Source organism: Pseudopodoces humilis, chromosome 2 (assembly GCF_049639895.1).
Source record: "Pseudopodoces humilis isolate 2021_Gansu_Grassland_sample_001 chromosome 2, ASM4963989v1, whole genome shotgun sequence".
Classification (NCBI taxonomy): Eukaryota; Metazoa; Chordata; class Aves; order Passeriformes; family Paridae; genus Pseudopodoces; species Pseudopodoces humilis.
The window spans coordinates 74,968,415-75,039,621 of record NC_142201.1 but is presented as its reverse complement, the minus strand read 5'-3'; the positions used below and the strand labels follow the sequence as shown (position 1 = coordinate 75,039,621).

General features: G+C 41.1%; 3 protein-coding genes across 3 annotated transcripts; 1 reads left to right on the top strand and 2 right to left on the bottom strand.

Annotated features, from left to right (window-relative positions):
- The first annotated feature begins 21,436 nt into the window (after positions 1-21,436).
- On the top strand, positions 21,437-31,532 carry BIRC2 (baculoviral IAP repeat containing 2). The gene is made up of 10 exons (XM_005516211.3): positions 21,437-21,594; positions 22,918-23,928; positions 24,033-24,990; positions 25,103-25,202; positions 26,416-26,494; positions 27,077-27,125; positions 28,061-28,303; positions 29,367-29,621; positions 29,774-29,815; positions 30,630-31,532. Exons 3-10 carry the CDS (start codon positions 24,117-24,119, stop codon positions 30,821-30,823), a joined length of 1,836 nt encoding a protein of 611 aa, XP_005516268.1. The 5' UTR covers positions 21,437-21,594; positions 22,918-23,928; positions 24,033-24,116; the 3' UTR covers positions 30,824-31,532.
- A 4,191-nt stretch (positions 31,533-35,723) lies between these two features.
- On the bottom strand, positions 35,724-52,022 carry TMEM123 (transmembrane protein 123). The gene is made up of 6 exons (XM_005516212.3): positions 51,857-52,022; positions 47,041-47,091; positions 44,972-45,034; positions 40,122-40,316; positions 38,568-38,721; positions 35,724-37,527 (listed from the first exon to the last, which is right to left on the bottom strand). Exons 1-6 carry the CDS (start codon positions 51,927-51,929, stop codon positions 37,503-37,505), a joined length of 561 nt encoding a protein of 186 aa, XP_005516269.3. The 5' UTR covers positions 51,930-52,022; the 3' UTR covers positions 35,724-37,502.
- Positions 52,023-65,930: 13,908 nt separating this feature from the next.
- Positions 65,931-70,398, bottom strand: MMP7 (matrix metallopeptidase 7). The gene is made up of 6 exons (XM_014263687.2): positions 70,155-70,398; positions 69,399-69,622; positions 69,144-69,292; positions 67,391-67,516; positions 66,701-66,862; positions 65,931-66,163 (listed from the first exon to the last, which is right to left on the bottom strand). Exons 1-6 carry the CDS (start codon positions 70,257-70,259, stop codon positions 66,141-66,143), a joined length of 789 nt encoding a protein of 262 aa, XP_014119162.1. The 5' UTR covers positions 70,260-70,398; the 3' UTR covers positions 65,931-66,140.
- Positions 70,399-71,207: the final 809 nt, after the last annotated feature.

Sequence of the window (71,207 nt, the reverse complement as noted above, 5' to 3'; positions counted from 1 at the left end):
GCTTAACTTCTGAAATGGTTTTGTCTTAAACTGAAGAATTTCCTTTGTCCTCAATCCTTTGCCTCCTGAAAAATGCTCTAGACATAATAGTCAAATGGGAATGTCCATTTCTAAATGCTAAATTGCTTCTTGAATGCCCAATACTAAACATTTGTAAAGGCCAGAATCTCAAACAGAAGAAAATATATAGATGAAACCTCAAAAAAACCCTAGCTCGGTATAAATATAAATAGTGTTTATGATCCTGAAATAACTTTTCAGAGTTAGAGCAAAGTGGGGTTATTTTAGCTTAACATTTCCTGGATCTTAAATATATTTTATTTCTGTTAAATTTAACATCTTTATTTTTAGGTTGTGTTTGGTTTGGAACGATTCTAGCATCCTAAGCTATTTTTATGTTGTTCACAGTGCATACTTACAAATTTAATGTGGTTACTTTAGCTTTTTTTTGCTAATTGTTAAAACTTTCATGCCACCAATGTTGAAACAGCAAAAGGATGTGTCATTTAGTGATACAAAGAAAAGCATCAGCCTTCTAGGTCGATTGATTTTATTATGATAGATTAACTAAATTCTTGGCAACTGTATTCTGCTTTGCAGTAGCAAATAAAGAATTCAACAGAATGACTAGGTTGGAAGAGACCTCCAAGATCATTGAGTCCAACCCATGCCTAATTCCAAGAACTTGACATGGCAGCAAGTGCCACATCCAGTCTTTTTTTAAACATATCCAGGCATGGTCACTCCACCACCTCCCCAGGCAGACAGTTCCAATACTTTATCACCTTTTCTGTAAAAAATTTTTCCTAATATCCAACCTATATTTCCATTGGCGCAGCTTGAGACTGTGTCCTCTTGTTCTGTCAGTGGCTGCCTGGAGAAAGAGACCAACCCCCACCTGACTACAACCACCAGAGAGAAGAAATCTCTCTGGCAGCTTTAAGTGCATCTTCAGCTGCTTCATCCCCAGAAGCAGACTCAGTTTCCTCCTTCATTCCCTCTTTCACTTGTATGGAGAGAATTAACTGGAGAGCATTAGGAGATTTGCTTCTCTGCCAACTGAGGCAATCCACTGCCTGCCCCTTTATAAAGGGAAAGAAGCCTTTGCAAGTCCCTTGGAAAGCGGGTAATGTGCATTAAGGATACTTATACTGATATTCCTTCATGACAGTGGGTTCTGCTGAGATGCCATGAAGAGTTTCCCTACTCAGTGTTGCTGCAGAGGCACTTTGAGGGGAACCTGCAGAGCCTTTAGTTTCTGGTGATGCTTTTGCACAGGGACCTCATGACAGGACAAGAGGAAACTGGGGAGGTTTAGACTGGGAATTAGATAAAAATATTTATTTTTTAAAAAATGCCTGACCACACCAAAAGGGTGGTCAGGCATTGGAACAGGCTGCCCCAGGGAAGTGGTAGGATCGCAATCACTGGAAGTGTTCGGAAGGAGCATGCAGGTCTCACTGGGCACCATGTCACCTACTAAACCACTAAAAAAGAAAAAAGAGAGGAAAAACCTCAGGAGATTATAAGGTTTTCTGTCAGCCTCCAGAGAAGCTATGACTGGATGTGGCTCAGTGCATCTCAACAACCTTATCTTGTGCAGAAACTTTCAGGAGACCTTGAAAAGTTTCAATCATTTTTGATATCTTTGTAAAATAACATTGCCCCATCACAGGAGATTTGACAGCTCCATTTTAAACTGAACAAAGAAGATTTTGCAGTACGAAAAATCATATTGACTGAAACTCTGGCATTCTGACAGCACTTGGGACCTGAATGGAATTAAAAAGTAAATACATTCAACACTGTGTAGGCATTGAAAGCCTTACCTCAGGATTATTTGGTTTATAACTTGTCCCACACAAATTGCCAAGTTAGCAGTCAAAGGAAGAACAGATTGAAGGCTGCCAGGCAATTCTATCTTGTCTTCTCACATACATTATTTATGCTTATTCATTGTAATATAGTCTTCAAGTAAATATGGCTACAAATTAATTTCTCTACAGAAGTGCATAATGAAAATATTCAGTGAATGAGCAACCAGCCTATGCTATGCAAAAGAAGTGTGGAGCTGAGACTAATTTTTGAAAGAAAATGTTACTTCAGATTTTCTTGTTCCGATACACACACACAATCAAAACCCTCCAGTTTTTCTATTGTAAAACTTTGAAAACAACAGTTTAAGATCAGCTGCAAAAGATCTCTACATATTTGTGCATTGTTTTTATTTCTGAATTTTCTTGTTTAAATTCTATTTTTTTTCTCCTAGAAAACACCTAGGGCAAAGCTCTGCAAAGGCAGGCACTCCCTTGCCAGCTGTGGCCAAGAGCAGAGGCTGGAAGCTCTGGGAGGCATGCATGCACACATATCTGTTTGAAGGCCAGAGTACAGCAGCACTGTCACCCACTGCACACTGAGTGGGTGTAGGAGCCCCGAATGCTCTCCTGATGGACAGTGAGCATTTCAGTACTTACTACATCATGTGACAAGGAGTCACACACCTCTTTGCCTGATTAACTCTTGTGAAAATAGACATTGCATCTTACTTGTCTTGAACTTGTTCTCTACAAATTTCATTTGATGTTGTCTGATTATTTTTTTTTTTGTAGCACAAGAAAGGGTGAGGAGTAATTTCCTGTTCACTTTATTCCTATTTATATTTCATCTTTTTCTCCTTAGTTCTCCTTATTCTTGAGCAGAAAAACTGTAGCTCATTCAAGTACTCTTTGTGTGAAATTGTTCCCAAACAATTGCATCCCTTCTTGGAGCCTTTCCATTCCAACACTATCATTTTCAACAGGGAAAACTGCCCAGAGAATTACAGACATGAGCCCAGCCCGGAGTTCTCTAGTGCATAGTGTTCTTGTCTTCTCCAGTCTCCAGTCTCTTTAACTTTCAACTGACTTTTCTGGTCAAGCTGATCAAACTGGAACATACTGACCTTATCAAAAGGTAACACTTAAATGTGTTCTAAAAAACACCCCACTGAGAATTCCACCCTGTGTTCTAGGAACAAGGGTGGAATTGGTAGGGAAATAATTCCTGGAACTTTCCCTTATTTCTGCTTTCCAATAACTCTTACCACCCTGGCATTTCTGTGCTCAACTGTGTTGTGAGCAAAGGACACCTAAACTGAGATAATTCTTCTCTCTACTTAGAAAGATTAGAGAGATAATGATGCTTTGGGGCAGTCCAAGTAAATATCTAAAGTGAGGTACCTTAAAAGTACCCAGTGATCTCCATTCATCACTGTGAAGGAAACAGATGCCCACCGGATTGAATCCAGGTGTCCAAGGTCAGCTGGCAGGACCCCCAACCCTGGGAACAGTGGGCTGTATCTAGGAAAGTCAGACAAGTGTTGTGCTGCTTTCCTGGTGAAGTCTCTGTGTCCTCCTCCCCCTGCATGAAGAGGAGGAGGCGGCTGGAGAACATGTTCAGGATGGCACTGGGAGCTAAACCTCAGAGCCTTGGGCAGCACCAGGGATGAGGGGGTTGTCGGGGAAGGGTCAATGGTGATGTGGGGATCACTGGAGTGTGAGTGGGTGGAGGCTACAGAGTAACAGGATTTAATGCAAGAGCCAGAATGGCTCCAAAGGGCTATCACTGGATTTGAATTATCAGGAGGATGCTGGGATATTCAGATGTTACTGGAGCTGAGGCCTGAGAGATAATGGTCACAGGTGGCAGTGGTATTGGGAAGATGCTGAGGTTCAGAACAAAGACATACTGGTGTGATGTGAGCAGAGTTTTACCTTTATCTTGATTGAAAATATTGGTGTGGGGAGCTTGTGGGCTTGTGAGAGAACAGTGACTGTTAACTTGGCTGAGGAAGAAAGAGATCATTAAGACTCAGGAGTAAGGAAATGGTTAATGGCCATTGCTTCTGGCCTTTCTTCAGTTCTTCTTCCAGAGCTGCTCTGTGCTGTGCTTCAGGGCTGGAAGCAACATCTGGCCTGGCATTAGGGCCTTTTGTCACCTCTGTGGAGCCCAGCCTAGGACAGCTGCTCTTCTTTCCTCACCAAGCAGCAAGGAAGGGAGCACAAACAGCTAGTCTGGCTCTGCACCACCTCTCACTCCTCTTCCCCCTGCAGCACTAGGGGAGTGCTGTGTGACAGATGGCAGAGATTTGTCAGCTTGGCCTGATCCCAAGCTGAGGTGCTCCAGTGAGAAGTGCTAATCCATCTCTCTGCTGGAGAATTGAAGCTTTAGACCTAATCAAGGCAGAGTAGTTGCAGGTTTTCAGCCAGTGCAGAAGACCCTGCAAGCAGGAAACATCACACATGCCAGCTGACTTCCAGGTTTCTGTTGGAGGTGACCTCAGATCTGCTCTGGGCCCTGGAAAGGACAAGGTAGCTATCACCAAGATGTCTTTCCTTTCTTCCTCATCCTCCTGACCACCCTGCACCTCTTGTCCCACCAGTCATCCTGCTTCAGATCCTGGGCTCTTTGCTAGGCTGGGTCATTAGTAGCTATCTTTCCAGTTCCTTGTGTCATCACAGTTTGATTCTCCGTGGTTTGTTATCCAAGTGCCTTTTTACCTTGGTACCTCTGCCCCACCTCCCTGCTCACACCTGCAGCCTTGAGCCCCCCACGGCAGCGGCAGCTGGGGCACCCAGAGACATCGCCTGCCCTCCTCAGGGGCTGTGGCAGCACTGGAGGCAGGCATCATCCAGCTCTGCTCAGGACAGTCCTGTGAGGGCCTGGAAACTGGCAGGGGATACACTGTGCCCTGTGCTGACAAAACCCTCTGAAAATCCATCTGCCAAGCTGACAAGTCTCTGCTAAACTACATGAGCTGAGAATTTTTAAAACACATTTATAACTTGGCTATGTCTTCTGGCATCGGGGTGACCTACCCCCCTGTTTTGCCAAATTTCAAGTTCTTGGTCAAATAAACAGTTGCCTAATCTTGCCCTGGAAACCGTAGAATAATTTTTACTGAAACTGCTTTCCCCTTTCCTCCTCCCAAAAGAAAATGGAAGGGGAAAGAATCAGCCTGAGGCCATCTTGGCAAAAAACGTTTCAGCCTGGATGAGTAACATCTAACAAACTTAGCAGCAATTGAAAGCAGGAGCTTGTAACAAGAACTGTCAGGTGGGGTTAATTTCAAGCACTGCTACCAACTCTATCTGCAATATACATCACCCAGAAAAGGAGGGAAGTGCATAAATGGTAAAAATCATTTTATGTAACCTGAAGAGTTGGATGCGTGCCTTGAAGTGCCTGTTTCTCATCCTCCTTCATCTATCGTTAGCTTCCCTTCATTGCTTCTCACAGCCCTGCTCTTCCTCCTTTGCAGCTCCTGCCATCTGGAGCAGTGCTCCTGTATTCTCCTACCAGCTCTCTAACGTCAGCTTTGGGTGACATTTGTGTCTGAGATCTCTTATCTTTTGCTCTTTTCTCACCATTCTGCCAATATTCATCTCTGAAAAGATGAGAAGGTTTGCTTAACTCAGCTGAGAACATTTGGGGTTCATTTTTAAAAAGAGTTATGAAAAAGAGGCAAATACACAAATCTGTGTAACATTTATGATACTGTACTTCATTTGGCAATTTATGTAAAGCTACTTTCAGATCATGAACCATTATTTAAGGGAAGAAAGCAAAAAATCAGTGAGGAAGACATGGATGTCTTAGATTAGAGTAGCTCCGTTTTAAAGAGGCACTTTTAGTAAAATCTAGTTTCTTCCCAAAACCAGAAATATTAATAGATGCTTCATTTCCCTCCCTGCCTATTTTGTAATGTTTTTTTTAAACTCCTGATGCTGAGAAAAATCTGCATGTGAGAAGCAAGGAAGAAATATTGACTTAAAATTTTGCACATGAATGAGCTTCAGCTAAAGGCAATTAAAAAACTTGATTGTTTATAACACCCATCTACCAACACTGTTTGAATCTTCTTTATATCAGCTTCAGATATAAGCTTAAAAATAAGATACGAGTGGCATATTTAGGAGATTTGTTGCTCACCAATGACACGGGATAAACTACCTACAGGACAACTTGGTTAGCCAGCTCCGCTTTGGATTCACAGAGGGTTAAAAGTCTGCCCAGTCAGTTTAGAAAGGATTCAGCCATTTCACAGCTACAAATCCAGGAGACAAGTTTGTTGTTATCTAATCTGATATCTAGCATAACACAGGCTGTGGGGCTTCCCTGGACTGATGTTTACTCAATTAGACCATAATCTTCATGAAAAAGCAATACCCAGGCACTATTTTATGGTAGCTCTTGGTACTTCTCACACTGAGCCCCCAGATATGAGCCCCTAGTTTTTGCACCTATAGTGCTCTCAGGTTTAACTGTGGGTGTAATTTGAGTTACCCAAATCTTGGCACCTGCTTAATGGTGATGAATCCCTGTGATGTGGAGTTACCCAGCTGCTGAGTAACACCAGTAGTTTAATCGTGGTCATTGCAGTGGACATCTCTGTTGGGCTGAGAACTGTTCCACCAGCTGCAACCAGCCTATTACATTTCAACAGCACGCTCCTTTACATTATTTGCTGTTAACCTAGTCTACAGTCTACACTAATCAAGTACCTGGGTTTTCTGTGAGTGCAAACCTCTTTTCCCACTCACTTAGAGCAAAGGGAGCACACTGCATTGAGGAGGCGATTGCCTTTGCACAGCTGCTGAATCCTGCTGTGAATGTGTTTGCAGACATTGTCAGAAAGGAGACCAAGACAGAAAATCAGAACTGTAGGGAATCCAGTTTTCTTTATTTATGGGTTCTATGACTTCAACCTCTATTTACATGCTCTACCCTTCTGCTTTCTTCCTTTGCTGTCTTCTGGAAAAGGTGCATGGTAGGTGGCACCATGGATTAGAGGGATGTGTCAGGGTGTGGCATGGCGTGGTGTGATGCATGTGGGGTGTGGGGACCTGCTGGCTGAGTCTTGTCCTGTTTCCTTTCCATGTTTGTTTTCTGTTACCCAATTATGGGATGGTGTTTGTGAGAAACAAGCTCAGAATGAGAACATTAATTGCTTATTGGTGCCTCCAGGGGAGGATCAGAGGGTTGGGGTGGGGGACAGGGTGAGAAGATGGTTGGTCACAAGGCAGGGAAGAGGCAGGAAAATGGTGAGTGCTGGTAAGTCAGACAGGTTCAGGTCTCTAGGCTGCACTTCCATGGAAGTTCAGTTGGGAAATAAAATACATTGCTACAGCTCAGAACAGAACTGCAGTAGGTGAGAGAGCCTGAGTGTTTGAGACAGCCACACGGCAAGAGAGGTAAGAGAGACCTGACTCATATACTCTAAGGTCTTTTTAAAGCCTTTGTACTCCTAGTATGAAAATCAAGGTACAAACACTTTGCTTTCCCTAAGTCCTTGTCACAGCTGGGTGAGCTGGAATAATAATTTCATTGTATTCAAATGCATCTGTGCTCCATTCCTATCTTTTCCTATTTCTGTGAGGTACCAGGACAGCTGTGAGACAGCACAATCTCTCCTTTAATCAGCCTTGCTCCAAGGGAGGCCTGGGAACTGCAAGGTCACAGATGCTGGCCTGTGAAACTGCTGAATGAACCTGGCAGCAGCAGCAGCTCTGTTTACACAGAAAGCTGGTACACAAACAGCTGGGCAGTGCACAGGGAGGGGAGAAAAATGCAGGCCCTCTGCTCCAGCCAGAACCAAGATCAAGTGTGCTTTCTAAACAAGCTCCATAATAGATCTCCCAGATGTTGAGAAACAGATGTTTAAGGATCTTTCTATTCCAAATGGGGGTTGGACCCTGTGTTAGGCACCCACCTTCCCCGTGGAACATTTAGGAGGACTCAAATGATCCAAATGATCCAAAATGCCAACAGGTAAAGCTAGCATTGGGAAGCTTCTTGGAATGAACCAGCAAGAAGTTCTAGGGACACACATTTGTTAAAATACTGCCTTTCTGGGATTTCATTGCCTTGCTTTACTGAAGTCCATAGCTTAGAGGCTTCCCTTCAGCCCAGGTGTCTTTGCAACTTATTATTTGTTTTAGAAGAGAGAAGGTGGTTGAGGTTGTTGTGAAAGGGAATATTGCGCAGGATTTAACACACTGATTGCCCATCCCTGCTGATTTAGAGTAATTTCAGTGTCCCACTGTGTTCAGGTCTCCAGCCCCGTGAGTTGTACAGTGCCCAGGAGCAAGGGAGGAGTGGTGCTCTTGTGGCTGCACTTGTGCACCATCAGCTGAGAGAGTGAGCCAGCCCTGGCTCCTGAGCCATCGTGCTGAGCCCCCCTGGCCTGGTAGCCTGCTGCAGAGCTCAGGTACCCAGAGGGCCTGTTGTGAATTCCCTCCTTACTCTGAAGCGTTGAGTACAACCAACATGTCTGGGTTGTAGACAACTTGCAATAATGCCACGATTTTCCAATCTTTCTATAGATGGTTCGACTATCAAGCAGCCAAGGATTATAGAGTGCTGAGGCTGAAGACCTCATGCCATGTCTGGTGTGGTACACTGGCAGATAGGAAGGAGATGGATTTTCTTCCACCAAACTACTTAACATGCAAAATACTAGTCAGAGTCCTCCTCACTTTCTTTAGGCACATGACTAGTTGTCTTTGGCTGCATTATTTTGGATTCAAGTATTTTGATGTCATATAAAGAAAGAGCTGAGAAATCTACAGCCAGACCTGACTGAGCAGTTCACTTGACCCTCAGAGCTGTGTCAGCGGGACAAAGGAGAAGTACCTGACACAGATCGGCAAGAACTACAACTTGTACACTTGTGCAATCTCTGAAGGGGATTTTTTTTCCTCCTTCATTCAAAGCTGAGAGGACCTGAGGCGTCAGCTCAAATGCTTCTATTTTAAGCAGGCTGTGTGTGATAAGCAAGCAGCAAATGTGCTGTTAAATGTGGAATTTGCAGAAAGGGTGTGTGTAGTATGCCCTGGAGCTGCTGCCAGGAGAGATCTCTTGGCTACAGCAGTGCGGTTAGGTACCCCAAAGGATCCTCACCAGTCACCCAAGTGATACTCTTTCTTGGAAGCTTTGCCACTCCTTGTCTCCCACATCAACTTGAAGATCCTCTCTTGGAAAGGAGCCATCTCTGCTTTCCACCAGCTTGCTGTGGGGGGACACAGGCCAGCGTAGGGGTCCTGCTGCCAGAGTGCCCTGTGCTTTCACTTTCTTCCTGGCTAATGTCAGCCAAAGGCAAGTGCCCCAAAAACAGACAGCATGTGCATTTGTGGAGTAGCACAAAGGGCTCTCTGGGCTGTAATGTAATCCAAAGAACAGATCCATAACAGATAAGTCACAGGGCACAGAGCTGGCAAAGCTTCAGGCAGAATTGTGCCAGTAAAGCACATAGAATATAGGTGGGAGGGTGAGAACAGTTTTACTTAATTCAACAAACTATCTTATCTGGTGCCAGGGGAAAGCAGGTCTTACGTAGCTACAGCTGCTACATGTCTCCATATGTCTTCATATATCTTCTGTGAACAGCATTAAAAGCTATGCAAGGTCAGCCACCCACAACAATTACTGTCCAAATGCCCAAAGAACAGTCAAGATGTAAGAAACACACTGAAACACTACATTAAGCAGTGTTTTTTTCCTGTGATTTAAAGAACCCACTCATTTACCTGCCAGGGCACTTATTTCAAGGGAGAAACAAAATTGGCAGAAAACACTGAGAAGTGTCTGAGCAATATCTGAGCTGTTTCTGAGGCAACTGAAATTCTGAATTAAAAGTTATAGATTATAGTGTTTGCTTTCTATTGTGGTCATATTTATTACAGATATTATGTTTGTATTTGCAAATCTAAGGTTTTCTGGGAAGACTTTCCAGATTCTGGGATCACATGCAGTGTAACAGAAATGCCTGATTTGGTGAAGAGATGTGTGAGAACTTCCTGAGATATTTGTCAATAAGAACAGTACGGGTGAGGTTGCTAAGGGCTCCTGCTCCGAGGTGGGACTATTGCCTGCGAGGACACTCATGCATACATGAAATGAATATTTTTCCCTTATTTGTCCACCCGGTGGTGCTAAAACACCACCAGCCCCATTTTAGCATTTCCTCACTGGCGTGTCAGGGAGAAGTTCTGTGCTCTGTGCAATGTTCAAGTCACCCCTTTAAAAAAACTACCTCTGCAAATCTGAGGGTCAAGAAACCAAATTAGCTCCCTGGGGCTCTGCTTTGTACCCTGCTGCTACATTTCCAATGGAATAGAGATAAGACTTGTCATCCTTAATTACATAGGATGAGATTAGCAAATCCATGATCTTTTTCTCTAATGTTGATCATAATTTAATTAATTTGGGATTCTGTGTTAATTTAGAGAAAATGTGAATGAAGCGTGGTCACTACTTTTGTTTTCAAAAAGAGTTGACTGAAAAGAATTGACTCTGTTAGGCAAAATTAGGGGGGGACTGTCACAGTAAAATATTTTCTTTTTCTGTTAACCAACTAATTAAAAAAAAAAAAAGAAGTGAAAACTCCCAAAGTTTAGTCTGTGATACCCGGTTCTCTTCAGGTTCAATTTCTTTTAAACCAACATGTAGTTGAGCTGAATCTCAGCATTCAGAAGAGAGCTCACTGTGTAGAGTGGCATACTATGAAAAGGATTGGCTTTTGAACTGCCAGGAATGTTTTCTAGCCATGATTTTCAAAGTCAACACTCAAAAAATGGCAAGTGGCTGAGTATGACTGAAGTGGAGGATTTTCTGAAGTTACAGTCATTGAGGGAAAACCTTTATTGCATGTGATGTGACTACAGAAGGTGGGCTTAGATTGGATATTAGGAAGAAATTCTTTCCTGTGAGTGTGGTGAGACACTGTATCAGATTGCCCAGAAAAGATGTGGATGATCCATCTCTGGAAGCGTTCAAAGCTGGGTTAGTGGTTGTTTGAGCAATCTGGTCTAGTGGAAGGTGTCCCTCCCCATGGCAGTGGGGCTGAAACTATGTGATCTTTAAGATCCCATCCAGCCTAAGCCTTCCTATAATTCTACAAATTCTTGTGACAGATCTCTGTTTTGAAAAGTGCAAGAGTACCTCTAAACTCTGGTATGGTGAAAAAATTTCAGGTGTCCTCAGCACTTGGCACAAGTGCTGAGTTAAATGGTAGTTAAATTCTTGCAGATAATGCTGTACTTTGTTCTTCCTCTTTATATAAATTTTTACCTCATTAACATCCTGTGACCAGAAGCAGCCTTGGAGGTTCATTGCCTAAGTGACCTGCTGATTTGCACAGACCTCTTAATCAAATTCTGTGTGAAGAGCCCAAGAACCATCTCCTGCTCCAGGAATGTGGCCACATGGCAGGGACATGACCTGCCCTGGTTGTCCTTTGAACTGGATACCACACTGATGCATGTGGGTGACACTGAGTCACACAGTGTCTGTACTCTGCCCAGGCTGGATCTCTTCCAGTTCACGGGCTCCCCAGGAAACAGAGATTTACCTGAATCCTGGGTTCTCCTGTGATGCAAGTCACCAAGGTCCCGTAAGTTCTCTTTCAGGGACACAGATGGCTGTTTGCAGCTGCCTTTGGGGCACAGATGGGGGAAGCACGGCCCTGTGGGCTCTGCAATGGCTGGGTGCATGGTGGGGAATGTCAAGAGGGAGGTGAGACAGTCTGCCTGTGTGGCTTCCCTCTCTTATCAACAGCCTTCCATTGAGGTGTGTGGTCTGCAGCACTTAGGATGACTGTAGCTACCCCAAGGAACCTTGGGAATGGACTTTGCCTGCTGAATACACTTCTGTGGGAATAGCAGATGTTCACCATAGAAACGCTCCAGCTCTGCAGCAGTGATGTGCATCGCTCCTCTGAGTCCTTGGCTCCAGGAACTGGAGAGATCCATATTCAATCCATGAACTCTCACATCCTTTCAGACTCAAAGACAATTCCCACAACTTTTGAGGGTGATGCTATCAAATATCCTGCCCTCTGGAAAGTTCATTTCCCAGAAACCAAGCTGAAATCTCGCTGAGTATTCCACTGAAGCCTCTTTGGCAATAAAATACCACTCTTACACTGCATGATAGATCATACTCTGGAAAACATAGCCCTTGGTAGGAGCAGCCAGATAATTTTGATTATCTTGACTACTTGTTTGTGAAATCTGGCCCCGTGCCATACTTTGTATGTCAAAAGTTTCTATGAGCCTGAAACCGCCCGTGGACTGCTCAGCTTTCCAAAATTCTGATGTGTGAAATGCACTCCTGCACTCTTCTGCAGGACCACCCTCCCAGTGAGCTGTTCATCCCTATGCCCTCTCCTCCCTCTGGCTGCCCCAGCTGCAGTCACCTCCTGCATTTTATTTTACCTGCTGAACATACAGAATGAGGATGAGATGGCACAACTGCTGGTAATGTGAAATGCAGCTGCCATGGCTGCATACCTGGATTTTCATGTTCAGACACGGCAGTGGGAGCAGTGGGAACAGTGCCCTTACTGGGCAGGGACAATTAGTCCAATCCAAGAGAAGGTACTTGCTGCTCAGAAAAGGCTTTTTGGGACCAGTGCATGTGGCTATCCAGCCTAGGCCTCCTGGGCTGGTGTTTTATGAGCTGAGGCCCGCCAAAGGACACCTACAGATAGTGTCCTCCTAGGAATACGCTATTACCATAGCTCATTAAATGTAATTGCACCAGTAAAACAACGACCCTTTCCTGATTAGCTTCTAAAAAACCACAATCTAAAACAGAGCTTTAAAAAAGAAACCAAAAAAAACTAACTCTTACTCTGGGCAGGGCAGGATTCTGATGTCCTGCCCCAAAAAGCAAGAGTTTTAGTTTTGTTTTTCTGCAGTTTTTAATCAAATTCTCTCCCTGATGGAACCAAAGTGAAAAATGGACAGAAACAAAAATAAAAAAGTATCTGAAGAGCTGCTGTGTTTACTCATAATTTCCTGCTATAGAGTTTCTTGTATTTTCTGTGGTTCCTAGAAATGGCAGCAGACTACAGGTCTGGTTCAACCAGAACAACTGTTGGGTTCCTGCCTTTGCTACATAAACCGTGCACTAAAAAACATCTATATCTGGAACAACCATTGACTCGTTTATAATTTTCCCTTGTTCTCTGATTTTAGCTATGTTCACTTCCTAACGATGATACAAAAATGCAAGACCTTGGAACAACCTCCCTAGTGCATTACCATTCTCATCTCCTTAGCAATCACCAGAAAGAAAAACACACTTTGGGTGATGCATGTAATCCATTTTAAATGTCTGTTTTAGGATTTAATACAAAAACACATCCTAAAGGCATGTCCTTCTTTCATTCGACTGTAAAGACTGACCAGCTCAGATATAAATATCTATTCTATAGCCCTTACACATTCTACTAAATGATTCTCTCTTGGCAATTGCATCATTGTAACCTTTGTCCCTCTCTTTCCTGACATTCAGATTCTGCACCCTTTTTTGGTGTTTCCCAAGAGTTTTGTTGGTCAGCAGCTCTTTTTGTTTTTGGAGCTGCTGTGGCATGCCTGTCTTCTCTAGCTCACTGCAGTGCCTGCCACAGCGTTATGTTACAGAAGACAAACACACATCGCTTTGCAATGACTTGTCTTTTGTTCAACTATTTATTGAACAGAAAAAATTGGTTTACAATGAATTTTTTTTTTGCTTATTTTGGTCTATGAAAAAGCCATAGTCTTTCTCTCTGAGGCTGGGCAAGTACACTGTAGTGTGGGAGGCCTGACAACCTACGAACAATGCAGCTGACAACTTGTCAGCTGAAGAGTACTTGTGTACAATAACTAAAGGGACAAAACAACGTTTGACAAACAGGATATTGTATAAATGCACTCATTTTCTGTGTGCAGGAGATTAGCACTGGGTAGGGAGGAGTTGACTGGAGGGCAAAAGAAATTTGAAAGGACAAAAACAAAAGAATAGCGCTCACAATCACAAAGTACATGTATTCCAGTCTACTAAGTCTTGGCCCACAGGTCTACATGTCTGGATGCAGGATTGAGTAGCTTCGTATGTACAAGCAATGTTTCACTTTAAAACACATACATTTTTTAATTACTCCACAGGAGCCAGCAGAAGGGAAATCACTGTGGTAACACTGAAGTATGCTGCATCTTTTATTGTGATTGCTGCATATTGAGAAACGCAGCCTCAGAAGCTGTAACCTCATGAACTGCCTAGGCATGAATACCACTATTGTTTGCAAGTAAGAAAAACAGAATCACAAAAAACAGAAACTCCTACAGTCCTGGGCCAATGCCAAACTGTTGTATATACTTTCAAAGGAAGATAACCTGCTTCATTTTGGGAATGTTCGCACAGTAGCTTATTTTGTGCTTGTAACTGTGCGGCCAAGTGAAAGAGACAGTGTTCCGGACACCTACAGAATGTGTTTGACAAAGTTCAGACACAAACCATATTTTTAGTTAGATATATATTCAAAACTGTATTAGGAAGAGCTTTGAGACAGGATAAAAGCTAGTTTTCTTTAAAATCAAACTAAGGAAGTCACAAGGAAGTGGCAAGAGGCCAGTATCAAGCCTCAAGACACTGGTACTTTATTCAGACCCTTGCATTTGTACTTCTCAGTGTGCAGGTGGTGCTAGAAATAATGTTGTGTGCCTAAAGCTTCAACAAATTTGATATTGAGACTTCTTGTATGTCGGCCCTTAGACGGTAATTTAATCCCCACTGTTCCAGGGCCCAAAGGGAGCACAGCACCTTGTGCCTCAGAACTGTTGGTCTAGTCTGTTTTAAATAAGTACTTTATTCTCAGGGCAGGATAAAATCTATCTCACGTCAACTTACTATATTAATGTTTCTTAAAGTAGAGATTTAAAGCCTCAGAGGCTGGGGCTTGATTTTCCAGATGCTGCACAAGAACATTTTATCAGGTTTTTCTTTCTGTTCAAAATGTGTTCTTATTGTCTTGTGTGTTAGGAATGAGGTGCTTTGTTTCTTGAGTCTTCCATAATGGAAGGATGGGAGAATCTTACCTCTGCCCTTTTCACATTCTTTGATCTCAGTGATCTTTAGGACAGTGCTTTTTCAGCAGGAAAAGGTCTTCCTCTGCTGAAGTAATTCAGCAGAGAAACAAAGGAACCTTTGCTTCTCCAAGGCTACTGTACCCTCTGTCTCAGCAGCACTGTAGGGTAATGAACACAGCATCTAACTCTTGTTTCCCAGGCCAGCTGTGCTCACTGCCACTCTGAATTCCTGACCCAAGAATGTTTCAATTTGCATGCAGACTTCTTTTTCCCCCAAAAATCTTTGTTCATACAGACTGGAGTGACCTTTTGGATTATCACAATTAGTAATATTGGACTTCAGATAATAGGCCCAGATTATTGTACTAGAGGCTGAGATGGTTTTCATTACATAAAGAGATTAGCTGATACCAGGGATGTCTGGTACTGGCTGGTACTGGGATAGATGGATTTGAGGTCTGTGAAGCCACTGGTTGATCTAAATTAAGCCCTTTCAGTATATTCTTTGTTTTCTGACTCTAAGGTGGTCCCTCTGACTAAGTACCCTGGGAACAGAGAAATTTTTCTATCTAGTCCTCTAAAAAAATCCAAGTGAGTACTCAGTATGACGTCTCGTGTCATTTTAGCCTGATTTTGGTATCTCATTTATGCAATCCTTTTTTTTTTTTTTTTTTTTTTTTATAATAATGTATCTGTCTGTCCACTCCACCCCAGTAACTTTTCAATTCTTTGAACAATTTAACATCAAATCTGTCAAAATTTGACAGCACATCCTAGCTTCTAGAAACCCAGTCTTCTAACCTTGTCATAAATAGCCACTTATATTCACTCAAATTGGCACTTGTTCCTCATCTGAATCCCCTCCCTGTTACGTGTATCTAGTGGGTACTGGTATGTAAATTAATAACCATTTGTAGCTACTAGCCAAAAAATTTCTAGCTTAACCCCTTATCAAAGATGCATCACTCTTTTTCTGTTTTCACTATGTTTTTTCTCTAATATGTTCTCATGAAAATATTACAATTTAATGTCTAAAAGAAACTATTTTTTCAGTCATGCATGCTACATTACTTTTAATTTATTTATTCCTGTAAGTCCTAAGAAATGAAAGTGAAAGTATTTTCAGTACAACTATGATTCCTCTAATTTCTCTTATGTTCTTAAGAAAAACAGTATATTTATATTCTGTGCAGCAGAATATAAAAATGGAAAGCTGCAATTTTAGTACCAGGATTAACCCAAGCAGCCCCCACTCCAGGATTAACCCAAGCAGCCCCCACTCCTGTCATTTAACCCTGTGTCAGCTACAACTGCTTGTGCCATCGTTGTCCACAGAGAGCTGATTTATGGCTTGTTCAGTTTGCATACAGGGGCTTGGGGTTTTTTGGTTTTACTGTAAATCACAAATCAGTTCCCCATGAGCTGCACTGGGAACTCAGGCAGGCACAGAGATCAGATTTCTAATTTTGCTTACAGAATTGGGGGCTTATTTTGCATGTTGCAACAGAAGGCTTATCTCCTCTTTGTATGTGGGTCTGTGGGACTTAGTGTGCTCCCATGTGCTTTTGTGCCATTTGAAACGGTGATGTAAATACTTTGGGAAACTTCATCTTGTATTTGTAGCCTCTGAATGGATGCTTTAATTTCTGAGGTATTTGGCCTTTTAATCAGAACTCTTTGTCAAGGCAATCACTCATTTTCTAGGTAAAGTGTGATGGAATCTCATTTAGCATGATTTACAAATCACTTGTATCTTCCTGAACACAGCAGCAGTTGCAGTAGAAAACCTTCAGTATAACCCTCAGGAAATTAAACAGTGCCATATTTGATTCTCTTTCAGTTGAAGGAGTGTTGACATAAAAAAATTCCCCAAGAACATGAGTAGCAACAGCTGGTTCAACTAAAATGAAAATGAAACACCTTTGGGAAAGTTTTAAGATCTGCAGAGAGATAATGGGGAATAAATGAGGGAAATCAGATCTAGAGATATTTTCTTACTCTGACAGCAGGAAGTAACTTGGAGTCAAAGCAGACAACCTGCTGTTTAGAAAGAAAACTCCTTTGGAAAAAACCAGGAATGTGGGGCTCTGAATTGACACAATTTGAAGCAGTTGAATAGAAGCCTTTTTATTTCCCTGATATATAAGTGGTCCTCTTTCCACCTGATTGTGATTTATTTTAGTCAAGTCATCTCTGCTTTGGCATTCTTCACGTTCCTATCTCCTGCTGAATGCATATTTGTTATACCACCAGTAGAACAAAATGGTCTTCCTAGAAGCAAACAATAAAACTTAGAAAAGCAAGCAGATTCTCCAATCTGAAAAGAGAATTGAACTCAACATCTACCAAGATCTTCTTGCAACTCATTCCAATTATTTTTATCTTCCAAGTAAATATTAATGAAAGTTTCTGACTGATTTAAAAGCCTCAGCTTATTCAGTGTGGCTTTGATATGTTCTTGAGACTACCTATGGCTTATGGGAGAATTTATCTGAGCACTAAATGTGAGAAAGCCCACAACTGATTTAGGTAAACCTAAACTTTGGTACTCGTGATCCTTAACGTAGGAGGATGTGAAAAAGAAAACTCTTGTCTGTATGCAAAGAGAATGGAAACTTTGCAGACTGTGAATGTACTGACCTTCAGAAAGGGAGCAGCAAGATTTTTTTTCCCTTGAACATTTAGAGTTATCACAATGAGTCATGAATGCCCTTAATATCTAGATATTATATTTGTCCCTTGTATCATTTGTATTTTTTTTTTCCTTTATGCTGAAATGCAATTGAAAAAGTTTCATAGAAATAAAGTAATCATTATTGCTGGTGTAGATGTAAGTGCCTTTGTCACCGAAACTGTGAGAAAACCAGAAACTCGACAACAATATCTTTTCAGTATTAGAGAATCAAGGCATTACTTTATTCTGGCCAGGATGTGCAACAGAAATTATTTCATCTGACACATGCCCAGGTTGGGAAAATAATTCACATGGTTCTTTACCACACTTTTCACATATTTATATATAAAAACCCCAAAGAAATTCCTGTTCATTGGTCTTAAATTGCACAACTCTTAGTATTCAATCTCCTATTGGTTATTGATCCCTTTGCCTTTGATGCTAATCTGTTCCTCATTCTTTGGTTCTCTTATTGATCTGTTCCCAGACCAGGTATCCCTGGCTACACCAATGGGTAATGTTCCTTAATGTTCTGTTATCTCCTGTGCATCTTCTGGCTACTCCAAATCTGTGGATGTTAAGATCATCAGGCATCTTCCGGTGAAGAGAGGTTTTGAAGAGAAATTTCAATTCCTCTACCCCTGGGCAAAGGTAAACAAACCTGTGACTAAATTAAAAAAATAAAAATAAAAAAAATGATTAAAAGTTGCTGTTTTCAGTCAAAACGAAGTGAGCAGTTGCACCGACAGAGATTGTCATAACATAGTTTATCTGATCTCATGTTTACAGGATGTCAGAACTATTCTGCTCTTGGGACTTGGCTTCATTTGTAAATTGAATAGATAATGCTACTTTATCTACAGCTGGTATTTTTTGCCTCAAGTTTGCTTTTCCAAAGTTTTCCTTAATATTTTATTTTTCTTATTTCTCTCATCATTATCTTCCCCTTATGTCCTGAAGGAGCTGATGAATTATTTCTAAAGGTTTTTGTGGAACCCTAATCACCATGTTAGGTCAGTTTATATGATGAAGCCTACTCCTTACTGCTGGAATGGGGGTTGACGCTTGCAGTGAAGCCAACACTACCGAGCTCAGAATAAGCAGGTCATGTTCCATGGAGGCATTTGATACCTTTGGAAAGCTGAAAAATGTGGGCGGCACTACCCAGTGGTAACAGGTTTTATTTTTTAATACAGGCTTTACAGGGGGGTTTAGATTTGTGGGAGAGTGGATACAGGAGTCAGCAGCAATGGAAAGGCAAAAAACAATGTGTGTTTTCTCCGTCTCTCCTCTTCATAGATGCTTAGAGGTGTTTTACAGAGGCACCATTAAAGATTCTTTAATATTGTGGAAGATGGCAAACTGGAGAATGCATTGGATTCAATGCACTGGATTGGAAGGATGACAGCATGGGGAGACTGACATCAAGCAGGGCTTTCAGAGAAGGCTTCTGGACTCGCAGTAGCATCAGGTAGTTCAAGGGCTGGCTGTGCTACTTGGTGTGATAATGCACTCATGCTGCCAGGTCACTGCCTTCCACCTCCAGAAATTTGCTCTCTCACATTTGCTATTTCAGTCAATACTACCATGAGGTTTATTTTCATAAACCCTGGTAAGATGGCAGCAGCACTTTGACCTCTGTGGTTTCCTTTGGTTGAGGACAGCTTCATCTGAATGCTGTCCTCTTCCCCCCTCTGCAGAGTCTGCAAAGCAGAGGGCCTTGTTTCACCCACCCACTCACTGGATTTTAGGTCAAGACTGATCTTGGAAGATGGCTGTAGTTGATGAAAGGACTGGAATAAGGAATAGTCCTAGTGATATGCCACAGCCTGAGAACCAAAGCCAAAGCATGCATTTAGCTTGGGTAGGGCTTAAGGCCCACTGCTGCCCTCTTACTCTGCCTCTGGAGAGTTACCCTAGCCCCAGGCTGAAGCCAGACATAGAACGCTAATGATAATGCACTGTTCCTCAGGAATTTCAGCCCTGAGAATAATAACACTTTTGTTACATTCTTACTTAATATCCTTTGGGTAAAGGACAATCCATCATTGCAGCTAAGTGGAGAAAGTTCCCTCTTACCTCTTTCTCTGAAAAGTGAAGAAATTACTGGGAATGGGGGGCTGCTACTATACTGAATGAGGCCAAGCAAGCAGAAAGTGCCTGACAGCTACACCTTTTTCTCCTATCACAATCATTTTAGCCTGCATTTTATTTTCTCCCCCTCCCTTCCTCCATTGCGACATGAGGCCGCCAAGCACAAAGGGAGAACCTGAAACTGCTTGCTTTGAGGCCTGGGAGGGGAGGAAATAGCAATTTATATAGCCAGATTAGCAGGAGGCCAAGGGTACAGAGGGCAAGTGCAGATAGTAGCTGGGTGTGGAGTAGCACAAGGGAGGAAGGGAGGGAGAGAGGGAGGGAGGAGAGTTAAGGAGGAGCACTGGGTTAACTAGTTTTGGGAGAATGTACAGTAAAACGTCAAGAACCTGTTATAATAGATATATTAACTTCATATATATAACTTCAGATCTATAACTTCATCTGGGGAGTCCTGCTTGAAGTCTCGAAACTGGAGATAACTAGTCAAGGTAAATCTTTAAGCACTTGCAATTAAAGCCACACATAAATACAGAGCTCAGTTCCTTGCGTGACACTGAACAGTTCCCTATGTCAAACAAAACCAGGGCACTCAGCACTGTTCACAATAAGGTATTTGGAGAGCTGGATCCATTTTTTAACCTTCTCTCCCCCGTGTCAGCAGCTTCCTTAAAATAATGTATTTTATACATCTGACATCCATTTTAAACTTTATGGCATCTGACAACCATTTTAAACTTTAAAAGGAAGTTTTTAACTTTCTTTTCTGCAACTGCTGCAATGCAAATGTTTCTCTATCATATGATGTTAAGTAATGTTACAGTAGAAGCTGTGCTGTACTAGATGCTGCTGCAGCAGTGCAAATTTAATAGCATTGTTATATATAACAAATGTCATCACATATGGCAGGAAATTTTAAAGTTTTAGAAAAGATATGAATGAGTCTCTTGCAAGAAACTCATCTTACTGGAACTCTGACACAGAAAATTACCCACTAGTGTCATAATGCTGTTACACTTCCTTATTTTTACTCTTCAGTTCTCAGTTATGTAAACACCCTTCTACCAATTTGTCATCACAAAACGGGGCTTTTTAAAATCTCTTATCTGCTATTTGTTCATAGGAAATGCCAGACCGTGACTCTGCTGGGACATTTTGAGCTTTTGGCCAGCATTCTGGTAGGTGCTGTGGAAGATTTTCAGATTTCGACACGCAGAGATACCGTCTTAAACCCTTCCAGTGGAAATTCATGGTCTTATTTTTTCTTCCTCTTGGTCTTCCCCAGTGCTTTCGAGCGACCCAAGTCCTTCACCGGTCATGTTGTCCCCCCTCCTGCAGGGAGCAGAGCCGCCTAAATTAGGAAATGCGGGCGAGCAACTGTGTTTTACGCTGTGTCAGGGAGCAAGGGTGACACGGCGGGGTTTGCGGCGAGCGCGGCGCCGGCACCGACGGGTCCGTCTGCCCAGCGCGGGATCCACGGGCCGGGGCCGCCCCTCCGGCCGCTCCCCTTCCCGGCTGCTCAGCAGCCCCGAGCCCGCGGGCTGGAAATCCCCGCCCGGGAGGCACCCTCGGGTTTCCCCCACCCGAGGAAGAGGACAGAGGAAAGTACCCAATGTCCCGCTGACGGCAGGGCCGCCCTCCCCCGCAGGGCAGCGCTCGGAGAGGCGGAGCGCCCGCCGGGCGGAGCCGAGGCCCGGCCCGCGGAGCCCCTCAGGCCGCGCCCGGGCGCTCGCGGGCCCGGAACAGGGCGGCGCTGGGCCCGGCCCGTCAGGGGGCGCCTGCGCCTGGCCCGGCCCGGGAGCAACCGGGCGAGCCGGGCCGGAGTTTCCGCGGCGGGGCGGTGCCGGTGGGGTTTTCTTCCCCCGCACCCTGCCAGGCGCCGCATATAGGCTGGGCCTTGCTGGGGGCCGCTGGGGGGCCCCCTCGGAGGCGGTGAGTAGGGAGGGTGCTGCGGCTAGAAGCGGCTGGGAGGGGGCGGGGGGCGCCTGTGCTCTGGCCCGGCCTGGCGGCGGGGGCTGACGAAGCTTTGCGGCCCCGGCTGTGGCCCCCGGCGCTGGAGGAGAGCGCGGCTGCCCCGCTGGAGCCCGCTCGGGAGCGGGGCTGGGGCCCGGGCCCGCGGGAGGAGAGGGAGCGGAGAGCGAGGCCCGCGGGGGGACCGGAACGTGGGGCTGGGGCTGCCGGGGCTGGGGCCCCGCTCAGGCCCGTGCGGGGTCTGGTGCTCAGGATCTGGGGCCTCAGCTCAGGGGGATGTTTCTGCAGTGCTGTGTCACTATGACTGAGTTGTTCCTGGAAAAAACTTTCTGCAAAACGATTTTCCAGACCAGACAACTAAATATATAATTTTATATTTATTCATAGCTACATATATAAAAACCCTTTGAACTTTGTGTTTGTCATTACCTGAATTTTTGGGGAAGTTCAGTTTTGCCGATGTCCTTGCTTCAAATACAAGCGATCTCTTATTCCTGAACAAGAAAATACTGTACTCAATAAGTCAGTGTTATAAAACTGTCTCCATTGTCTGGGAATCTGCAAACTTGAACCAATTTAAATGGATGCAGCTTCTTTAGTACAGAATCATACCTTCTGTTATACAGCTTGTGATTAAATAATCCATCTGCCAGAAAATTCTGCTTGTGGGTTAAACAGTTTTGCATATGCGTCAATAACAGGGAAATGAAATGTGTGAAATCCACTCCGTATCACAGTGTGTGTGAAGTTGACTCCCTGAAACTTTCTAGCTGACATTAGACAGGCAGAGGAACAGACATTAGACTTGGGGCTGTGCAGCCTGGAGAAGAGAAGGTTGCATGGAGACCTCATAGCAACCTGCCACTATCTGAAGGGGGTCTGCCGGGGAGCTAGAGAGGAACTTTGTCAGGAACTGTAGTGACAGGACAAGCAATAATGGGTACAAACTGAAAGAGAGGAAATTGCTGTTAGACATTAGGAAGGAATTCTTTACGGTGAGGGTAGTGAGACACTACAACAGCTTGCCCAGAGAGGTTGTGGGCACCCCAATTCTGGCAATGTTCATGGCCAGGTTGGATGTGGTTCTGAGCAGCCTGGTTTACTGGAAGGTGTCCTTACCCTTGGCAAGGGGGGTGGGACTAGATGATTTAATTCTCTTCCAACCCTTAACATTCTATTAATGCAAAAAGCTTATGCTGTTTCAGTTTATGTAATTGCTGTTTGCATAGACATTTCATGCACCTCATCTTGTGTATTTTAAAACACTCTTTTTCTTCCTTATAGGTTTTGTTCTGCCACAAAAAATTGAATGATTGAAACTACAAATACTTAAAATTTCTTCTTGAGGACAGTCAGTACCAATATGGAGGCGTAGACACCTTACAAGGGACTTCAGTCTTACCTCTGGGAGGTAGTTCTGTGCAGAAATAAAGAAACTAAGACATCAAATACTTTTTTTTTTAAATCTGAGAGTTCTGTTTGATTCTGTATGCCATAAACATGGCATACAGAAAAAACTTTATTCAACAGCATAAAGCATCAGAATGTCTCAACACAAGGCGATTAATTTATGTTAAATTTGATAGCTCTGTACTTGTAACTAAGGCACCAGGTTAAAACTGAAGTGCTCTGTTAGTTTGGTGCTAACTTGTAGACAAGCCTGGGGCTATCCCAGGTTTCTTAATAAAGAGAGTTCATCCTTGTCTGAGACAGTGTATAGGATTTGTTTCTCTAATAGCTGAATATTCTATACATGTGAAGTTGAATATAAACAAACTTATTCAGTCCTAGCAACTTGATACAACAATATGCAGAACTTGAGAGGTTTTTTTTTGGAGTCCAGTGGCAGCAAGTATACAAGATAAGTTCAGTAACGTCAGTTCAGGGTCTCTATTTTTTGTGTGCCCTTTGAACTTGATAAACCCTTCTTTTCAGCCTCCTAGTGAGTTTTACAAACTAAAATCTTTGTGTATAAGCTACATATTTATCAGCTGTCTAGGGTGTAATCGTGGCTTAAATCGCTTAACATATGTTCTGCATAAGAGCAGTGTTTTAGTTGCTGCCCAGTTTAGTTTCTTTATTGACAAAGGATTTTGATAAACCCATTTGAGGTTTTTCCTCTTTTGGTCCCACCTCCCTGAGCCTGACAAATTGGTACTGCTCTCCCCGATATACAGAACAAGTAAAGCATGTGATGCTTATATGAATTGATGGAAACTGCTTTTCAACATGCTTTCTTCAATTGTTAAAATGGGATGGAGAAGCTTTTGTGGTGAAAGCAGTTGCTAAACCAAGGTACGAGAACTTCCCAAATTTTAAAGGCTGTTAAATCATGAGGTCAGTTCTATTTGTATGCACATTTGAAGTTACACTTTAAAGTATTTATTGCTTTTGTACAGGCGCGGGTTGTTCCAAATTGCCTTTAATGCACACAACTACCTCCCCGAGGAAGACTTGTCCCATTTTTCCCAAAACTGTTCATTATGAACATAGTGGAAGATAGTCCTTTCTTGGCCAGCATCATGAGGCAGAGTGCTCTGTGTGATGAACTGAAGTATGACCTGTCCTGTGAACTCTACAGAATGTCAACGTTCTCTACTTTCCCCATGAACACGCCGGTGTCAGAGCGGAGCCTTGCCCGGGCTGGGTTTTATTACACGGGTGTGCAAGATAAAGTTAAATGCTTCAGTTGTGGCTTAACGTTGGATAACTGGCAGCCAGGGGATAATGCTATGGAAAAACATAAGCAGATGTATCCTAGCTGCAGTTTTGTTCAAAGAATGCTTTCAGTTAGTAACCTTGGATTGTTGTCTCGTTCTGCCTTTTCACCCTCACTTGCAAGCAGTCTCTCACCATCTCTACCTTCCGTAGCACTTTCTCCAACTTCAGAACAGGTTGGATATTTCAGTGGCTCGTTTTCGAGTTTTCCTCAAGACCCAGTAACTACCAGGGCAGTTGAAGACCTTCCATTCTTGAGCCCCAAGCTTCACAATCCTTCTATGAGGACAGAAGATGCTAGGCTACGCACCTTTCACTCATGGCCACTGACGTTTCTCTCACCCACTGATCTGGCAAAGGCTGGACTTTATTATTTGGGGACAGCAGACAAAGTTGCTTGTTTTACCTGTGGTGGTCAGCTGTGTAATTGGGAACCAAAAGATAATGCTATGTCAGAGCATCGGAGACACTACCCCAACTGCCCTTTTGTGGAAAACCTTATCCGAGACCAGCAGAGTTTCAATGTTTCAAATGTGACCATGCAAACCCATGAAGCCCGTGTTAAAACATTCGTAAACTGGCCAACCAGAATTCCTGTTCAGCCTGAACAGCTTGCAGATGCTGGCTTTTACTATGTAGGTAAGAAACCCAGACTTCTCCAGTGTTATTCATATTGCTATGTCAACATTTACTTCAAGTAAGTTGTGTCAATGTTTGCTAGATAATTTGCCTTTTTTTTTTTTTTTTTAAGGTCGCAATGATGATGTGAAGTGTTTTTGCTGTGATGGTGGGTTAAGGTGCTGGGAGTCTGGAGATGATCCATGGATTGAGCATGCAAAGTGGTTTCCAAGGTAACTTGCAAAATCTTTATCATAATTTGTTCATATTCCTAAATGTTCTAATTTTAGCAGATAATGTACTGCACTTAATAGTTTTGTTCAACTTTATTTGATGTAATTCGCTCTTTCATTTGGATGTAGTGCACGTATGTCTAAAAGCTCTCAAGCGTGTAGGTAGGTGTAATTAAAACATTTCTTCATTAATCATGGCATATAATGCTTTCCCCCTCATTAAAAGCTGTGTGCATCCCCGGATCACTAACAGCAAATGAGACTGCATTGTTAATGAGCATACTTTTCTCTGTAAGAGAAGCAGTCAGTAAACTTATTGTGGGGAGAAAAGGCTGCTGAGAAATGAAGTAGAAGGAATATTTAACTCATTGGTTCTGGTTTTGTGCCCATGCTGAATGCTCTTGAACTAGTTATTGTGCTTGTGAGGTTTAGTTTCCTATATGTGGAAGGGCTTGTGAAGAAGGTTTCAGTGGCTCTTTAGTACATCTCTACTGGTAAAAGGACAGAAATAATTTTTTAATGTCACCTATAATTAAATGGCAATTTCATACCTAATTGCTATCCATGCCCTTGGAAATCACCACCTCTATTATAGAAATAGCTGCACTTAATTTCAGGAAAGATAATAATAGTTCTTCTCATTGTAGATCTCCAGCTAGGCTTTCATGGACAATTTATCAGCTACTGCTGGACTGTATGATGTATGTAGGGTTAAATGTCACTGTTGTTTCTTACTCTGTTAAGCCTGTCAGTAAATGTACATAAGAGATAAACCTGTGTTAGTGAAGCAGATCTGGCTTTGATAATGGTGTTATATTTTGTTAAATTCTTTTGAGTAGGAGATTAGAATGGGGAGAGGCAAGATAGAAACAGTTTATCATTGCACCTTGTAGTGATTCTGACACAGTATTGTTTCTCATGACATGCCATTTTGATTACAACTGGTAGCACAATGTGAAGCTGCTAATGTAACGTAATGTAAATACATTTATATACATAAGCCTCCTGACAGCTGGATGTCATGGAAAAACTTCATCTAAGTGTCACTGGACACTAGGCTGCACCAAAGCTTCCAATTTAGAGTATTCTTTCTCTTCTGAAGGAGGAGAAATGTATTTAACTTACACTGGATGTAAACCTGTTCATTCTTTTACTTTTTTTTTCCTTTGGCAAGTAGAAAGTGTGATTTAATACACTTTTGTCCATGTTTCAGGTGTGAATATCTGCTTCGTGTAAAAGGAAGAGAGTTTGTAAGTCAAATTCAGGCCAGATTCCCCCATCTCCTTGAACAGGTAAACTTTTACTGTCCTGTAACTTTGTTTTTCCCCTGTTGAACAGTGCTGAGCTCTTTTTTTGAGTTCTGTCCATTCTTCTGCCTCATTTCTATGTATGTTTCTCCTGGGTTTCTAGTATTATAAATGCTTTTCATGAGCAAATAAAGAAACTAGTGCTGAACCATGGCTAGTCTTGGACTAGTGGAGTTTAACCTCTACAGATTACTTATTGAGAGTCCCTATGAGGCAGTGAGCTTCTTTATGTTAGCAGAGGGAAATTCTGATTATATACTGAATAGTGCAGATCAGTAATTATTATTTCAGAAATCAGTCATGGACAATGTGATGTATTTCTATTTGTAATTCTTACGGCAAGAGTAACCAGACTCCTCTTCACTAAAGTGGTCAGCACCAGCTTTGTGTTGATAATACAGTTGTACACATTTGCAGACTTATGTAACTGCAGTATTTATTTAATTTTTTTTGAAATATTTAATGGGTAGAAAGCTTAGCAGGATTGGTGATGAACAGTATGTTAGAAAGATACATAGAGGGAAGAGCATTACTTCAATACTAACATAGTTTTCTTGTATTCTACAGCTCTTGTCAACCTCTGATCCACCTGTAGATGAAAACCTTGATCCTCCAAGTATGTATATTAAAGCATGTTTTTAAACTTCCTCAGCATTTTGAAGTTACTGCAAACTTTATGATTGCTCAGCAAGTTAGCTTTGAATAGCCAATTCTTACATTTGTTTCCTAAAAGTTTAATCATTCTGATGTTGTGTTGACAAACTCCAAGGAAACACCTCTAAGAGATCTTGTTTTTCATTTTCCTTATTTTCATGCTAGCACCTCATACTGAAATTTTTGGGTTTGCGCACTTGGTTGCTGTGTTTTTTTCATTTCAGTGTTGGGCTTGGTGGAACAGTTGCTAGAGGGTGTCATGACTATGCAGTTACGCAGTTCCATCTCTAGGCACATAACTAGGTAAATGCTCTGAGCTGAGCAGCAGTAGTTAAGGAAGAAGGTAGGACAAGCTGAAGTATCACTATTTCTAGACTGGACTCTAGTTATAGTGGAAAAACCCACTCACCCTCTGGGAGTTAATGCTGTCTTAGTCCCTGCTGGCTGAGGACAATGAGTCAGAATCCCATGTGTCTAGTGTTTACTAAATTAAATGCAAATTACTGATCAAAAGCTGGAATAGAGCAATTGTTTGTGCTATAAACTCTGACTTCCCTCCTCCACCCCTGGCATACCCCCAGGCCATTTTTCAAGGCTGAAATTAGAAATAACTAAGTATAAAAAAAGCTGCTACGCACAATAGAATTCCCTGTGGTTTCTCTGGATTAACCTAGGTTTTAACAAAGGCCTGACATGGATTGATGTTTATCTTGGATTCAATCCATGACTGACTGGCTTCCATTTTTAAAGCTACTTAAACAAAATTCTCCTTAAACAATTGAAACTTTTTACTGCTCAGTGTTCGTGTGTGTAGGTAATGTTGATGTGCCTAACTTCTGGGGTTGTATGGGTATCTTGTTCTTTATATTATAAATGAGGATTTCCCTTTTTGATTAGTTATTCGTTTTGAACCTGGAGAGAGCCATTCAGAAGATGCAATCATGATGAATACGCCTGTGGTTAAAGCTGCCTTGGAGATGGGATTCAGTAGAAGGCTAATAAAGCAAACAGTGCAAAGTAAAATCTTGGCCAGTGGAGAAAACTACAAGACTGTTAATGATCTTGTGTCTGATCTGCTCATGGCTGAAGATGAGAAGATTGAGGAAGAGAAAGAAAAGCAGTTGGAAGAAGTGGCATCAGGTAGGCATCAGGCATAAATAAAAGCAGTTAGTAATATGTATAGTTTTTATATTTGTTTTTATGCATTAAGTGATTTAGTTTAATTGCTTTTAGGATCAGCTTCTCTTAAAGCATTGTCAGAATATCTGTATGGAACTAGCAGTCTGAGAATTGTTTCATTCCCTTTTGGGAGAATGGTTCAGAGAATAGCAGAGGCCAAGGGTTCAGAATCACCTCATCCATCCAAAGCCCTTTTTTTTTTTCATTTGTGTACCTTGATATTGCTGTTAATGAAACACTTGGTACACTCTACTAATTTTTATCCAAATTTGCCTACTCTTTAAGCTGCTTAAATCAGTAAGCCACCATATCTACCTCTTTGAGGGGGCCATAAACTACAAATTCAGATTCTGTAAGATGGCCAAAGATTGCTTTTCTGTCTGGCTTAGCCCATGTATGTCAGCAATTTGTTATTTGATGTGTCTTTAAAATTTCTTGTTTCTTCAATGCCATGTAAGTTTTGAAGCCTGAAGAAGTCTTTCTGATTTTGAGTCTATGAATCATAATGAAACTTCTCAATTATAAATGTAATTAAGGCTGCTTCTTTCCTAGTTGCATTTCTGTCAAAAAACCATAGATGGATTCAGCATTTAATCCTACTGGAAATTTTTTTGTTCTTGTTTGTGGTAGAGTATTAAAATAGTCTCCGGCGTCTGGTTGTGCTGTACTTCTTGTTATCTTGTACATAATTTTGTTAGACACTTCTTAGAAGAGCTTTCATTTATCTGCAGCCTAGCACTGACAGAAGTTAACCTCTGGCATCTTGATGAGTTAGCACTGGTGTTAGTTTTTTCTTTGCAGGAAGTTTCCTTTGTGAGCAGGCTTTGGCTCAGAAGCTGCTTGTATGTGGTTTCCTTAAGTCTGTTCATTACGTGAATACCACTAAAACTTGCTGAGGGATTTATTAATGATGTGTAATAAGCAAACATTGCAAGTGAAGAATGTATTAATTATTGTTAAACAGAAGTGTAACTTAGAGTATTGTATTCCTAATTCTCTTACCTAATTCCTCCCTACGTTGCAGATGATTTGTACTTGATCCAGAAGAATCGAATGGCTTTATTCCAACGTTTAACATGTGTACTCCCAATCCTTGGGAGTTTACTATCAGCTAAAGTGATAACAGAACTTGAGCATGATGTTATTAAGCAGAAGACTCAGATACCATTGCAGGCAAGGGAACTGATAGATACAATTTTAGTGAAAGGAAATGAAGCAGCCAGCATCTTCAGGAACTGTCTACGAGATTGTGACCCTGTGCTCTACAAAGATTTATTTGGTATGTCTATCTGGTTTCCTTTTGTTTTTGAAGAATATCCTTTTATAGAAGTTTACCAGTGCTCTCAGAGCAGTCTAAAGAAAAAGAAACAAACAGATGCTGTTTGAACATAGATTAGTTAAATGATAAGGATTCTTTTTCTTTTATTCTAGTGGAGAAAACCATCAAGTATGTTCCCACAGAGGATGTTTCAGGTACCTTTAATTCTACCTTCTTATCTTAGAGACAATTGTACAACAAGCAGCTAACACAAAAAAAATACTTTGGTTAAGAAATAGGTTTGGTGCTTTACCATCTTTGATTCTGCTTTAGTAATATAGACTGAAAAAGTTAACCAAAAGTTAAGTGCATGTGCATACTTGCAAGTAGGTCAATCAACTCTAAGCTGTACCCTGTGCCTTGCTCATGCTTTTGCATATCACAGGATGTAGAGCTTTCTGGAGCTCAACAATTCAAGTAGCACATGCTGGACTTGATCCTGATACAAGCATTCAGGCATTTGGTAAAGACTGGAGAATGAATAGCATTAGCATTTCAGAACAGCTATCATCACTGCTTTTCCAGAGTGGATTCTAGATGTCCTGAGATCCAGCTTGACCAACAGCTGTGTAGATAAAAACTTGACAGACATGAGATTGAGTTTGCTCTGGTCCTGCAGTTTAATCTGTTAATAAACTGCAGAAAAGTACACAAGCCTGGATATAGCTCACTCCCACCAGTCAGGCTGTGTTTTTGATATCCAACCAAAAAAAGTACAGCATTTCCTAAAATGTAAACAGTGGTTGGCCTCCAACCGTGACCTGACTGTCATCTCACAGAAGTGGAAAGTACAGACTAGTTCCTTGCATGCCACTTTCTGAGCTCTGAAAAATGTTCACTGCCATCTATATTTAGTCATTAGAGGTAGGGAAGTAAAAGGTGAAAAGTGGCATGGCTACACTTTAAATAAATACATTTTGATATATTCACATGTATTCAGGCTGACAAAAAATTACCTATTTTTTCCAGGTTTACCTATGGAAGAACAATTAAGAAGATTGCAAGAGGAAAGAACATGTAAAGTTTGCATGGACAAGGAAGTTTCTATTGTTTTTATTCCATGTGGTCACTTAGTGGTGTGCAAAGAATGTGCCCCATCTCTTAGGAAATGCCCTATTTGCAGGGGGACAATAAAGGGTACAGTCCGGACATTTCTTTCATAAAGAGGGAAATTTGCAAAATGTCTTTGTTCCTGCCATCCTCCAACTGCTGAAGCTTAAGACAGCAGTTTCTTAAGAATGGAAAATTGTGGTACAGAAGAGGATTAATCAACTACCTAATGAAGTTTTGTGACAGTAAAGTATATCCTCATTAAGATGTGTCTATGATTATGTATAGAAGGCCTTCGCTGCCAAAGATTCTCTGTTCATAAAACTAACTCAATATTAGGGTGAGGTTTTTGTGGCGTTCCTTTCTGAGTAGGGAGTTTCACTAGTGTCACTTTTATTCAAAGAAGTTTTTGGTTAAGTTCCTAAAATGGAGCTTGGCATAACTTCTCATGAGTTTCCTCTATGTGGATGTGAGGAAATATACTAAAATTGCTGTTATTAATAGTTAATGTTAATTAACTTCAGCGACTTCTGTTTTGGCTTTCTTCTTGACTTAAGGAGAGAAGAGGCTAACTGTTGCAGGAACAGCAGGACTTTTAAAGTTTTTTCATGTCTTGATACTTGTGTAACATATATTACTAATAGTTTATATGAAGACTGAAATAAAATATTTCTACTTCTCAAAGTTGAGCTTGTTTACTCTGTCGCCATTGTTGACTTTTCTCTGTAGACTGCAGTGATTAGAATGCTGTCTTTTCCTGACAAAAAATTTGGGGTTGTTTGCCTGAAAAAGTACAATAAAATTTAATTCCGTTTGTCTTTATTTCATTTTTGAACAGGTAAATGAGCTTCTTTGCTGTTTGGTGATTTCCTCTTTATTTAAAAACAAACAGTAGCCCGCCCTCTCCAAACCCCAATAGCATCTGATACTTCCTTCCAGTTTGATCTTTCAAATGACAGAAATTCTGGTCTTCGTGACCCTAAAGATGAGATAAAGAGTATCTATACAGTCTATGCTAGGGATTAAATGTAAAAGCTACTTTTCTGTGTTTGGAACTTTGCAGGGATTGTGCAGTTAAATAATACGATATTTTGAACCTCTGAAGTCTTGGGTTTTGTTTTGTAAGCTGTTATTTTGGGAGCTCCTATTCACTTACTGGTTGACTCATTACCCTTTTCAGTTTTGTATCCCCAGACTTGCATGGTGGATACCTACAAAGAGAGGTGCTCATAGGTAATTTGCAAGGATCTCATGTCATGTCATGGAGGAATACTGCCAGGTTATAATGGCATCAGGTCCTGCAGGAGTCAGTTTGTCTGGCTCTCATTTGAAGTCAGTTATCTTCAGCCCACAGTTGCCCACACTTAGAGCCTGAGTGTGGATAATAACATAGTCTTCAGTCCAGACTTGGATTCTTTACCTGTAGGTTGGCTTGCTGTAATTCTTTCAAATGCAGACTTTTGTCCAATTTTATTACATGTACATATCTTCCCTTTGTTTCTGTTACTAAAAAGGTCAATGTTTCAAACCTAGCATGTAGTTTTAAATAGCTTTGATTAATGCACTTTTCAGGTTTTGAAATGCCTCTGAAAGCTCTTTTGTCTTGTGTAGCAACTTAAAAAGTCGTCAGGGGTTGTGAAAGCTTCTTAAGAAAGCTCAGGACTTGAAATTTCATTAACTTGTTCCAGGCGAGAAATTAGTAATATTAGAACCAAGTGTACTTTCTACAGATGAAGATGAACCTGCATGGGGAGCTGGGGAGGTCAGGCTCACCTGAAGAGTGTGGAATTGCTAGCAGGTATGCCTTGTTTCTGAGCAGGGAAGAGGATAGGAAAAAACATACTAGCAGGCAGACTTTTTAAACAATGCAATTAACTACATCAAAATCAGAGGAGATTTAAAAAGTGGGGAGATTTAAAAGAGGGCTTTAAAAAGTGTTCAGTGTCATTTGTGATGCCTGTGTGTACCTCCCTCAGGACCTGCAACATACCAGTCAGGCCATCACTGAATATTTTGAATATCCCTTCAAACAGCACTGGCTCTCTGCACTTGGTTTTCACTTGAACTGCTTTGAGAAGTGGAAGAACTTGATCTAGAAACTGGTGGGTAAAACTGTGACCTAGTTTTGGCAGGAAGGCTGATGTAGGTTATGACTGCTACACCCTGCTATAATGACTGGGTGCCCTGATTGATAATGCTGTGCATGTGAGCACTTATGTTCTCCTTAGGACTGTTCCAAGAAAGCTGTAGTCAGGCTTGTCTATAGCACATTGCAAACAACCCTGGCAAAGGGTTAAACCATGGGTAACAGTCTAGTGTTTCATAGGGAGAGGGTCAAGTGACTTCTGTCACTTGTGAACCAGCTGACCGTGCTCAGACTTAATTCTGCATCCACTTCCTTTGAATTTTCCAGAGCTCTGACTGGGTTGAACAATAAATAGGCCCCTACCCCCAGCATCCTGTGCAGCTCTGCTGGCTGAACAGCTCAAGTTCTTGGACATCAGTGTTTCAGCCCCACAACTTGTCATGAGCTCACGGTGAGTGTTTGCAAGGCTTTGAGGGTGTGGAGGATGCAAACTTCAGTATCATTGGAGTTTAGTGGTCAGACTTGTTGTGGGATGCAGATAGAAGGCAGTATTCCCAGCTGTTTTGCATTCCCAGCTGCTGCAAAAGCGCCTTTTCTTTGCTGAAGTTTACCTAATCTGCAATGGATCTAGCCTGAAGCAGTTGTGGTTTCTGATACTGGTGTGAGATATTGCAAGATACAGAAGCTCTCCAAGTGGCTGCATGTTTTGTGAAGCCAGTGCCATGCAGCTTTATTCTAATTAGCAGTGTCCTGATTTTTTTTTTTTTTTTGAGTAATTTTTTTCACTGAATGCACATCTCTCTTCTGTTTGCTTTTAAGCATGAACCAGGAAGCCTAGTGTTCTTCAAATTGAAGGCATCATGCAGTTCTAGTGCCCACAAGTGATCAGACTGCCACCAGTCATAACAGAGCACTGCTCTTACATGCTAAAATGAATTGCTATGCAGGAAACACCTAGGAACCCCATTAGCATGATATAAAAGAAAAAATCTTTATATTGCTACTTTTTGTGCCTGTTAGTGGTAGTGTAGTATCTCCATAGTATTATACTTTCAGAACTTGATTTTTTGCTATGTTCCTCACAAGATAACAGAAGAAAGGCACATGAAAATTATAAATAGTGCATTCATCTGCCTTGAATTCAGCCTTGTGGCAGTTGTAATCTAGTGAGGCTGAGATGTGCAGTGTTGCGGTTAGTGCTGCAGAGGGACTGAACTTGAAATTCAGTTCTCCGCATATCCCACCTCAGGTATGTGAATTCAGGCAGAAGATCTATTCTGGACAGGGAAGGCACTCTCTGTTCTGCAGAGCGACTTCAAGTGTAACTGTTGTCAGTCTTGCTCTAGAGGTTACTGTTGCACAGCCAACTTCCTGAGACAACTAAATCCCCAGTCCTGTATTTCTGTTTCTAATGGAACATGTGATCACAGTGTTTACTGATGCTCCAGCCCAGCTTCATTGCTGGGACCCATCAAGCACGAGAGTCTGGGGTATTGCATATATCCTGTGTTTGGAGTACACCAGTATTCCCAGCTGGAGCACAAATGTTTTCTGAAAATACAGCAGCTGTGAGGACCACCAGCTGGGACTCCTTCAGTGCTGTCTAGAAAATGTGTTTACTTTCTCCACAGGTCCATCCTCATTCCCTCTGTTTCCGTATCACAGCTAAATTCTTAACCTCTTGAGTTCTCTAGGCAATTTCCAGCCTCTCATGCCCTTCCACTTCACTTTTGGTACTACTGTCACATTATTTACATATTTTTCAACAAAGCATGTTAAGAATGCTATGTAACTCTTCAGGGCAAAAATAGAGTGGCACGAGTATGTAAGAGCTCTGAATAAAGAAGAAAGGTATGAAATATTTACAAAAGGATAATGTCCAAGTTACTGAATATTATCACAGCAGCATGATCTTGCTTTAACAGTATGGGGTGGGGTTTTTTTGGTTTGTTTTTTGATTGCTTTTTTAAATAAAAACACAGGTATAACACTGCAGCATTTCCAAAGTGCTTTGAAGCCCTTGATACAGAGCCCCATCAAACCAATTAAGCTGGAAGTTTGGTAGCGGAATACAGGCTAAAGGAGAGCTGCGTAAAAAGGAAAGACCTGTGGGATGAAGGCAGAATACTGCAGCCCTGAAATGCGACTGTAAGGTTGATCTTGATGTGTTTGAAGGGCAAAAGTAACATTTATAAAAGCTAACCTAGGCTGGCCATGTTCTGTGATCAGTGACTGACTCTCCCAGCCTGTAGTATTAGATAAAAACACTTTAACATGAAGCACAAATTCATGAATATGAAGGGTAAAATGTTTGCATAGGGGTTGTGTTAAAGAGCTATAATAATGAATCGAATGCTGGTGATGGGTTTAAAACATGACCCTGCAAATGCAGTTCCTTGATGTGTCACCAGAGGGGCTCCTAAGGCAGACAGAATTAGCAACTGCATTGCTCAGCCACCAGCACTGTAATTAACACACACATCCCCTGTGAGGGGATGGGCTACAAACACTTGAGTCATCTTAACAAGTATTAGTAAACTCAGTTAAGGAAGGGCTGAATGACCATAGCATCAGCTTCTTTTATATATTAGTAACAAATCTGGGCTTTCACTTTCTGTTGGAAAGCAAAGATAAGGTAAAATTTATCAACTGAACTGCCCTTTGTCTAGATTCCAAACACCTGGAAGGAGGTCTGGTTTTATGTTTGCACTGACACTTCTGAAGTCTTAAGCACATACTTGTGCTTTACTGTAGTAATGAGATCACAGAATTAATTAGAAATTATTGAACTAGGCAAAAATGAACTAGGTCTGGTATCCTAGCATTTAAAAATATATACAGTGAATGTTTCTTATCAAATGGCTATGACTGTGGAAAGGACTGAGGGAATTACAAAACTGGCTAACAAATTAAAAAATCAACTGAAATTAATGTCGTAACTCCAAAGATTTAATTTTATTTGTCTGTACAGCAGAGGTGAGACAATCCCAGTAACTGAGTTGCACTTTACTAGCTTAATTTTTACAAAGTAAGGAATTACAGTTCTATGAAAGAATTGTTTCCATAATTCTTCAAGTCAAATCCAGTAAAATTCCACCAAATAATACAATTAAGAAAAAATACAAAAGTTACTCCAAATCACTCTCTCTCCCCCTGACCCTCAAACACTGTAAAAAATTTAAACAGCCCTGTTACCTCCTTTTCAGGTGAGTAGCTATAAAATGACTCATTAGCCATGGTTTGCTGGAGTTGGCTCTGCCTTGGAAACAGTTTTACTATTCCGTATGAAAAAGAAAAAAAAAAATCAAACGGGCACTTTAACATTGCATGTCAGAATAAACAACTGCTTAAGAAAATAATCTGTTCCAGAGTAGTTACATTTTCCCTGAAGAGTTCTGCAGCCCCCAACTGAGCTGTGTGCAGTTCCCACTGTGACTGTCCTCACTTGTCACCGTCTCCCTTGTGCCCAGCAGAAGGGACTGGTGCCAGCAGTAACCAGGACAGTCAAACCCCACCACACCCTCTTCCATGGGGACAGGTCTACAAGTGAAGCCTGAGCAAGACTGAACAATCATTCAGTGACTTAAAGAGATGCAGTCCTGTGTTTCCTGGTATTTGCTCTAGTTTTCCTTACAGCAGTGTAAGTCAGCAGATTTACCTGAGTGGACCTGCAGAAGTGACATGGGAACAGCACCAACCATCCTGCACAGGACCCCCAGAGCATTTGAGCCTTCAGCTAAATGTGCGTTCAGAGATGCCCCAGTGCCATCAGCTGGGCCTTTGACCACACAAAAAGCTCTGTACACCTGTGCAGCAGGATCAAGTTCTGAAAGCAGCTGTAAAAATGCACTTTATAGTCTGCTAAAATGCTGTCTTATAGGTTTTCCCTTCTCTATATAACTTTGAACAATTATCAAATGCTGCTGAAACACTGCAGACAGCTTTGTAATGATAAAAATCAAGAGCCAAGTGATTGCTACCTTCAGTTTAAAAGCCAGTTTTAGAATATATTTATAATGACAAAATTACTTTTTTTCATTTTTATTAAATCTTCAATTGCACAAGCTTCATTAGGACAGTCAAGAAAAAAAGAAGCTTTTAGAGAAAAGGGTTATGGTTGGGTATTTCCATTCTGTCCATGTTTCCTGCAGCTACTCTCCTTATACAGCCTATTAAGGAAAGCATCTGCAGCTCACTGGCAAGCTAATGACTGACATTTAGAGTACTCATTATCACCTTCTATACAGTTATCTAACCACACCTCCTTTGAAGCCTATTAAAAATTAACTGAGTTATTCAAAACCCAAAATTTCTAAACTAAGGTCACATCAAACTTCAAAATAAATACAATTTAATACGAAATTTTAGAAAAAACTCCCTGAACTTAGAATTTCATAGATGCAATTGCCTGTGCTAGTAACTAGCTATTTCAGAGAGCTGTGTGTGTACCTTAAAATGACTCAGTATGTGGTTTTCTCTAAATCTGGTTACAAAAACTGGAAAAAGAAAATACTGTCTACAAAGTGCTGAGCTCCTCTTGCAAGAGCCAACGTAAAAAATCAGGATGTTTAAAAAGCTTCTGCACATTTTGCATAACACCCAAGACAGGTTTAGAGACTGTGATCATCTTTATGAAAGAAACTCTTTCAGAAGTTAAACAGCTGTGACAGGGTGGGTTTCCAACACTGTCTTCTCTGAAGTCTTCTTTAAATGATAGCATCGTGTTCATCACTGTAACAGAAACACAGTAATTAATGTTCTGCACTACAAGCAACAGTCAACATGAGAAAGAGCCACCCAGCTGCTGCTGAGAAGGTTATTTTGTGAGCAGAGGATACCTTGCTAGGAAGGAGTAAGGACACATTGATCTGGGAGTTACAGTCCTCTCTGAGCCAAGCCTGAAGTTAGGTGAACAGTTTTATTAACACTCCTCCAGCTTCCCTAACAACTTGTCTTTCACACATCATTCACGTATTCTTACATCAGCTGTTGCTCAGGCCTGTTTATCCTCTATCTCACCAGGAGTAACATTAATTAATCAAAGCCACTGTACAAGCTCAGCAGCAGGTTCTCTTCATTTTGAAGACTGTTGATGTAAATTTTACAATACCTATTCACAAACACCACTTTGGGTAAAGGTGCAGCAGGGACTGGCTTCATTCCATGACCAGTAATGAAGAGTCAAGATGGAGAGAAAAAAAGGCCTGAACACCAGTATACAAACAGGTCTTATGACCTCACCTCACTTGAAACTTCTTGGCTGAGATGGATGACACTGAAGAGGAAAACAAAAGCAACCTAGTTCTTAAACTAAATGTGGGCAAGTCCTGAAGTCTGGAGCAGAATTGAGCATCAATAGTAAGTGTGATGGTACAATTTTGATTAGAATTCACTATAAATTAATGGCAAGGGGGAAGAAAAATGAAGAATGAATAGACAAAAAGAGTCTAAGAGAAAGAAATCCTGCAAACTGCAGAAAGTTTCAATGAAATGTTAACTATTCATGGACTAGCTAAATGACAAGGATCCTTTTAAAAAAAATAAAATTATTTTATCTAATAGATCAGAGAAAAAAACTCAGGGGAGAGAGGCATAATACTAATGGCGAATGGCAGAAGTGGTGAATGACAAAACATCAGAGTTAAATCTCTTATTCATATTAATATAACATACATTAAACAGATGTTTCGGCGCTCATTCTTCCCATTTGGTTTTCCTTTTCCCCCCAAGAAAGTAATAAATGGCCAAGGGACAATCCCTTGGGAACTTACATGGTTCTGTACTGAATGCCTCTTCTAGAGTGGTAAGTTTTGCATCCAATGTAGAGAATGACCAGGACTCCAAGAGTCAGCACAATGCCACCTACAAAACTGCCCACATCAAATCTGGAGGTTTTGACTATGACAGCCTCTGATTTTGATGTGGCTGAAAAGAAGAAAACAAAATGCACAATTTACAGAGCTTGCAAAACTGTGTTTTGGGGGACTACTCCACATCCTGCCCTCACCACTGATTTACCACCTAAAGACCCAATTAGACAAATTTAACCAAGATCAACTGACAAGATACAAGCCAAGCACATTGAAATCTAGGGCTCTGGTTTTAAGTGTCCATTCTGGTGACATAGGTCCACCTGCTTGTTGTCTCTCAAAGACTGACTGCTCCTTCTCTCCATCTCCCTTTTTCCCCCTACCTTTTATATCTCCCCTGCCCCCCTCCTTCTACACATGGAGCTCCTGCCCTTCTTAGGCCAGTTCTAGTGTTTTTCATACCCTCCATAAGCCAATTTAACTCACTAAGCTGGCCTGAAATAAACCCAGGCATAAAAGGAAGTTGCTTTTAGTCAGATGAACATACTGAGTCATCCTGCAAGAGGGGACCAACAGCCACCAAGTCTGTCAGTGTAGTTCTGTGGGAGCAGAACACCTGGTAGCAATGAGCTGTTGGGATTGCTTTACCTCATCTCATGGAATTGTACCCTCACAGTCCCAAGTGAGATCAGCTCTGCAGCTTGACACAAACACTGACACAGGCAACATGATCTCAGATAATCCATAGCTGTTTTGCTGCTAGAACTGGTTACATCTGCTACAAACTCCCACCTAAACACCCAGTCTGTGCCCAATTCTATTTGTACTTGCTACATACAGAGTGTTTCTTCTGGTGACACCTTCACCTACCCAATGATGCTTCACTGATATGTAAGCATTCCTGATGTGTTTAAAAGTGCAAGCATGAAGTGATGGGAACACAGCCAAGTGCAAGGAAATACTGAATTCTGCACTCACTGTTTTTGTATTACCAGGTACAGTTAAACTGTATTTGACAACTTTTACATAAAGGGTGACTCGTGCACAGTCATGCTCTATTCTCTGTTAGGGTAACATTCATTACACTGCTAACAGAGCTCAGTCTTTTTACCAAGCCTGTAGACATATTTTGAGATACAGGTCAGCTGTGAAAAAGGAAGCATTAGAGATGAGTTCAAATAAACTGCAGAAAGGAGAGCTGAACACAGAAGTTGTATTCAAAATATTAAAATCAAGGGTTTCTCCCTCACATTGCTGATCTCCTTGCTGGTGGCTGCACTTTTTTTTCTTTTCCTTAAATCTGTCAGGTCTCTCAGGTTAAAGTGAGTCCTAAGTAAGCGGAGTGCTCAGAGCAACATTACTGTATCCAGTTTAGTGATGAACTCACACTTGAGTCTTATTTTTCAGCATGCAAATACTTTCTTCTCTTTTTTACACTCCTGTAAAACTAACTGTTCTGCAACCAATGTGAACATGCATCCAAGCCTTTATGAGCTTTCTGAACTGCAAACTCACCTGTTACAGAAGTGGAAGAAGTCTTAGAAGTGGTCACCCCTGTAATATTGCCTTGTGGCGATGTGACTGGTGCAGCTGTAGTGGGTATTGCTGTCTGGCTGGCTTTGGTGGGCTGAGTTGTCATGATCACAGCTGTGGTGGTGGTAGTGTTGTGCTGACTGCTACTGGTCAGATGAATAGTACTGGTGGACACACCTGGGAAATTTTTGTGATACCACACATAAAAATTCATGAAAATAAACAACTGTACCTGCATTGAGTAAGAACACATTTATCATGCCCAAATAAAACAACAGAGTAACAACAAAAATGCCACTGCATGCCATACAGACTTTCCTCTGGGAAGACCTAGGCTCTGATTTCTGGGCCTCAAGGTCAAGAATTCTTCAAAGGAAAGGCTATAAAGAAAACCTGGATAATATATGATGACTTCTAGGTGAGTCAGTTTTTGTTTTTTTTTCGTAACAACCCAATTGCACAGTATCATACCTAACTTAAAATACGTTAAAATGCAGTAAAATTCTGGATCAGGAGTTACTGTCTATTTGAAGTGTCTACTTTTTCAGACAACAAAGCTTTTCTGATAAGAACAGGGTTTGCATGAAAACACCATCCCCCCAACTTTAGTAATGATTTGATCTTTCATTTGTTTTTGAACAAAACACCAGCATTACTAGGGTTCCATGTACATTAAAAATTTACCACAGAAAATTCTGCATTTATGTGGTAAGGATAAAACATGATTAAATTTCAACTACAGTAAATGTATGCTTAAGTAATTTGTTTAGTCTTGCCAAGGTTAAAACAAAGGCTGGAATGCTTTTTCTTAAGTTTCATTGACATAGTGTCTTTTACTTTACTTTTACCTAACACTTCCCCTTCCCTCCTCAGAAAACACTAATGAACTGTTTAGAATAAAAATACCATGATACAAAACTCAATAATATAAATTGCTTTTTATAGCAAAATCCTTAGAACTTTCATGGAAGGCAGCCAGCTAAAAATGACTGTAAAGCAATAATTTATTTTTCCAAGAAGGAGCTAACAAGAAACATGAGTCTGTTATGCAACTAACATTTCTCTAAGCAGACAATAGGATGCAAATAGCTTTTATGTATGAAAGAATTCTAGAAAGAGCTTCTTTGCAGCTGTCAACTTCTGTATTATTTCTATGGCTTCACACAAACTGGGCTCATTTGAGACACCTCAAAAGCTTTCCAATATGGAATTTCAAATATCTAATTATATCCATGTTTTCTTGAAATTGTCTAAAATTAGAGTAATTGAAGGATAGTTTCATCTCAATTACAGAGTAACCTTGATACCAAATTTCTGCCTTTTTTTATACTGCACTTAAAATGCTTTTGTAGAATAAAATTTGTGTTGTGTAAAACATGAGGAACTACATACAAAACTGTCTTTGCTAAGATTTAACTATCACAGTTTCCAGTACTGATATAAGCATCAAAAACTTCAAGAAACTCATCAATATAGCAATGTAAACATGCAGAAAGGAACTAGTCTACACAACACTTCTGAGACATTTAGCATTAGAACTACTGAAATACCAAAATACAGACTCCTTTGTAAATGCTATTTGTTTTCCTGCTCTTTAATGTTATACCTGTATTGTGCCATAGAACCAGAAAACCCTTTGAAATGAGCATCCATTGAGGTGGAACAATTAGAACAGTATATTCATTTGCTTACCTTGTTACAATTACGAAAATTCAGTTCCTCTATGAAGCATGCGTAAAACACATCAGATAAAATTCAGGGCACATTTTAATACTGACAGGTAAAACTCCTCAAAGATACAATGATCCATATAGATACCAAATGGTTCCTCATTGTAGGAAGCAAGCAAGGAAATGTCTACATATAACCCATCTATAGTTACATGACATGAAACCACACCTGGTAAGTACATTCCCAACATAAGTGATACCAAAGAAGGACAAATCTCTATACAAGTGTCAAGCAGTTTTCTGTGGGTTGTTTTTGAGCCGAGATTTCAGAGTGCCAAAGGGCCTTCTGTTTCTGAGCAATACAATGGCTAACTGTTAGATGCATAACATTATAAAATGATGTTACACAAAGCTGGTACTTTCTCTATGGGTATTAAATTACCCTACAGAAAACCTGAGTCATGATGAAAAAAATCCAAACATCTATGAGGAATTTCAGTACATTTGCACATTACTTTTCCCTCTCTCTCTTCTAGTAGCAATCATTTTTTTACTTTATCAAGATCATAGCCCTTGGTGATGTAACTTTAACAGTAAAATCTGTGTAATCTCTAGACCATGGTGTATTTAACATCAGTCTTTTCAAAACATCATTAGGAGGCTATCTGAGGCAGCTGGAGAATTTGGGAAGCTGACATGAATCAGGCACTAATCTGTTCTTCTCCATCTTTGGAAAATCTTACCCGTATTATTTTACAAACAGAGTGAAGATGAAAGAATATTTGTTAGCAACATCTGTCCTTTTATCTTCTATTTCCCTAATTACTTTCCCCCCAGAAGACCAGCTGGGCTTCATCGAACACTACACTAAACAAACCCTGACTGTCTGTGTTAATTTTTATTATTTAAAAAGGATGCATGCCAGTAATATAGTTCAGGTTTATGATGCTTTGTTTTTAAAAGAGACAAGCAAGCATTTTACATAGTCTGCTACCTCTGTTTAAGCATTAAACCGCTATGCTACAATCATCAATTAAAAAAAATAAAAAATATATATAGCACATAGATAAGAATCTTTAGCAGCACGTGCTATTACTCAGTGTTCTAACTCAACAAGAATGAACACAAAACTCAAATTGTGTAAGCACTGTGCTAACATGTGAGATTATTATGGAATGCCCTTTCTAAAATAACTACTTTCTCTTGCATGGAAAATGACTGAATGAAACACTTCTGCTTCCTTCACAAAGAGCTCCCTTCCTCTCCCTCAAAAAAATGGGAGAGACTTTTAAAGTGAAATTAAGTAAGTACATATACCCACTAGGTCTTTAATATGATGAGGTTGAGACAGATAATCAAAATACGTGAACACTGTATTAAAATCTATGACACTTCTAATGGAAAAAAAAAAAAAAAAAGATTAAAGGATGGGAATCAGCAAACCTTGCAAAGCAAGGCACAGCTATCTGTTAGGTTTATCCTATGCCTAACAGTAAAGGGCTCAGGCCTCTTTTTACTGTTATTATCCAAAACTAGTAAAATTCATTTCTCTCCAAGAAACCTGCAAGGGCTGGAGCAGAAGTCAGAAGGAGCACAGGATGGGTGAAACACTGAGGTTTCACACACTTAAGGGATGGCCATAAGGCAACAAGGAGATTACAGAAATCTTGACTTTCCAAGTTAGACATGCTTGAACTGCTACACTGCAGGCAATGGAACGAGACAGTGCACCACTTGCTTGCTATCAGAAGGAAGGTCTTCACAAAGGTGGGGATATTTTTTCTTCCAGTGAGTATTTTATACTTAAATGAAAAAAAACAAGCAACTTCTCAGTGCAGTAGCTCAGAGCTTATCTGGAAATTACAGAGACAGAATATAAGAGTTGTACTGAAAGTAAAATTACATAGCTGGGACTTTATGATCAGCCTAAAACTCCACAAATACACAAAGCATCTTAAGTAGACACAACATTTCTGCCCTGCTTTCACATGGCTCTTAGCACAAAGGGGCCCCAGTTTCTAGAACTAGCTTCTCTCAGATACAATATTCTATTTGTGCATCACAGCCTGAACAACTGCATGACCTTAATTCTTACGCAGTCCTGACTAATGCAGTGAAATCTACCTGTGCAAGCTCTTCCAGAAGATTAATGTTTTAACTTCCTAATTTAACTTATTTACAGTTGTTTTGACAGGTTCTGAAGGAAGTATGGTACTGCTAGAACAATGAAAATACATCCATGACAAATTGCTCCACTTAGTTGATACTGGTTTAAATGGCACTATTTTGTGCTATGAGCTCTCTAAGGATTATTTTCTACGTATTAGGTGCCATGAGGTTGTAGTGAGGTGAGGGTTGGTCTCTTCTGCCATGTGTCAAATGAAAGGACAAGAGGAAATGGCCTCAAGTTGTGCCAGGAGATAGTAGAAAAAAAAAAAACCCACTGAAAGAGTGGTTAGGCATTGGAATAAGTCGTCCAGGGAGGTGGTAGAGTCACCTTCTCTGGAAGTGTCCAAGAGAAGCCTGGATGTGGCACACAGGGATATGGTTTAGGGGTGGTTATGGTGATGCTACACTGATGGCTGGACAGATGATCTTGAAGTTCTCCTTCAACCCTGACACTGTGATTTTATGAGTCTTATGTAAAAGGAAATGGAGTCCTACTCTTGAAACTCAAGCTCCCAGGATTTCACTATACCCTAAATCTGTTTACTGTGAAATAACATTAAATAGGTATGCACTGTTCACATAACAACCTATTCATCTTTACTTCATGAAAACGGAAGAAGTTTACTTAAAGATGAAGAGTAAACATTAAAAAAACCCAACTTCTTGCAATTCTTCCTCAAAGCTAAATTTTGATTCCTTTGTTTAAATAGCATCACAAATGCAATTACTGATGAAGTATGGTATCTAAATTTGAAAAACAATACAGCTTCTTTTCAGAATTATTTTAGATGTTGCTTCCCTTATAATGGTAACAGCCATAAACAGCCTTAAAATAGTAAGAGCTGTCTCAAATACCCACTTTTCTTTAGAAAAAAAGCCTGTTCTTTAGAATTTTTGTTTTTTAGGCCTGTTCTTTAGAATTTGGTATGATCAGGGTTAAGTTTGGAACTAACTTCCTGGTTCACACTAATTAACAGATGAACAGATACATACCTCCTGTAGATGCTGCTGTAGATTGTGTGGATGATGAAGTGACAGTGGATGAACTGCTATTGTCTTCAAGGAAAAAAAAACAAAACAAGAAAATCAGTATTTTTCATTTTAACATACTATAATTAAGGTACTCACAACACAATACTGTCCTCAGGGTATCTATGCCTGGGGAGTATAGTTGGGAATACAGCAGAGAATAGCTCACCCCAAAGCAGATGGTTTTTATCCCTCTGCAAAATACTTCTATATTTCAGTACAGCATAGTTAACACTGTATGCACAGCAGTGTCCAAATGGTCTGCATCTGATTCTTTACACATCCTCTGTTTGTCATCTTTTATTTCTATCTCCTGTTTTAATCCGTTTGCTGTAAAATAACCATACTGTCACTGACTTTCTTAACCTACTTATGCACTGGGGGGTGGGGGGAGGAGCAGTTTTGTATTTTTATTCCTCTATTTCAGTTCCATCTTCTGTCCCTTGACCTTTCCCTTCATTTTGTTGCATCTCTGTTGCAAACTGGGATGATACTGGGAATATACGGTAGTCAAGTAGGGGCAGACAGATAACTCTGAGCAACATCTTCCTGCATACTTACGTTCTCTAACAAAAAGGGTCCTAAGAAAGTACCTTTTCCCAGACATAAAACGCAACCCAGTCTTAGTGGTTTTGCCTTTCTCTCCTTTGTTTCACTTCTCCTGTTCCAGTTCTCTTTCTGTCCTCATGGTCCTCTTTCCTAATTCTAGGTTTCTCAGGCACCTTCCCACTCGCTTCTGTCCTCATTGCTGCATCCCTCTTCTGTGTTTCTCACAGATTAACCATCCCTTCCTCCTGGCAAAGACCTGGGCTGTTTTTGGGAGTGTCACTGTCCATACCTTCCTCCCTTCATTCTGCACTGTTGTGAATGCCCATTCTATGATCATTCTTTTCTCTGAAGTAAGTCATCTTTTACAGCACCCTCCTACACTGGCAGGGTTATGTGCCTTGCAGCAGCCCTGCTGCTTTTAGCATGGCTGAAAAACAAAGCACATAACCTCAGAGATTAAGAGGAGAGCAACAGAGCTACTGCAATAAAGAAGCAGACCTCTACCTACTTCCTTTGAATGGATCTGCTGTTCTTATCATTGGAGAAGTCTAGTCTAAAACCCTTTGCAATTGCATTCATGTTATGAGCAAGGTCAGGTTAAGAACAAATTTACATTTTCATACCAAAAAATGGTAGGGGGTGAAAATTACAGAGGTAATTACTTTTTCTTTGGTATAATCACAGCCAAGTAGCACCCTACACTGTGTACTGCACACTCAACCCTTATACTAACATAACTGGGACATTAAGTTGCAGATTTAAATGCCTTTGAGAAAGGGTCTATGACAGTACAAACACATTCTTTCTTGCATATGTTGACTTTTATCCCACACAGGCCCAATACTGTAACCAGAACACATATTTAGTTTTCCACCAGGTTTTAAGCACCTACTTCTGCAGGCCTGGGACAGCTCTGGATGTGGACTGCGTGTTCCTACAGGTAAAAAGAAGCCATATCTACTGCCTAGAATTTGGGTGTGAGTCAGTATTGCAATTAGCACAAGACTCACAAGAGTGAGTTAATGAGCAGAGTACTGTTGGCCAACAAATGAGATGACTGAAGTAGTAGAGGGTAAAAAATTATTCAAATGAAAAAATGCCTTGCCTTTATCTGAATATCACTGAATTCTAATCTAGCAGACTTCTTGGCTTACCTTTTAACTGTAAATTGATGTTGACAGGTGTTTCTAGTTCTATACACAGTATTTTCCCATTTTATTTCTCCTCTCTCTGTTGCTCTGGGGTTCCCAAGGATATGGGAAAACTGAATTGTGTTTTACCATTTCCCTTAAGTATCTTTATTTGTCCCGGAATAGATGTGACAGTCACAGTACCTCCCCCTTCTGCCCTACAGCTGCCCACACAATTCAATAAAATAAAATAAAGGGCAAATTATTACAAGACAGTTTATAGTACAGAAAATAATACATACTGCTTTTCTTGATGCTACTGAGGAACAGCAACAGAAATACCAAAAGTATTACCTGCCAACCCATTGCTTGGAATTGGAGTCGTGCTGTTCACGTCTTCGTTTCCTACATTAAAAAACACAGGAATAATAAGATAGTTTTAGGTGGAAGACGAAAAAAAGGTACAGCATCTGCCACTTGCTTTGGGCATTTAAATGACTACTTTACCTTGGACAGGAGTCAGTCATAATGATGAAATAAAAGCATGTTAGCACAACAGCCTGCTCTGAGCACATTAAAAATGACACCATTTATACTACCCAACCACCAAATGAACTGCAACTCCTTCCATCCTCTGTCTTCTCCATCAACCCCATGCCAAGTTTTCATCTTCCTTGAGATGAAATGAGAGCAAAAGAGGCAAAAAATCAGGCACTTCATCTGACCTGCATCACCTCCAGCAGAAGAGAAAGAACTTCTCACTTAAATCTTTTCCTGTGAAAAAATCTTTTCCAGGCCTTTTCAGGCAGATAGGTGCTTACTCTGGCCCTATATGGACAACATGATAACACAACTAGCTCTGCTAAGAAATTACATTATTCACTTTGGGACTAAGGGCAAGTTAATGCATCCACTGAGCATTTGGCAGGTGGAGAATGGGACTAAGGAAGAGGTAAAATTTAAAGATAAATCACAGAGAAGGAATAGACTGATATTTACACTCATACAAGAGGATCAGTTGTGGGTTCTGCCTTTGCTAAGGAGTTTAGTTCTGATCACCTAATTATCACGTAAAAGACAAACAAATAATCTGAACTGAGTATCATAGAAATAGGGCATTTTCTTTGTGCTTACAAAACCTTAGTCAAGGTCTCAAAGTGGTGAAGTTTGCAAATACAAATGACAAAACAACTCATTGTATATCATCATCCCTGCAATATCAAGATCAAAGGCAACACTGCAAGGTATGTTACACTGTTTAATTAGGGAGCTTAGGGAAAACAAAGAAAGAAAGGATGGAACACTGCGAAACTAAACTTCCCCAGAGAGAACCCAATCCTGCAAAAAAAACTCTTCTACATCACAGCAAGTTCCCCCACACTAAACAATGAACTGATCGGGAAAGCTAAGCCACCACAAAACTGACATTATGTCCCTCTTCAACAGCACACCATGTTTTTTTCTGCAGAGAAATTTTTTACCCAGCAGAAAGGGCTCTGTATATAACCAGCTGAAAGAGACGGGCAGGAAACAGAGGCGGAAGTAAAGGCAGGACTGTATTAGTTTAGTTCAGATCAGCTTGGACTGCACACCTTGAAAGATATTGAGGACTTTATCCACCTCAAAAGATGCTTATTTTTCTTCCCTTTCTAAACAAATCCAAATCTGAATAACATGCATTGGCTCCAGAATACAAATACTCCTTAAATGGGGTTTGGCATAAACATATGCCACATTGGAACACATGGCAGTGAATGGGATGAGGGAGATAAAAGAACACCTCAAAATGATACTATTCCCCAAGTGTTCTCTATCCTGAGACTGTGCCTTTGAATTTGAAGCTGCATGTATCATTGCAGTGGCAAACAGGAGACTTCAAAAGGAGGCAGAAAGGATGCCTGGGTTAAGCACAGTAAAATGCACCACAGCTTTTATGTAGTCATGGCTCTGACAAGTAGAACCTCTTATCCCAGACCACAGGCTTCACAGCTCAAGTGTCCCAAAGCAAAACAGGGAGGGGTTCTGGCTTTCTCCAGGAAACAGAAGTGCAAGGGTTAGAAATCCACACTGACCCAGGTGTAGACACACATGGGTTGGTACAGGAAGGAAGAGGGGAGAGAGCTGGCAGCCAGCTGCAGCATCCTGTGCACAAGCAGAGCTCTTGGGGCCACAGCATCAGCTGCAACATTGGGCCTATGAACCTTAAGTAGAGCAACTCTGTGCTGAGTTGCCTGTGCTGTGTGCCTGTGACCCAGAAGGATCTCTTGTTCCCATTTTTCATGATTAAACAGAACCAACACAAGGATATCCCCAACCTAAAACTGCATCAGAACACCACAAACCAGAAAAGGACAGGGATGAGGGATCAACATGATTTTTGTCTGACAACCCTGTTTTGCTCTGTTTAAGGTCAGGCACAGATGCAGCAGAAAAACCACAGAACCGTGGCTGGCTGGGGTGTATCTGAAGGCAAGTGTGCTTCCTGTGAAAGCCCCTGTCAGAGTCTGGCATTTCAAGTGCTTTCAGGGCCTCTTGTGGTTTTGTTGCTCTAGTGCGTCAAAAGTCATGAATTGGACAATTTGGATATGCAAACTTTCAAAAGGGCAAAATCACTTCAGCTATTCCAGTTTTATATCTGGAATGGGGCTTTCTGAAGTAGCACACTGAAGACTTGTGCCTGCAAGTTAAACAAATGCATACAGGGTGAGTGATAGGGATAGCTCTGAGACTTGCTAAAAATGAAAAGGACAGGATGTTAAATGGACTTGATTTTGCCAGGTCCTGCAAAAATCAACACAGTGGATAACATTCATGTTTGCTATCTGTAGTCTCCAGCTCAGAAACATACCAAATTACTGTTCTCCATAGCTGAACCCTGGTAGTAGAAACCTACACAAATTAATGGCAGTAGTCATTCAACTACCTGCATGTGACCAAGGTCAATTTGGTCACTCCAACCTTCACACAGAAGACATTTGTGACACAGAGTCATTTGTAAAGACTCACACACCTTATGTCTAGTGTAGCTAAACTTTATGCTGCAGGAAATGTTGGTATATAAACTCTCATTTTTACTAAGAACAGCTTTACCTATTCATTTTGGGGACATGTCAAAAGATATATATAAAATCCTCTCTGGGCACTTTCTCTTTTCAAGTTTAATGCATGGCAGGCACAGAGGGGAGTTTCATGCCCAAGTCATTCTGCTGTTGTTGGTTTAAAAAAACCCAGAAGTACAGAAGCAATGACAATGTGCAGTCCATCAGAAAGATCACACACTTGCTCAGTAATCTCTAAGAAATCCAGATGAGGAAGAGTTGAGGTGCTGGAATGGTTAAAGCAGAGACATTAGAGCAATATGAATGTAACCTCTTCTAAGAGAGGATGATACAGAAAATCAAAATATCATGCCTGTTTACAGGGCTGGAGGGTGCTGCTGCTGCTGATTTTTTACTGTGAGTAGTTCTGTATACAAGCAAGCTCTTGGAAGATGTCACAAGCTATCTTTTCTCAACACAGCAGGAAAGGGTGAGGGCCACTTCCTGACAGGGAAAGGGGATTCTCCTTACTCAGGTACCAGGAAGCCAGATGATTTTACATAACAGTGGGAAAGATTTTTTATAAACCATAGCATTTTGGTGATGTTTCTTCCACTGACTTGACTGACACATAGAAACAAACTGTCCAGCAGAGTAAAAGAGCAGCATTATATTGAAATAACCAGTCTGCACAAAAATATTAAGCAGAGCGAAGACACATCTAATGCCACTTTCATTTCTTGCATATAAGAGTATTTGATGGGGTTCACACTTCCTCCTGTAGTGCTGATTAGATAATCACAAACTTCTGCTGAAATCAACACAAAGCTCAGCAGTACTTTCTGGAAGTTTCTAAGTGGACAGAGGGGAAAAAAACAAAGCTATTTCAACAGATACATTAAACTGAGCCTTAAAAGGGCACAGTTTCTTTCAACATATCACAACTGAGCCCCAGACAACCAATTCACATACGGAGGAAGGACTACATTTGAGTTTCAGGAGTTAGATGAGATGAGCCCTGCCCCAGGAGACAGCAGTGACTGTACTCTGAGTTAAATCACCACATGCACTCAGGAAGCAGCACGATAGAAGACAGATCAGTGCAATCTTATACCACATGAAATTAAAAGCTATTGTTATTAAATGGAGGCCATAGGATTTTAGCAAAGCAATAAATAGGTTAGCTGTAAACTTCTTTTAAAGATAACTTGCCCTTGTTTTTGGAAGGGCAATTACAAAGCTGTTTACATTCCTCATTCTCTTTTTTTAAAAATCAATTTATATTACAACTTCACCAGATTAAACAACAGCATATAAACACTGCTGGACTGAGATTTCTCAGCAGTATTTAGAGCAGGTTTATCCAAATACCCATCATCTTTTGGCTTCTTTACTATGGAAAATTGTGTGGCACCGTATGAGACACTTGAGTCTTCTGAAAAGGCAATTCCAGAAGCTCAGACCTGTATGTTTCTCGGTCTATTTCAGTGCCTGTCAACGCTGGTCCCCTGACTGTGGTGTTCTGAGCCCGGGCACAAGGCTGTGCATTTGCTAGAACCGACCACTACATAGAGCACCGCTGCGAGCACCTGACAGAAACGCGACAAAGCACAGCGGCTGTCCCATCCGCACCGCCACCGTGAGCCGGAGCCCCGAGCACAGCCCCAGAGAGCAGCACCCCGAAGGGGCACGGAGCGGCCCTTCCCAGCCCGGCCCCGCCGGGGGCTCCCCCGTGTTCCCCGGCCGGTCCCGGGAACGCTCCGGGCCCCGGGGCGAAGCCGAGACTGGGCCGCGCCCGCGCATCCCTGCGGGCGTACGCACCCCCAACCCAAACACTCCTCGGGGGGTTCCTGGCATTGTGGTTTCTACTGAACAAACATCACGAATATTAACCCCTCCTCTCCGTTTTTGATACAGCTCCCGGACACGCCGGCCGTGCGTCCCCGGCTCCCACTCGGAGCTGTCCCGCTGCCGCCCCGCGGGGCAAGCGGCGGGGCAAGGCCTGGATCAGCCCAGCGGAATGCGGCGGCAGCAGCCAGGCAGAGCGGCTATGAGGGGCGCAGGGCCCCCCGTCCACCCGCCCCAGCTCAGCTGGGCCCGGCCCGGCCCGTCCCCCCTCGGGCGCTACTCACGGGAGCCGCGGACCAGCAGCAGCAGCAGCAGCAGCAGCCGCAGAGCGCAGGATGCGTGGCCGAGGAGCCGCATGGCCACGGAAGGAACCGGCCGAGCTCGCCGGGCGCGGTCTGCGCGCTGCCGGGCCAGGGGCGGGCCGGGGCGGGGCCGCGGGGCGGGGAGCGGGCAGGGGATGGGCCCGGCGAGGTGGGATCTTCTCTCTTTTTTCCCTCCTCCCAGCGTTTTCCGGCAGGCTGGGCGGCAAAGCGCTGCGGTGCCCGTAAGGGGAGGCTAGCATGCGGAGAGATGTGTGTGCTTCACCAGGTGCTGCAAAGGTGACACCCGAGTGGCGGTCTGTGAGCACCTGTGGGAACAGGGCCGAGCTCCAGGAGCGCCGCCCGAGAACAGCGCTCACGGCTGGCGATGTCAGGCTGTTTCCCAAATACCATTCGACATCTACCAGAACAGCCTCGACTGCGAGGATTTTATCTTCCTTGTTAATCATATCCACCGAGCCAACACCTGGATTCACCGCGCACGCCTTCCCGAGGTGCCTGCTGCTGACCGTCACACAGCCGCCAGTTGCTGGAGGCTCTAAAGTCACCAGCACTAATGCCGTGGAGGCATCCTGAAATTTCCCGATATACTTGGAAAATTGTGAAACCGTCCACAAAGGCTATAGGGAAAAGTGAGAGGGAATAACCCTTTCAGTTCTTTCAAATTTTTCCTGAGTACTCATAACATAAAAGTGGTGTTGGGAATTTGTTTTTCAAAGGGAATTTGTTAATATGTTCTTAAGAGTGAAAACAACTTGAAAAATATTTATCAGAGGAAATAACTATTTTTAATGTGGATAGTTAAGGATCAGCAGCAAAGCCCCAGTAGAATAGTTAGCATGTACTACTACATTTATGTTCACTGCAGCACAACGGTGTTCCCATGTTAAGCCACATATCTGAGCCAGAGAGGCTGAGTGTCTCACCTGAGAGCTTACAAGCAGTTTGTGAAGCTGTACTTGGGTACTGTGTGAAACCTAGCTCACTTCCCTACAGGCAGACACGCATTTACTCTGTAATTCTCAGCAAGCAAGTGGTGAATTAAAATGGTGAATAAATATTTAATTGTTTTATAATTCTAGCCTAATTAGGTTCCTCAGTCTGCATTCAGTGAAAATACCTGCATGCGTTATACTTCCAGCATTCTCTTAGGCCTTTGTTCTGCAGAGCTTCCTGTGAGGTTTTCATGACCAAGGTATCCAAGGATCAGTATGCACCTTTTTACTGTGAATTTTCTGAGGTGATCCTCCAAAGCTTTTCTTTATGATGGCTGTAGGACTACTATCTTCAGCTAGCCTAATTCCAAAAAAGCTTAGAACTACTAGTAATCCATATGTTACTAGGCACAAGGGCCTCTGGTTGTTACAGAGGCAAAACTTATAGTGAGAAAAAAAAGGTATTTTGTTAAACTAACATACATTTAGAGGATATATATCTATGTATAAGATGTATCTGTATCTAACATATCTAAGTCTTTCAGCTCTTGCACAACTCAAGTGAACATTAGGCTTAACCAGACTGGAAACAATTTATTTGGGAACATCCTAATTAACATTGCTTAACTTGTGTACCTACAGGGAAAGAGTAGTTAAGATAGATGGAACAAAGAGCAGTCATGGGGTTGTGGGAGATAGACATGAATCTAACCTAGAAGTGATGAGTTAGCAGACACTGAGGCACGTTGCACAATTGCACAGGCTCTTTGCTGTGTAAAGGCAGAGGTGCTGGAAGTTCTTGTGTTGATTGCTTTGGTGTGGTCTTGTTTAATTTTGGTGTTTGTTGCTCTGTGGAAGGTGAATTTCTGGCAAGGCGCTGGAGTAGCTGGAAGTTGTTCCTACCCTGAGAAGGAAACATCCTGGGAAAATTTGGTAGGAGTAATCATGCACTTTTGTACATGGTGTAAATAATGATTTCCTATATACATTCCCACATAAAGATAAGATAAGAGGATTATTTTTCCCCCCAGTGTTGTATGATATCCAGTGGCAGGGAGCAGCGAAAATGGCTACTGAGGGTAACCACAGGAGCACACCTGGTGCAGTTCCACAGGACCTGAGGAGGGCAGGGTGGTGGTAGTGACAAGGTCCACCAGCAGCCCCAGTCAAGGTGATGAGCCTGATCCTGGGAGTCCAGTTGGGAAGGAACAGCAGGAGAGGGCTTAAAAAGAAGGCTATGTCATAAGTCTAATGTCATTCCAGGGGACACGATACAAGGCTACCACCTTTGTCAGTCTGGAGTTCCTTTGGCAAAACTGGTCTCTAAATCAGGGCAGCTGGGGACAAGCACAGCTGTGCTACAGCTCAGGCAGGGACTGAAGGCTCGGGCAAGAGGTGAAATAGAGCTGCTGGGTGAATGAGCATAGGCATGTGGATGGAGGTCACAGGTGAGGTTGGTCAGGGCTTGTTATTACCAGTTTAGGCTTGCCAGAACACTCAGAGCCCTGGCAGGAGCTGCCTGAAGGCAGTTCTTTCAGAGGTGCAATCTGACCTCTTAGAGGAATGTCCTTGATTGCTAAGAGTTGATCTTATGTTGTGAGGTAGGTTGGTGTAACTGCTAGGACATTCACACAAGCATTACAAATTAAAGCCTCACAACAGAGCTATCAAAAACCTGAACATCCTAAACATAAGCATCTCAGATCCATTTTATCCATCAGACATTAAAATGGCTTTGGGAAGATGGTGAAGGTGAAACAAAATAGGTCCAGCATAGAGTTAACTCACAAGGATGATCAATGAAAAACCAGAAACACCCAGCTTGAAGAAGGAAAACTATTTTTATTCACATGTGAAACTTGGTCCTCAGGAAAGACCTACAAAGGGAAACCTGGGAACCCAAAGTACCAATTCCAGTTGGTGTTCAAAACTGTGGACTCAGTATTTGATCAGTAGGAGTTTTATGAGCACTGTAGTTTTCTGTACATCTCATCAGGCAGTAACCCATTGTTGTGCCACAGAAATTCACTTCTATAATCAGTCATCTCTCCTACCTGACATACTTGATGGGCTGTCTTACTCTCTTAAGGATCATTAATTTAGGTTACAGCCAGAGCAGTCACTCCCAGCCTGTACTTAGCTTAATGTCTGCTCTGTACAGATCCCACTTTTAAATTAGTTTTTATTCTCCATCCCAAAATGCCTTGTTCCAAACATAATAGATCACACCTTGCTTCACACCCCATGTAATTTTTATATTCTTAGATGTCATAGTTAGACTGCTAGTTTACAGCAAAGTATTTCAATCAGGAAAAGACAGGAACACGCAACATGTTTTGCTGAAATGCTAGCAAGGGCAGCTTTAATCCTTGCTTCTTGGCAATGCAAAGTTAACACTTGAGCTTTGTAAAAGGAGAGATAAGAACACAGCTTGACTCAAAGTGTCAATCTCCTTAATCCATACCATTAGCAAATCTGTGTTTCTTCATTCAATTTTTTTAAGTAAGGATTTAAGTTCTAAATTATATTGACAGAACCAGGATTAGCCATATTTTTTTAAGAATCAGTGCCTACATGAAACATCAGCACCTTACAGTGGCCATTGCTAAAACTATCCTGACTTAGCAATCTATTGGTTTGCCTTTGCATTATTGCAATTTCATCAGCTCTAAAGAACCTGAGCCCTAATTCTGACCTTTGCCAGTCATGCATGACCTCTGCTGTTGCAAGGAGTATTTAGCTCTCTTTTATTTGTACTGGAGCTGAGGCTGGCTTGTGCTCACTGACTTTTTGTAATTTTTGGTTTCTTCTCTTGTGTTTGGGAAGGAGGAGGATCCTAGTGCTCCTCTTGTTTCCATTACTCATTCATCCACTACTGTTATGAACATATTGCTGTGTGAAGTTTTGTGAAAAAAGTGTTCCAGAGACACTAATCTGATCACATTGCAAACCTACTAGAAAATTAATAGTACATCAAGGCCATTTACCAAGGAAAAAAAAAAATCAAAAATTAGACAGAAAATGGTTTCAAATAGGGACTAGAAGAGTCTGCAGAAGACAATTCAATAAAAATTGTGCTTCCTTTATATTTCTGTTTCTAGTATATTCTGGAAAACAATACTTGTCCTTTTTCCCCCAGCTGAATATTGTGTTGATATTGGGGAGGATTTCTACTTTTCTTTTCTACTTTTCTACTTTCCTTGAGCAAACGGACAGGTTGAGGAAGCAGTAGGTATAATAAGAAAACTTAGTAGTTGTTATTATTATAAAAACTAATAACAAAGTAATATTAAATGATGATGTTATTTAAAAAGAAGTGGAACAAGCAGCTTTTGCTGATCTTGTCAGAGTCCAGAGGAGCTGAATAACACAAATGGGTGCACTGCACTGATAGGGTAGCCAGGTAAGCTCTTTGCTTTGGGACGAATGCTCTTTGTTGAATATGATGAAGTCTTCCTGCTACTGCTTCTGGCCTCTATTTGCACTGATCCTCATAACAAAAATCCTGAACCCAGTCTAATTAGGTCTGGTGCAATTGTTAAGCTTACTATGAGCTGTAGTATGTGTCTTCTCACAGGTTGGCATGCCCTTGCAGCTAAAAAGGCAAAAAGCTAATTCAGAGTTTGGTTTGGAAACATGACTACTATTTGTCTGACAGATCTTTTTGCAACAGTCCTTCTAGGTTTGATCTATTTTCTCAACACTTTGAGTGACATGTAGGTGTCACACTTGGCTTTGAAGAACATGACTTTTATTCACTTATTTTCTGTGCATTGACATTTCTGGGAGAGGTGTGCCTTGAACACATTCCCAGTGTAAGTCTGTGAGTCTCCTCCAGGCAGTATTCTCTTCATATGCATTAGTTGCATTGTATTATCTGATTAGCAGTCTCTTTTATTCAAATATTTCTGTTATTATTTTTATTAAAATAAAAATTAATCACAGGAAGATAAATAAGATTCAACTAAGCAGGAATTAAAAGGGTTCTGTGCCAGCTGTCATGATATAATCTACTGTAGAGACCCTTGAATCATAAAAAATTGTCTAACATGCTATGCCAAAACTTAGATTGTACCATGACTTTGGGAAGTTGCCAATATATTTTCATAAGATACTGGTATTGTCTTGTTGTCATTGACTTAGATTTATGAGTTTCTGAGAATTGGAAGAGGGTTAAAATCTGCATAATGAAATATTGGAGGAAAACTGTTCAATTGTTTAATAAAGTCTGTCCTGGATTTCATACGCTATATGGTAATATTTCAATTAATAAATCCAGAATAGCAGCCTGTATTAATTCAGAGCCTAGCACTATGTGGCTGCATTGTAAGGAAGGCAGCATTGAACATTCTATTTCAACTATAAGGCTGCCAAATGTTATTCCTTTTTTTCCCTAATTTTTTAATTTTATTGTTATTGAGTATCCTGAAATAAGATGGAATTTCTAATAGATTTCATATGTTTTCTTGTTTGTTCTTATTTATGTTGAGGAAAACCAGTTGAGAAAATAAATCAGTCCTGAGGTATGAAACACAGACCAAACGCTTTCTGAAAGCAATGAATACTGTTTGTGATTTAGCAGCTAAAAATTTTTTAAATTATGTCTGTCACAGAGTTCCATGCTTTTAGTATTGATGGTCTTAAAATGCTTTCATTTAACTGATCCTTTTTCCAGATAGTAATTATGACTGATGTCTTTTAAGCAAAGACTGGAGATATGTCTGCTGTTGCTATGAAAATGCATGTGAACTAGGTCACTGCTGCAATATGCTGGAATGTGAGTCTTCATTTTGTAAATGTTTTAGATTCCAGAGGATTCCGCTTCTGTTTCTGCTCAAATCTACCTTAATAGTAAGATGAAATATTTATACTGGAGTTAGTACTATCAGGTGGTCATTTTGTTTGGCAGACAATTCACCTTTAGGGGAATTAACAGTTTGTGAGCTGCAAACTTGTTTGGGGTTTTGATCCCCTGAGCACCATGATATTGGCACACATGGACTAATACTGTAACAAGGACACAAAGTAGCTGGAAAGCACATTCTCCTGAACCAGCGAGGGTGAAACATCAGACTTTGGTCCTGAACTGAAAAAATGTGCTGCAGGACTCAAGAGGCAAAAGCCACTATCACAAGAAACTGTTTGCCATCAGTAACTCTTGTTACTTTGAGACTGATATTTTCCAAATATCTGAACTTCTCACTGTGATTGCCTGTACATCCATCTTCTCTTAATCTCACTTTTTCATTTAAGTATTTTGCTGACACAAATTCCTGGGAATCCTCTGAGGTTAAATGACAACAGTCCTTTTTGGCACCTAATGGGGGGCTCTAAGGATTTAAGATAACGACAGACAGACTTCATTGGAATGTGCAAGATTGAATTCATAGCTGTTCTTGCTATTTATCTATTCATTGACAGGCCCATGTCCTTGCTTGCCTGACTGTATGCAAGAGCCCAGTGCTTGTTCATGGCTGCATTTGACTTTTGCTGCTTGCTAGTGTTGTGTTGCTTATCATCTGACTCTGCTGCACTGGCAACAGTTTGATAACAGCAAGGGAAACACATCTGGGCTGGCAGATGGTCTGGGCATCGCTGCTGTCTGTATTGCTGTGCTGGACAGGCTGGAACTCCAGTGGGAACTCAAACTGAAGGGACTGTGACTTGTGGATGAATCCACTCAAGAGCAGGATACCGCAAAACACCTATGGCCATTGCCAAATCCCCAGCAGCACATACCTCAAAGCGTCTGTGGTGGTGGTTATGGAAGGGATTGTGGCCTACCTGATGCAGGTACACTTCTAAACATCTGTGGCTGTGGATGATGCACATCAGCTTGCGAATGCACAGTTTGTATCACCTGATACTGAATTTGAAGTAATTACAAAAATGTTACTTTTTCCTGTGCTTTAGAGATGTAGCCTAGAAATGACTTGCCAACAGGGAACAATGTAACTTTCACAGTTTGTACCTCTAGCACAAATTACCAGATGATGTTTCTTCTTCAACTCTTTAAATTACTGCTTGAAATAAAAAATTCATTTAGGCACTTAAGGCTTGATTTATGAAACTTCTGTTTATTTTTATGCAGGTTCTTTGCATCATTTGATTGGCAAAAACAAACTTTGATCTCATGAGTAATAAATGGGATAGACTGAAGATGTGAACAAACTGTGCTATTCTCAGAATGGATGAGTGGATTGCACTGCAATATATTTTATTCAAATAGATACAGTGGCAACATTTTACATGTCAAGTACAGAAGCTACAGGTGCCTGGAGGAATGCCAGTCAGATTGACAAAAATACTCTAGACATGGGATCCTTTTATTAACAATGTGTTTGGTCTGATCAGGCATTTCCAGGGCATTCACACTGAAATTCTTGCTCAGTGATTTTTGATTGTTAAATAAACTAGTACCAAGGTACTACTTCTAGAATATAATTAATTTGTGGGAAAGGGGTGAATATAATTCTTTACTGCTTCCTCTTCTGTAATAACAAGGAGACCAACAAAACAAACAGAACTGTGGGCCAATCGCTTTAGCTACCATATAAACATGATGAAAGCACAGCTAGCAACTGAAAGATTTACAAAAGAAATTAGAGCCAAGAGATAGCAGGGTAATAAAAATTTCAGGATGACAGCATGCAAAGGTTAGGATTAGTGTTTTAAGTGATAGGTATGCTGGATTCCTAAACACCCTTTTTGTTGGAACCCAGTGTTAAATTGGAATATGAAGATGGACAGTGTAATGAGGGATGGAATTTGCATGGGCTTTTCTAAAGGTTGTATGAGAGAACATGGAAAAATGATTGAGCTGACCTGGCAAGCAGCTTAGATCTGCATAGCTGGCAGACATGTCCAAATAGGTGGTCTCATTCCTCACTTTACATACAGGCATTGTGTACAGAGCATCTCATATCCACATTTCTGTGCTGTAGACATCATATTGTGGGAGCAAGTAGCTCAGTGGAAAGTACTGACCATTAGTTATCCATCCTCTTGATGATGATTTGCAATGTGTGTGAACTCTGAGCTGTAGGAACTATAGAAATAAACTGATAGTGATATGATACAAACGTTCTGCTTCCTAACCATAGCAAACATGCGTAAGAGAAGTGATTTTTTCCTTGATTATATTTCTTATGATCATAAAGTATTCTACTCACTGCTAAATTAAAATCATATATTTTTGCATATATGGCATACTGGATGACCGCCTAATAGTTTGGAAAGTTATGACAAGGAGAAGTTCTTAGTGGTTTAATTTTATTTGCAAAGTTAAGGCACATTTAAAAGAATATTGTGCCAATACTAGACCAGTGCAAGCATTTTGACTTCTGCTCAAAATATTACATAACTTTTCACTCCCAGGAGGTAAAAGCTTAAATCTTTTTATGCAAAGAATCAATCCTCATTCCTATTTCTGGCAATGAAGGTAGGAATGAAGAAAATAACATAACCAAGAGGAAAAGTTAAAACAATTCTTCAGTTTATTATGATTCTTTCCCACCTCTTCTACTGCTCTTTCCATCCATATTTGGAACTTCTAGAAATTATTACAATTCCAAAGCAAAAATGTCTCTACTAAGACAAAATCTACTAAATTACCAACAACAGCACCATTATTATATATTTTCCACTTCAAAGCAATGTCAGCCCATACTGCATATTCCCCCAAATATTCAAAAATAGAGGAGAATTGGAAGCATTAAAGTAACAACTAGGAAGTCTCTTAGTGTATTTTGCAATGTTTTTCCCTTTCATCCTTAACTGCTGTCAGTTGTTATAACCATCACGAGAAAGAAAGGCTCTGCTAGGCATAATGATCATAATAGAGTGATTCCCTTCAAGGAAAGATGAAACAGTATTGATTCAGGCTGTTCCTGATCCTATGTCCAATCCCACATGACAAAAACCTTGTTTTTGATCTTTTACAAATCTCATTTTTGTAATGAAAAAACAGTTTTTATATTGGGGAGCCATTCACTTCAGAGTACTGGTTTAACTTGGAGTGAATTAATTGTCAAAAGTATGCAGTCAGGAGCACTACCATGACACTGTCCTGTAATAGAAAAAAAAAGGTATTTAACATTAGAGATTCAATTTTACCTTCAGAATTTTTGCACGAACAGCTGTTAATGGAGTGGCATTCCCATGCTCTTGGCATTCCTGTGAGAATGCTTACTTATACTGTATTCTGTAGCTCATGCCTGTACTGTGTCAATTGGTGTTTGCAAACAGGTTTTTTGGCACCACCTTACTTTGCTCCCTGATAGCTCTGCTTTGAGGCTGGAATTCATCTAGAGGAAGCCCACAGTAGTACCACAGACCCCCTTCAGTCTCATTATGGCCTTTAGAACAGGGTGGTGTGCCTTGGTGGTGGGACAGCGATTCTGAAAAGAGCTTGAAATCTTGGTAGATAAGTAGATTCACATGATCTTCTAATGTGAGACAGTCACTAAAATGTTAGCTGCAATTCTTAACCAGCACTAGAAAAGGTGCTTCCTTTTCTCTGTAGTAAGTCTTGCAGTGTTAGCACAACTGGGTAAATTTAGATGGTATTCAGCAAATTATTTGGTATTCAGCAAAACAATGAGCCACTGTTTGCCACCATACCCTCAATGTGTAGTAGCTGTTAGACTACATAAATGTATCTAAACCTTCCAAATTCCATTCATGAATTTGGGTCATCACTGTCACTGAATACCTTGTGTTAATGAATTCCACAACTGAATTGCTTGCTATGTAAAAATGTACATCCTTCTTCATTTAAAATCTTACACAACATTTAATTGGGAGTGTGTTGCTTTTTAAGATGCAAGAAATACTGACTCTCACTGCACACAGTACAGCAACTCTTTCAGATCATTTCATGTGGCCAAGTAGACGACTTCTAAAGTTTTCTGTTTTCCTGATGTGTATAGACTTCCGTATTTTTCTGTATACCCGAGCAGGCTGCTGCTTCTCTCTATGATTTTTGTATTATTGTCTACAAACTTTATTTTTAGGGCTGACAGAAAACAGTAACAATTTTCACCCCCTAATAATTTTCCTCAGCTTTCTCCAACAAACAGTGATTATCTGTAGCTCTCTGGCTTGTGGTGGTTCCTGCTGTAAAAATAGCCGAAACAGGTAATATTTTCTCTAGTCTTTTGCTAACATTTTTACTCTAATAGATGAACCCAAAATGATTGCATTGACCTCAGTGGAGCTACTTCATACTGGCATTACTGAAACTGAAAACACCATAATGATGCCATTAAGAGCATCCTGTTTGAGGCAGGTTTTGTTGAAGAAAATATAATGTTGTAAAACAAAAAAGAAAAAGGCATCTTCAAATGCTTTAAATTTGAATATTAAGTATTTGGGATTAAATTTGCAGTTAACACTGTGAAGGAAAAATCAAGAGGACATTATTGGGATAGGGCATATTTACACTATTGCAGCAGGACTTTTCCATCACATATCTGTGAACTTTTATGTGTGACAGCTTCAATATGCATTACTAAGGCTGCTGATAGCATTAATTTAATTTGTCTGAGATCTTTTTCCCTTGTTAATACCAGGTGTAGCAGCTATTGATTTTGCCCTCTCAGAATATCACTCTGTGTTGCTGGAGTGGGTTCAGGGTACCAAAATGACTGGGTAAGTCCCCATCATAGCTTTTCTAGATAGTAGAGGAGTAGAGCTTATCCATTATACGTGCACGGTCAAAGAACCCATCAGAAACGTTAACACATTTGAGAATTCATTTGCTGCTTGTTGTACTATCTGGAGCAGCAAAGGTGCATTTAAATATACCTTTATTTAAAAGAATAATAGTAAAAGCAAATAAAAATTCAAGTCCTCAACAAACCAAAATATGTTGTGGTTACCAATTCCTTCTTTGATATGGAAAAGGAGGGACAAGATGCTATTTGAGTAACGAAGTGCCAAATCTCAGATGTGTTTTAGAGAGAGCATGTGAGAACTGACACAGGACGCAGTGGGATAAAGGGAAGGAGGAAGAGGCAGCAGCACGTTTACTGCATTTGCTGCTGTCGCTGATTTCCCCAGCGATGGTCTGTACGGTAGTACCTGCCCAGCTGTGCTCGCAGGCAAGACACACTTCACACCGGGGTGCAACTCCAGCTCAGTCTGGGCGCTGTGCCACTAGATGGAGGCAAACACTGCCCAGTTCACACCTGCCCAGCGGGGTACGGCTGCCAATGGCAGCGAGAGGTCCCGTATGGGAATGGAAGCGCAGGAGGAGCTCAGCGAATACTAAAATGCTGCTGGCAGCCTCATCAGTGGTATCTTTGCCGTCTCTGAGGACAAAATTCCTGGCTTCTATTTTATTTCACTTCCTGTGGAGATGGCAACTTGGCACTGCTGCCCGTCTTGAGATGTATCCTTCAAGAAACAAGGGTGCCTCACTGCCATCTGTGCTGGCCCTACTGTGGACCTCATGTGGTCATCTGTTTGCTGTCTCCCAGATGTGTCCCATCGTCAGGACAGCAATCCTAGGAAGACACATCTGGGCTTTATCCCATGAGTCTCAGTTCATAAGGATATTAATTATACACTAGAAAACTAATGTGCTACTTTCAGTCGAGTATTTGTTCTCCTGGCTTCATTTGTCACAGTGCCTCCTCCAGCACTGTGCATGAATTGTTCCACGTGGCCTTACGAGTGTTTCTTTCTGCACAGTCTTTCCTCTGATAAAGCTTGTCTTCTATTGTCAAAAACAGGGTCTGGACTCTTGATGGATGTTAAAAAGGCAAGCAGTCAAACCCTTCATTTGATAACTCCAAAAATACCAACAGGAATTGGAACCCGGGCTAGCCACAACTCCCTCAATTCATAACCCGACAAGGAGACCCCCGAACACAGCTGTGCAAGAGGTTAAATACGGCCCGATCCCCAGGGGAGGGTACAACCAGGGTCCAATGGGAGATCTCAGGAGGAGGAGAGAGGGGAGGCGGGTACACTCTCAGGGACCAATGGGGATACAATGGAGGCAGGAATGTAACATAACCACCAATAAAGTATCGAGGCAGGAATGGTAGACATGGAAGGGTCTGGAAGAAGAGGTGGGGTTTACAATGATGGATAGGGGGTAGGGGCAGGGTTAAGGTGATTGATAAGGAATGTTCGGGAAAGCTAGGTGGGGTCTACATAATAGCCAACTGGGGTCAAAACCAACACAGTTAATGGGGGAGAACAAGAACATACCAACAAAACCAACAATTACAATCATCCAAATCCTAGTTTAACATTATATAAAAGAGTTCATTTAAAACACTTATAATACTATGGCTGTTTTCTTTTTACGGAGCATTAGTAAGTTACTTGAGTTTGATAAAGAGCCTGGTGTGTCTATGTTTTGTGCTTTGTTCCCTGTGGGGACTTTGGCTAAGGGAACAGGGTACTTTCTGTCAACATTGCATCTTTCCTGGACCCCCCAGGTCAACCCAAGTTGATCAACCATCCACATGGACCACAGACTCCTTCTTCATAGCCATTAATATAGATTGGATCTGACCCTCCAATCTGGGGCTTTCAAGTTTTTTCTCATAGATCAAGACACCTGTGCCCTCAGAGTAATATTCACTGAGCACCAGCTTCTTCATCTTTGAGCTTTGTGTGGAAGAAGTGTCTGGTAATGGATGGGAGCATTTTCAAAGTAACGTTGATATCACATTGATGCTCTGGTTGTTGCTCAGCAGCCTCTACACCGAATAAAGACTTTTGAGCTTCTCATGCCACCCCACCAGTGTGGGGGTGTAAGAGGGCTGGAAGGAGAAGGCTGGAAGGCTGGGGGGCATAAGAAGCTGGAAGGAGACACAGCAGGGACCCAAACTGGCCAGAGGGATATTCCATACCACAAGATGTCCTATCAGTACATAACCTAGAGGGAAAGCTGGCCAGAGGCTTCTGCTTGGGCACTGGTCTGTGGGTGGTGAGCAATTGCACTGTGCATAATTTGCTTTGTATTGTCCTCTCCTCTTCGTTCTCGTTCTTGTTCTTGATCTCGTTGTTGTTGTTCTTCTTCTCTTTTCTTCTACTTTCTTCTTGTGTTTGTTATTTATTGTTTATTTGTTTGTTATTTCCCCTTCCTTTTCTGTCTAATTGAACTGTCTTTGTCTCCACCCATGTATTTTACCTTTTTTTCCTGCATTTCTCCCATCCCATGGTGGGGGGCGAGGGGGTGCAGGGTGAGTGTGGTGTTTGGTTACCTGTTGGGCTAAACAGTGTCAGTCTTTTTTGGCATCCAACACGAGGCAGGAAGGGTTGAGATAAAAACAAATCTGCCCAGAGTATGTTAAACCAAATTGTTAGAAGTATCCACTGTGTTAGTTTAATAGTCACTGGTCGCAATGTTGATTTATTTGCTCTCAGAGTTGTTGTGTGTTCTCTGAGTTGCGTTGTGTAAGCACCACGTTCCCTTTTGTGCTGTGTCATCTCTGGGGGCTGGGTTAAGGTCGTTCCTTGTACTGGGTAACACTGGTTTAGGAGACGGTGAAGATGCTGGCCATGACACTGATCTGATGTTCATGCTCTGCATCTCCGGGGGCAGGGAGCCATCTGTCCGAAACTATTAATAAACACACCTTCTACCTTGCTAATTTTGAAGATTTTGGATATTCTTGGGAGAATCACTGTGGATGGTGAGGTTTTATGTTTGGGTTTTTTGTTTGTTTTTTTGTTTTGTTTGTTTGTTTGTTTGTTTTTAATTAGAAAATAGCCAAGAAAGTTTGAATATCACAGAGGACAATGGCAGTCCCAGACCACTACTTCTCAAACGTGCTTCTCTGGAAAGCCAGGGAGGATATGATGATGAAAATGCAGAAGGAAGCACCGTGGAGATGTCCTCTATGTGTGAGCCTTATGGGAAGCACACTGATTCTGAGGAGTCAATGCTGTGAAGTGGCAGGACATGCATGGGAATTGAAAGCAAGCCAGGAACAGGGTTTGTTCTTGAATCAGTAAATGCACAGGGTCTCTTTAGGTGCCTATAAACCTATTCACAAAGATAATTGTCTGACTGTCTATCATGCATGCAGGAGTAACCTAATCCCTCAGTGAAATGCCAGAAAAGAAAAGAAAACAGAGTATACTTTTTTATTGTATTTTATTTTATTGTATTTTATTTTTAATATTTTGTTAGGTGAAACTGTGTAAGGTGCAAATAAATTGATATAAAAATTCAGGGAGAGAAAGTGCGGCCTGGGAGTTTACCATCTTAGTTAGCCAGAGGATTAAAATTGTTTTGGAACACCAAAATAATGAGATGTGAATTCTTTGATCTTCATTAAGCACTTTCTTCAACTGTTTGATGACTTTTTCCCTGTGGAAAAGAAGCACAAAACATAGAGACCCTACTGAAAACTGACAATGCAGACAACTATGTTTTATTCCTAGTGCTCCTCTAGCATGACCTCAGTCAGGCAGAACCCAAAGAAAAGCAAACTTGAAAAATTTTGTCCTGTGGTGTCAATTCTAGTTATGTTCCCTTGTTCCTGAGGAGTTTCTGACTTGACTGAACTTGGTGAGTGGCATAGTACCTCTCCTTTCCTGCCAGTAGCACCACTTCTCATTTGAAGTGCAAGGGCCACAGGATTTGCTTGGCAGAATGCAGGTGTGTGGGAGGACAGAGCACCAAGCCATGCACTGCTGCTTTGTCACCTCTTGGTTGCAGTGGGAAGAGCTACAGAGTGGAGTGGACAGAGTATGCAGGAGTTTGCTTCTCCCACGTTCATTCACTTTCTGTTTTTGGTTTTTTTTTTTTTTTTTGGTAATATGATGAGGCTCTTGCAATCAGGGAGAGTGAAACCTGTACCCCAGTAGGTTTTGTCTTGAAAATCAAATTTCACCATGAATTTACCGTATAACTTCTGAATTCCTTGTCTGTCGTCTGCCGGAAGTTTGAAGGTTTCTGGGTTCCGATAGGAGTAGATAGGGTACATCAGAGCTCCACGGACATTTGAATGATCAAGTCCCAAAGAATGGCCAAATTCATGAGCAGCAACGAGGAACAAATTGACATCTGCAACATAGAAGCACATAAATGTATGTTAAAGGTATGGCATTTATATTTGAAATACAATTAATTTAAATAGCAGGAGAATTCGTATATTTCAATTCATCTTGGAAGAAAATCCCAGGGTTTTGATCCATTATTGTTGTGTTTTTTTACAAAACAGTAAAATTTTATGAAAAACACTACTGATTCCTTGCATATGCATCTAGAGACTCTGAGTCTCCTTTGGATTCTGCTTTTGGTCAATCTTATTCCTAGAAGCAAGTCAATTTACCTTTTCACAATTTATATAGAATTCAGGGGCTCATAGTCCTTGTTTTGCCTGCAAAAAGTGTTTTAAAATATGGACAGAGCAGGCATTACGTAGCTGTTCATGGTAATGAAGTACAAATACTTAAAAAGGTAGTTGAAAAAATAGAAATGTTAGTACTGAAGAAGTAGTGAAGGATGACAAGTAATTGAAAGAGTAATTGTGCTCTTCCAGCATGTACAATATTTGCCTTTCCCTTTCATATATACATGTGTGAGCTTTACCTTTATTGACATCTGACCATTTTTCATCATTATCAAAATGAGCATCTCCACCAAGCCCTTCTCCGGGACCAAACGCATGGGCCAGCGTGCCACCTTTTCCATCAAAAGGAGCTCCATCACCATGCTCTGCATTTGAAATAAATCAGTGTCATCAGATGAGATCAGTTGTCATATTTAAATTCAGAAACTGAAGCATGATGTTGGTTTGTGCTAGTTTTGTTGCTTGCCAATCCTTAAAAAAATTCTTACAATGGCAGCAAGGTTGTGAAAATGAGAAGTGAGGCTCAGGGAAACACTCTCCAAATTCATGACTTAAGTTCAAATCTTGTATTTGATAGTTCAGTCTGCTGCATGTTTCAGAAAGAGCTGAATATTTTTTTCCTGAGCTTTTGTCAGAAGTGTGGTTCTGAGGCAGCACTCAGGAATTATTTCAAAATAAATACTTAATGCTTGACAACATTGTTGTTCCATCTGAATGTTTGTGATATTGAAAAATGTTGGGCTATATTAGTTGTAGACATTCTCACTTGCTCTGATGTTAGTGTGCAATGGTGATTTGAGATAGATAACCATGTTTCTGAAGAGATAAATTAATTTATTCCCAGCCTTGAGGTATGGTCTATTATCTACTTCTGTCATAATGCAGGTGGCATATTACTGTTTCCTACCTCGAATGCAAGAGCTGGATCAGAGTTGTACCAACTTTGAAATTTTCCCTCTCACTTGTAGTAAGTCTCTGACTTTATTGAGGAGTAGCTGGGAAATCAGATGCCATCCTGTGTCCTTTCCCCTAGACCATGTGGATGGTCCTTAGGGCACGACTAACACGGGCAGAAGAGACCTAATCCTAGTGTGTGACATGGGATTAAAACCCATTCCAGCTTGCAGGATAATTTCTAACTTTGACTGGGACATTAGGTCACCCCTTTATGGCACCATAATGTTCTTCCTATCAGTGGCACACAGGCTCTGGACATTTTGGTGTTCATGTGCAGTCATCTGCTTGCAAGCCAGGTGTGTGATCTTCACTTACAGTCAATGGAGCTCTAGTAAATATTGTCAATGGATCTAGAGAGCAAGATAACCTTAAGGTAGGCATTTAGGTTGTCTAAGGTGAGCCAGTTTGTGCCTTACCAGGCACAAGTTAAAGGCAGGGCCACATCCATAGACTATTCCAGATCATAGGCAGACTTCCGAAGTGCCTTCTGCTCACCCCCACTTGCCATGTTTTGGCTGTAATCTTGAGGTGCAACATACTATTCCTTCTAGAAGCAAATCAACCAGAAGACACCTTCAATGGCCAAACAAAATGCACCCCAGCTGCCAAAGGGTTTTTATTCTGGGAACTAGACTAGATCTAGGCCTAAGTAAACCTGCCTTAACCTGCTTGAATCCAGCCTGTGGTGGCTGGATCTTCAGAACCTGATGATTTGTTCTACAGAGATCTTCCCAATAGTTAGCACTTTTTATCAAGGCAAAAAGAGCCTTGAACATCTAAATTTAAGTGTCTCATTCTGGACCTGAATTCTCCATTTCAAACCTCTGAATCTGAAAGGATTTTTCTAATGGTTTTATACTAGTAAAACTGAATCATAACATACAAATTTGTTGACATGATATGAAGAACATAAAATTTATACATACTTCGATTTAATTCCAAACTCTTTGTTCTTTCTTAAAGCTATGGATATAAAAATGCATGTTTTGAGTAAAATATGGACCATTATATTTTAAAAATGATAGGTATTCTCACCACGACGTGAAAATCTAATCTCAATGTCTGCCTGTCTCCCGTAGACTCTTCGGAAGTGCAGTGGAGTCACATCACTCCATACCATCAAAGCCCTTTTAATTGCATTGTCCACGTTCTTTCTGGGTATGTCAGATGTATAACTGAGAATCCTGTCAGCAAAGAATAACAGGTTGATATCATTTAGGCTGTAAAGGAAACCCATCTAGTTAAATACAATTCAATCCCTTTCCCCATAAAACCTGAAATCTCACTTACTTGTAAGTTAAATGTGTCTTTTTCCATTTTGGAGTTCCAGGCAATGTTTGGTATTCTGATATATCAGGCAAACCACATCTGGGCAGTTTCATTATTTCTTCTGTTTCTGTGTCTAATTTTCCAGTTACAGTCAGGTGGAAAAACTTCTGCATTTCTTTAATCCTTTCTTCTATGCTTAGGTTTTGTGTTTTTGAAAACACTGGAAAGAATTTATCAAGATATCCCTGGAAGAAGAGAGAGAAAATAAAAATTAATACATATATCTTTTATCATATATCTTTTGGTTAATTGCTTTTCATGTTTGGTTGAATTGTTTAAATTGATCCTGCATCATCCATATCTATTTTCAGTTGCATCATTCCATTTCAATTCTCTCAGTAGTATAGATCAGCATATATAAAAAGAATTGTAACAGCAATGAAACATTATAAGTAAGAAATTCTTTTAAGTTACCACGGTCTACTGATCATTCAAATCTATAGCCTTCTAACACAGTACACATAAAATTTTTTGATGTATTTTTAAAATGATATGCTCCCCTTTATTTACCAGTTGGAACTTGGTCTCTTTTTTAAGTTAGTCTTAGGAGGTTTAAGCTAGTCAGCAAGTTTAAACTTGCTGTTTTATATCACATATGCAAAAACTGTTGTTGTAATGGAAGACAAGGATAATATAAACAGCTGGGAAAGGAATGTAGAAACTGAATCAAAAATCAGATTATTCATAATTTAGTTGTGTTCCCCCCATGCAACATACCTTTACTTTCTCAAGGTCTATGCTGCTCCTCAGCTGTGCTGGAAAAGCAAGAGTCTCAGGTAGGAAGATAACACCACAAAGCAGGAGGTAATGCATGGTGCCCATCTTGATAAGGAGCCTTGCTGCAGCAGAAAGGGTTTGACTTTCTGTCTCCCAAGACCAGAGCTAAAAACCCTTATATAGATCCTGATAACCCCAAGCATCAATTACACATGTGACTCACTTTTTGGTGTTGTTAGTGTAATGTCATCACTGCTCTAAGAAGTAAATGAAGGCATGTTAAACAAATCTTTCCTGTAACTTCCCTGTTGATGTCACGTCACAGCTAGCAGCCAGCTTTGTCTCGCTCTTTTCATATTATTCCAGTAGTGAAACCACAGGGTCATAGGGAAGTTCTCTTTCTGTAACTTTATCAGTACAGTTACTGTGTAATCACTTCTCACTGCGCTTTTCCCATGTTCCTTATGCACAAAGGCATTTTGCAAGAGCCCCTTGGCTGCCTGCCTGTATCAGTGGATGTGGAGGCAGAGAGGAGATGGGTGAGAGCACTGTCCCACTGAAAACACTGCCATTATTACTTATGGAGCACAAACAGCACTGCCCAGTTCAGTAAACTTTCAGGGGTTTCTGCAGTTTTTGCAGAGATCAGGAGACAGCTCTTTGAAAGCACCCTCTAGAACAACAGGACAGGAGGGCATCAGGTGCCTTTGTCCCTTTTCTACCAAATGGGATGGTCTTTCAGAAGAATCTCTTTACATTTGAGAACTAGATACAGAATATAGCTTGCAAGAGTAGGTGAAAGCTCTCACGGAAAAGAGAGGAGCTTTCCCTAGCAAATATGGAGCTGTCTTAGACTTCCTGCTGTACCAATGCAATCTGAGAGAGCTGCATGAAGCACTGACAGAGCAGGGCAGCTGTAACCTCCCTGGCCCCCTGACACCAACATTGGTCCCACCGTCACTCCACTAAATTACATTGTATAGTTTTTGAGGCTGGAAAAGCAGTCCACAGGTTGGTTTATGATTTTTATCTAAGGTGCACAGTTTTGTGACC

Excerpts from the sequence above, each read along its gene's own strand:
- MMP7 (XM_014263687.2), bottom strand. The coding sequence starts at position 70,259 with ATGGGCACCATGCATTACCTCCTGCTTTGTGGTGTTATCTTCCTACCT. Across the intron at positions 69,623-70,154 it reads TAGACCTTGAGAAAGTAAAG|GGATATCTTGATAAATTCTT; the intron begins GTATGTTGCATG and ends CTCTTCTTCCAG. Across the intron at positions 67,517-69,143 it reads GATTAGATTTTCACGTCGTG|AGCATGGTGATGGAGCTCCT; the intron begins GTGAGAATACCT and ends TTTCAAATGCAG.
- BIRC2 (XM_005516211.3), top strand. The coding sequence starts at position 24,117 with ATGAACATAGTGGAAGATAGTCCTTTCTTGGCCAGCATCATGAGGCAG. Across the intron at positions 25,203-26,415 it reads CATGCAAAGTGGTTTCCAAG|GTGTGAATATCTGCTTCGTG; the intron begins GTAACTTGCAAA and ends TCCATGTTTCAG. Across the intron at positions 29,622-29,773 it reads GCTCTACAAAGATTTATTTG|TGGAGAAAACCATCAAGTAT; the intron begins GTATGTCTATCT and ends CTTTTATTCTAG.
- TMEM123 (XM_005516212.3), bottom strand. The coding sequence starts at position 51,929 with ATGCGGCTCCTCGGCCACGCATCCTGCGCTCTGCGGCTGCTGCTGCTG. Across the intron at positions 45,035-47,040 it reads TCCAAGCAATGGGTTGGCAG|ACAATAGCAGTTCATCCACT; the intron begins GTAATACTTTTG and ends TTTTCCTTGAAG. Across the intron at positions 37,528-38,567 it reads GGCATTCAGTACAGAACCAT|TGATGAACACGATGCTATCA; the intron begins GTAAGTTCCCAA and ends TTTCTGTTACAG.